Source organism: Mustelus asterias, chromosome 19, assembly GCF_964213995.1.
Source record: "Mustelus asterias chromosome 19, sMusAst1.hap1.1, whole genome shotgun sequence".
Lineage (NCBI taxonomy): Eukaryota > Metazoa > Chordata > Chondrichthyes > Carcharhiniformes > Triakidae > Mustelus > Mustelus asterias.
In genome coordinates, this window is record NC_135819.1 from 24,918,691 (window position 1) to 24,990,153 (window position 71,463).

The following is a 71,463-nucleotide window of genomic DNA, read 5'->3' on the forward strand; positions in this document are numbered from 1 at the left end:
GCAGGGCAGTGGGATTAGTTTGGGATTGATACAGGCCTATGGAGAGAGCAGGGCAGTGGGATTAGTTTGGGATTGATACAGGCCTATGGAGAGAGCAGGGCAGTGGGATTAGTTTGGCAATTGATACTGGGCTATGGGGAAGCTGCCTGACTGGATAGGGAATTCACAGACATAGCTAGATAGCAGAAATTAGTGGAATACGTATCTTGGTGCTGAAACCCAGGACCCCTTGCAGTGCGAGATTTAACTTGGAGATGTTAAAACAAAGACGAAGGAATGGGCTGATTTAAAATACAAATAGATATGCAATGAGAGAAGACAAATAAGCATTGGTATATTTGAACACAATCAGAACTGTCTGGAAACTCGGAGTGCTGGGAAGGGTTATAGTCATGATGTGGAGATGCCGGCGTTGGACTGGGGTGAACACGGTAAGAAGTCTCACAACACCAGGTTAAAGTCCAACAGGTTTATTTGGTAGCAAATACCATAAGCTTTCGGAGCGCTGCTCCTTCGTCAGATGGAGTGGAAATCTGCTCTCAAACAGTCCAAACAGACAAAATCAAGTTGCAGAATACTGATTAGAACGCGAATCCTACAACCAGCCAGGTCTTAAAGGTACAGACAATGTGGGTGGAGGGAACATTAAACACAGGTTAAAGAGATGTGTATTGTCTCCAGACAGAACAGCTAGTGAGATTCTACAAGCCCAGGAGGCAAGCTGTGGGGGTTACTGATAATGTGACATAAATCCAACATCCCGGTTTAGGCCGTCCTCACGTGTGCGGACGGCTAATCGAGAACTATTAACATGTAACATGTAACATGTTTAAACTAATTTGTCAGGGGAGTGGGAAAGGGAGTTGTAGTCCAGAAGTCAGTGAGGGTGGTGAGGTATTGGGGAAGGTATCAGGGTCAAGGGTGGGTACTGGTAGACAGGAAGGTGGGTTGAAGTGTGTCTACTTCAATGCAAGGAGCATCCGGAACAAGGTAGATGAACTTGGGGCGTGGATTGGTACTTGGGACTACGATGTTGTGGCCATTACGGAGACGTGGGTAGAACAAGGACAGGAATGGTTGTTGGACGTTCCGGGGTATAGATGTTTCACTAAGTGTAGGGAAGCTGGTAAAAGAGGTGGAGGAGTGGCATTGTTAATCAAGGATAGTTTAACGGCTGCGGAAAGGCACTTCGTGGGGGATCTGCACACTGAGGTAATATGGGCTGAAGTTAGAAATAGGAAAGGAGCGGTCACGTTGCTAGGAGTTTACTATAGGCCCCCAAATAGTAATAGAGATGTGGAGGAAGAAATTGCTAAGCAGATTATGGATATGTGTGGGGGTCACAGGGTAGTTGTCATGGGGGACTTTAACTTTCCAAATATTGATTGGAACCTTTGTAGGTCAAATAGTTTGGATGGGGCAGTTTTTGTGCAGTGTGTGCGGGAGGGTTTCCTGACACAATATGTGGATGGGCCGACGAGAGGTGAGGCCACATTGGATTTGGTACTGGGAAATGAACCGGGCCAAGTGTTAGATTTGGTTGTGGGAGAGCAATTTGGAGATAGTGACCACAATTCGGTGTCTTTTGTAATTGCAATGGAGAGGGATAGGGCCGTACGGCAGGGCAAGGTTTACAATTGGGGGAGGGGTAATTATGATGCGATTAGGCAAGAATTAGGGGGCATAAGTTGGGAACAGAAACTGTCAGAGAAAGGAACTAATGAAAAGTGGAACTTTTTCAAGGAACAAATACTGGATGTCCTTGATAGGTATGTTCCTGTCAGGCAGGGAGGAAATGGCCGAGTGAGGGAACCATGGTTCACAAAAGAGGTGGAATGTCTTGTGAAAAGGAAGAGGGAAGCTTATGTAGGGATGAGGAAACAAGGTTCAGATGGCTCGATTGAGGGTTACAAGTTAGCAAGGAATGAGCTGAAAAAGGGGCTTAGGAGAGCTAGGAGGGGACATGAGAAGTCCTTGGCGGGTCGGATCAAGGAAAACCCCAAGGCTTTTTACTCTTATGTGAGGAATAAAAGAATGACCAGGGTGAGGTTAGGGCCGGTCAAGGACAGTAGTGGGAACTTGTGTATGGAGTCAGTAGAGATAGGCGAGGTGATGAATGAATACTTTTCTTCAGTGTTCACCAAGGAGAGGGGCCATGTTTTTGAGGAAGAGAAGGTGTTACAGGCTAATAGGCTGGAGGAAATAGATGTTCGGAGGGAGGATGTCTTGGCAGTTTTGAATAAACTGAAGGTCGATAAGTCCCCTGGGCCTGATGAAATGTATCCTAGGATTCTGTGGGAGGCAAGGGATGAGATTGCAGAGCCTTTGGCGTTGATCTTTGGGTCCTCGCTGTCCACGGGGATGGTGCCAGAGGACTGGAGAATGGCGAATGTTGTTCCTCTGTTTAAGAAAGGGAATAGAAATGACCCTGGTAATTATAGACCGGTTCGTCTTACTTCGGTGGTTGGTAAATTGATGGAAAGGGTCCTTAGGGATGGGATTTACGACCATTTAGAAAGATGCGGATTAATCCGAGATAGTCAGCACGGATTCGTGAAGGGCAAGTCGTGCCTCACAAATTTGATAGAATTTTTTGAGGAGGTAACTAAGTGTGTTGATGAAGGTAGGGCAGTTGATGTCATATACATGGATTTTAGTAAGGCGTTTGATAAGGTCCCCCATGGTCGGCTTATGATGAAAGTGAGGAGGTGTGGGATAGAGGGAAAGTTGGCCGATTGGATAGGTAACTGGCTGTCTGACCGAAGACAGAGGGTGGTGGTCGATGGAAAATTTTCGGATTGGAGGCAGGTTGCTAGCGGTGTGCCGCAGGGATCAGTGCTTGGTCCTCTGCTCTTTGTGATTTTTATTAATGACTTAGAGGAGGAGGCTGAAGGGTGGATCAGTAAATTTGCTGATGACACCAAGATTGGTGGAGTAGTGGATGAGGTGGAGGGCTGTTGTAGGCTGCAAAGAGACATAGATAGGATGCAAAGCTGGGCTGAAAAATGGCAAATGGAGTTTAACCCTGATAAATGTGAGGTGATTCATTTTGGTAGGACAAATTTAAATGTGGATTACAGGGTCAAAGGTAGGGTTCTGAAGACTGTGGAGGAACAGAGAGATCTTGGGGTCCATATCCACAGATCTCTAAAGGTTGCCAGTCAAGTGGATAGAGCTGTGAAGAAGGCCTATAGTGTGTTAGCTTTTATTAACAGGGGGTTGGAGTTTAAGAGCCGTGGGGTTATGCTGCAACTGTACAGGACCTTGGTGAGACCACATTTGGAATATTGTGTGCAGTTCTGGTCACCTCACTATAAGAAGGATGTGGAAGTGCTGGAGAGAGTGCAGAGGAGATTTACCAGGATGCTGCCTGGTTTGGAGGGTAGGTCATATGAGGAAAGGTTGAGGGAGCTAGGGCTGTTCTCTCTGGAGCGGAGGAGGCTGAGGGGAGACTTAATAGAGGTGTATAAAATGATGAAGGGGATAGATAGAGTGAACGTTCAAAGACTATTTCCTCGGGTGGATGGAGCTATTACATGGGGGCATAACTATAGGGTTCGTGGTGGGAGATACAGGACGGATATCAGAGGTAGGTTCTTTACGCAGAGAGTGGTTGGGGTGTGGAATGGACTGCCTGCAGTGATAGTGGAGTCAGACACTTTAGAAACATTTAAGCGGTTATTGGATAGGCACATGGAGCACACCAGGATGATAGGGAGTGGGATAGCTTGATCTTGGTTTCAGATAAAGCTCGGCACAACATCGTGGGCCGAAGGGCCTGTTCTGTGCTGTACTGTTCTATGTTCTATGTTCTATGTACCCTAGACCTATCGATACCAGAATTCTGCTGTGTAACATCATTGAATATGTAATGGTAAATGATCTTTGCGCATTGTACAAGACTCCAGGCAGATATGTTTCAATGGGACAGGGTGTAACCATCACACTATAAGAACTCAGTAATGGCCTTTCTCTGCAGAGATGGCTCCTTCTGAGAGTTCACGTCTCTTGTTAAAATCTGCTATAATTCTGCACCCAGTCGGGGTCTCATTCTGGTTTATTTCTCGAGGCCATGCTCAATTCGGTAAGTGGTAGCCCTCTATAGATTATAGACCCGAATAGATTTTCCCCACAACACAGGGCTGTAGGGAGAGTGAGACAATGGGATTGTTATGGGATAGATGCAGGGCTATGGGGAAAGGAGGGCAGTAGGATGAGTTTGGGATTTACATAGGGCTCTGGGGAGAGAGTGGGATTTTGGGGGTGCTACAGGGCTATGGGGGCAGTGGGTTTTGGGGTGTGTGGATGGGCATTAGGGTTGGGGATTATTTGGGGTGATGCTGGGCTATGGGACAGTGGGTTTGGGGGTGTGTGGGTGGGGATTAGGGTTTATTTGGGATTAGGGTTGGGGTTTATTTGGGGTGAGGATTAGGGTTGGGGTTTATTTGGGGTGATACTGGGCTATGGGGCAGTGGATTTGGGGGTGTGTGGGTGGGGATTAGGGTTGGGGTTTATTTGGGGTGATACTGGGCTATGGGGGCAGTGGGTTTTGGGGTGTGTGGATGGGCATTAGGGTTGGGGTTTATTTGGGGTGATACAGGGCTATGGGGCAGTGGGTTTTGGGGTGAGTGGGTGGAGATTAGGGTTGGGGTTTATTTGGGGTGATGCTGGGCTATAGGACAGTGGGTTTGGGGGTGTGTGGGTGGGGATTAGGGTTTATTTGGGATTAGGGTTGGGGTTTATTTGGGGTGATGCTGGGCTATGGGGCAGTGTGTTTGGGGGTGTGTGGGTGGGGAGTAGGGTTGGGGTTTATTTGGGGTGGGGATTAGGGTTGGGGTTTATTTGGGGTGAGGATTAGGGTTGGGGTTTATTTGGGGTGATACTGGGCTATGGGGCAGTGGATTTGGGGGTGTGTGGGTGGGGATTAGGGTTGGGGTTTATTTGGGGTGATACTGGGCTATGGGGGCAGTGGGTTTTGGGGTGTGTGGATGGGCATTAGGGTTGGGGTTTATTTGGGGTGATACAGGGCTATGGGGCAGTGGGTTTTGGGGTGAGTGGGTGGGGATTAGGGTTGGGGTTTATTTGGGGTGATGCTGGGCTATGGGGCAGTGGGTTTTGGGGTGAGTGGGTGGAGATTAGGGTTGGGGTTTATTTGGGCTGATGCTGGGCTATGGGGCAGTGGGTTTGGGGGGTGTGGGTGGGGATTACGGTTGGGGTTTATTTGAGGTGAGTGGGTGGAGATTAGGGTTGGGGTTTATTTGGGGTGATGCTGGGCTATGGGGCAGGGGGTTTGGGGTTGTGGGTGGGGATTAGGGTTGGGGTTTATTTGGGGTGAGTGGGTGGGGATTAGGGTTGGGGTTTATTTGGGGTGATGCTGGGCGATGGGGCAGTGGGTTTGGGGTTGTGGGTGGGGATTAGGGTTGGGGCTTATTTGGGGTGATGCTGGGCTATGGGACAGTGGGTTTGGGGTTGTGGGTGGGGATTAGGGTTGGGGTTTATTTGGGGTGATACTGGGCTATGGGGCAGTGTGTTTGGGGGTGTGTGGGTGGGGTTTATTTGGGGTGAGGATGAGGGTTGGGGTTTATTTTGGGGTGAGGATTAGGGTTGGGGTTTATTTGGGGTGAGGATTAGGGTTGGGGTTTATTTGGGGTGATACTGGGCTATGGGGCAGTGGGTTTGGGGGTGTGTGGGTGGGGATTAGGGTTGGGGTTTATTTGGGGTGATACTGGGCTATGGGGCAGTGGGTTTGGGGGTGTGTGGGTGGGGATTAGGGTTGGGGTTTATTTGGGGTGGGGATTAGGGTTGGGGTTTATTTGGGGTGATACTGGGCTATGGGGCAGTGGGTTTGGGGGGGGGTGTGGGTGGGGATTAGGGTTGGGGTTTATTTGGGGTGGGGATTAGGGTTGGGGTTTATTTGGGGTGATGCTGGGCTATGGGGCAGTGGGTTTGGGGGTGTGTGGGTGGGGATTAGGGTTGGGGTTTATTTGGGGTGATGCTGGGCTCTGGCGCAGTGGGTTTGGGGGTGTGTGGGTGGGGATTAGGGTTGGGGTTTATTTGGGGTGGGGATTAGGGTTGGGGTTTATTTGGGGTGATGCTGGGCTGTGGGGCAGTGCGTTTGGGGGTGTGTGGGTGGGGATTAGGGTTGGGGTTTATTTGGGGTTGGGATGAGGGTTGGGGTTTATTTGGGGTGGGGATTAGGGTTGGGGTTTATTTTGGGTGATCCTGGGCTATGGGGCAGTGGGTGTGTGGGTGGGGATTAGGGTTGGGGTTTATTTGGGGTGATACTGGGCTATGGGGCAGTGGGTTTGGGGGTGTGTGGGTGGGGATTAGGGTTGGGGTTTATTTGGGGTGGGGATTAGGGTTGGCGTTTATTTTGGGTGATACTGGGCTATGCGGCAGTGGGTGTATGGGTGGGGATTAGGGTTGGGGTTTATTTGGGGTGGGGATTAGGGTTGGGGTTTATTTGGGGTGATGCTGGGCTATGGGGCAGTGGGTTTGGGGGTGTGTGGGTGGGGATTAGGGTTGGGGTTTATTTGGGGTGATACTGGGCTATGGGGCAGTGGGTTTGGGAGTGTGTGGGTGGGGATTAGGGTTGGGGTTTATTTGGGGTGGGGATTAGGGTTGGGGTTTATTTGGGGTGATACTGGGCTATGGGGCTGTGGGCTTGGGGGTGTGTGGGTGGGGATTAGGGTTGGGGTTTATTTGGGCTGATACTGGGCTATGGGGCAGTGGATATGGGGGTGTGTGGGTGGGGATTAGGGTTGGGGTTTATTTGGGGTGATACTGGGCTATGGGGGCAGTGGGTTTTGGGGTGAGTGGGTGGAGATTAGGGTTGGGGTTTATTTGGGGTGATGCTGGGCTATGGGACAGTGGGTTTGGGGGTGTGTGGGTGGGGATTAGGGTTTATTTGGGATTAGGGTTGGGGTTTATTTGGGGTGATGCTGGGCTATGGGGCAGTGGGTTTGGGGGTGTGTGGGTGGGGATTAGGGTTGGGGTTTATTTGGGGTGAGGATTAGGGTTGGGGTTTATTTGGGGTGATACTGGGCTATGGGGCAGTGGATTTGGGGGTGTGTGGGTGGGGATTAGTGTTGGGGTTTATTTGGGGTGATACTGGGCTATGGGGGCAGTGGGTTTTGGGGTGTGTGGATGGGCATTAGGGTTGGGGTTTTTTTGGGGTGATACAAGGCTATGGGGCAGTGGGTTTGGGGGTGTGTGGGTGGGGATTACGGTTGGGGTTTATTTGAGGTGAGTGGGTGGAGATTAGGGTTGGTGTTTATTTGGGGTGATGCTGGGCTATGGGGCAGTGGGTTTGGGGTTGTGGGTGGGGATTAGGGTTGGGGTTTATTTGGGGTGAGTGGGTGGGGATTAGGGTTGGGGTTTATTTGGGGTGATGCTGGACTATGGGGCAGTGGGTTTGGGGTGTGTGGGTGGGGTTGGGGTTTATTTGGGGTGATGCTGGGCGATGGGGCAGTGGGTTTGGGGTTGTGGGTGGGGATTAGGGTTGGGGCTTATTTGGGGTGATGCTGGGCTATGGGGCAGTGGGTTTGGGGTGTGTGGGTGGGGTTGGGGTTTATTTGGGGTGATGCTGGGCGATGGGGCAGTGGGTTTGGGGTTGTGGGTGGGGATTAGGGTTGGGGTTTATTTGGGGTGATACTGGGCTATGGGGCAGTGTGTTTGGGGGTGTGTGGGTGGGGTTTATTTGGGGTGAGGATGAGGGTTGGGGTTTATTTTGGGGTGAGGATTAGGGTTGGGGTTTATTTGGGGTGAGGATTAGGGTTGGGGTTTATTTGGGGTGATACTGGGCTATGGGGCAGTGGGTTTGGGAGTGTGTGGGTGGGGATTAGGGTTGGGGTTTATTTGGGGTGAGGATTAGGGTTGGGGTTTATTTGGGGTGATACTGGGCTCTGGGGCAGTGGGTTTGGGGGTGTGTGGGTGGGGATTAGGGTTGGGGTTTATTTGGGGTGGGGATTAGGGTTGGGGTTTATTTGGGGTGATGCTGGGCTATGGGACAGTGGGTTTGGGGGTGTGTGGGTGGGGATTAGGGTTTATTTGGGATTAGGGTTGGGGTTTATTTGGGGTGATGCTGGGCTATGGGGCAGTGGGTTTGGGGGTGTGTGGGTGGGGATTAGGGTTGGGGTTTATTTGGGGTGAGGATTAGGGTTGGGGTTTATTTGGGGTGATACTGGGCTATGGGGCAGTGGATTTGGGGGTGTGTGGGTGGGGATTAGTGTTGGGGTTTATTTGGGGTGATACTGGGCTATGGGGGCAGTGGGTTATGGGGTGTGTGGATGGGCATTAGGGTTGGGGTTTATTTGGGGTGATACAGGGCTATGGGGCAGTGGGTTTGGGGGTGTGTGGGTGGGGATTACGGTTGGGGTTTATTTGAGGTGAGTGGGTGGAGATTAGGGTTGGTGTTTATTTGGGGTGATGCTGGGCTATGGGGCAGTGGGTTTGGGGTTGTGGGTGGGGATTAGGGTTGGGGTTTATTTGGGGTGAGTGGGTGGGGATTAGGGTTGGGGTTTATTTGGGGTGATGCTGGACTATGGGGCAGTGGGTTTGGGGTGTGTGGGTGGGGTTGGGGTTTATTTGGGGTGATGCTGGGCGATGGGGCAGTGGGTTTGGGGTTGTGGGTGGGGATTAGGGTTGGGGCTTATTTGGGGTGATGCTGGGCTATGGGGCAGTGGGTTTGGGGTGTGTGGGTGGGGTTGGGGTTTATTTGGGGTGATGCTGGGCGATGGGGCAGTGGGTTTGGGGTTGTGGGTGGGGATTAGGGTTGGGGTTTATTTGGGGTGATACTGGGCTATGGGGCAGTGTGTTTGGGGGTGTGTGGGTGGGGTTTATTTGGGGTGAGGATGAGGGTTGGGGTTTATTTTGGGGTGAGGATTAGGGTTGGGGTTTATTTGGGGTGAGGATTAGGGTTGGGGTTTATTTGGGGTGATACTGGGCTATGGGGCAGTGGGTTTGGGAGTGTGTGGGTGGGGATTAGGGTTGGGGTTTATTTGGGGTGGGGATTAGGGTTGGGGTTTATTTGGGGTGATACTGGGCTATGGGGCAGTGGGTTTGGGGGTGTGTGGGTGGGGATTAGGGTTGGGGTTTATTTGGGGTGATACTGGGCTATGGGGCAGTGGGTTTGGGGGGGGTGTGGGTGGGGATTAGGGTTGGGGTTTATTTGGGGTGGGGATTAGGGTTGGGGTTTATTTTGGGTGATGCTGGGCTATGGGGCAGTGGGTTTGGGGGTGTGTGGGTGGGGATTAGGGTTGGGGTTTATTTGGGGTGATACTGGGCTATGGGACAGTGGGTTTGGGGGTGTGTGGGTGGGGATTAGGGTTGGGGTTTATTTGGGGTGATGCTGGGCTATGGGGCAGCGGGTTTGGGGGTGTGTGGGTGGGGATTAGGGTTGGGGTTTATTTGGGGTGATGCTGGGCTCTGGCGCAGTGGGTTTGGGGGTGTGTGGGTGGGGATTAGCGTTGGGGTTTATTTGGGGTGGGGATTAGGGTTGGGGTTTATTTGGGGTGATGCTGGGCTGTGGGGCAGTGCGTTTGGGGGTGTGTGGGTGGGGATTAGGGTTGGGGTTTATTTGGGGTGGGGATTAGGGTTGGGGTTTATTTGGGGTGATGCTGGGCTGTGGGGCAGTGCGTTTGAGGGTGTGCGGGTGGGGATTAGGGTTGGGGTTTATTTGGGGTTGGGATGAGGGTTGGGGTTTATTTGGGGTTGGGATTAGGGTTGGGGTTTATTTTGGGTGATCCTGGGCTATGGGGCAGTGGGTGTGTGGGTGGGGATTAGGGTTGGGGTTTATTTGGGGTGATGCTGGGCTATGGGGCAGTGGGCTTGGGGGTGTGTGGGTGGGGATTAGGGTTGGGGTTTATTTGGGGTGGGGATTAGGGTTGGCGTTTATTTGGGGTGGGGATTAGGGTTGGGGTTTATTTTGGGTGATACTGGGCTATGGGGCAGTGGGTGTGTGGGTGGGGATTAGGGTTGGGGTTTATTTGGGGTGATGCTGGGCTATGGGGCAGTGGGTTTGGGGGTGTGTGGGTGGGGATTAGGGTTGGGGTTTATTTGGGGTGATACTGGGCTATGGGGCAGTGGGTTTGGGAGTGTGTGGGTGGGGATTAGGGTTGGGGTTTATTTGGGGTGATACTGGGCTATGGGGCAGTGGGTTTAGGGGTGTGTGGGTGGGGATTAGGGTTGGGGTTTATTTGGGGTGATACTGGGCTATGGGACAGTGAGTTTGGGGGTGTGTGGGTGGGGATTAGGGTTGGGGTTTATTTGGGGTGATGCTGGGCTATGGGGCAGCGGGTTTGGGGGTGTGTGGGTGGGGATTAGGGTTGGGGTTTATTTGGGGTGATGCTGGGCTCTGGCGCAGTGGGTTTGGGGGTGTGTGGGTGGGGATTAGGGTTGGGGTTTATTTGGGGTGGGGATTAGGGTTGGGGTTTATTTGGGGTGATGCTGGGCTGTGGGGCAGTGCGTTTGGGGGTGTGTGGGTGGGTATTAGGGTTGGGGTTTATTTGGGGTGGGGATTAGGGTTGGGGTTTATTTGGGGTGATGCTGGGCTGTGGGGCAGTGCGTTTGAGGGTGTGTGGGTGGGGATTAGGGTTGGGGTTTATTTGGGGTTGGGATGAGGGTTGGGGTTTATTTGGGGTTGGGATTAGGGTTGGGGTTTATTTTGGGTGATCCTGGGCTATGGGGCAGTGGGTGTGTGGGTGGGGATTAGGGTTGGGGTTTATTTGGGGTGATGCTGGGCTATGGGGCAGTGGGCTTGGGGGTGTGTGGGTGGGGATTAGGGTTGGGGTTTATTTGGGGTGGGGATTAGGGTTGGCGTTTATTTGGGGTGGGGATTAGGGTTGGGGTTTATTTTGGGTGATACTGGGCTATGGGGCAGTGGGTGTGTGGGTGGGGATTAGGGTTGGGGTTTATTTGGGGTGATGCTGGGCTATGGGGCAGTGGGTTTGGGGGTGTGTGGGTGGGGATTAGGGTTGGGGTTTATTTGGGGTGATACTGGGCTATGGGGCAGTGGGTTTGGGAGTGTGTGGGTGGGGATTAGGGTTGGGGTTTATTTGGGGTGATACTGGGCTATGGGGCAGTGGGTTTAGGGGTGTGTGGGTGGGGATTAGGGTTGGGGTTTATTTGGGGTGGGGATTAGGGTTGGGGTTTATTTGGGGTGGCGATTAGGGTTGGGGTTTATTTGGGGTGATACTGGGCTATGGGGCAGTGGGCTTGGGGGTGTGTGGGTGGGGATTAGGGTTGGGGTTTATTTGGGGTGATACTGGGCTATGGGGCAGTGGGTTTGGGGGTGTGTGGGTGGGGATTAGGGTTGGGGTTTATTTGGGGTGGGGATTAGGGTTGGGGTTTATTTGGGGTGGGGATTAGGGTTGGGGTTTATTTGGGGTGATACTGGGCTGTGGGGCAGTGGGCTGGGGGGTGTGTGGGTGAGGATTAGGGTTGGGGTTTATTTGGGGTGATGCTGGGCTATGGGGCAGTGGGTTTGGAGGTGTGTGGGTGGGGATTAGGGTTGGGGTTTATTTGGGGTGATGCTGGGCTATGGGGCAGTGGGTTTGCGGGTGTGTGTGTGGGGATTAGGGTTGGGGTTTATTTGGGGTTGGTATTAGGGTTGGGGTTTATTTGGGGTGGGGATTAGGGTTGGGGTTTATTTGGGGAGATACTGGGCTATGGGGCAGTGGGTTTGGGGGTGTGTGGGTGGGGATTAGGGTGGGGTTTATTTGGAGTGGGGATTCGAGTTGGGGTTAATTTGGGGTGGGGATTAGGGTTGGGGTTTATTTGGGGTGATACTGGGCTATGGGGCAGTGGGTTTGGGGGTGTGTGGGTGGGAATTAGGGTTGGGGTTTATTTGGGGTGATACTGGGCTATGGGGCAGTGGGTTTGAGGGTGTGTGGGTGGGGATTAGGGTTGGGGTTTATTTGGGGTGGGGATTAGGGTTGGGGTTTATTTGGGGTGGGGATTAGGGTTGGGGTTTATTTGGGGTGATACTGGGCTATGGGGCAGTGGGTTTGGGGGTGTGTGGGTGGGGATTAGGGTTGGGGTTTATTTGGGGTGGGGATTAGGGTTGGGGTTTATTTGGGGTGATACTGGGCTATGGGGTAGTGGGTTTGGGGGTGTGTGGGTGGGGATTAGGGTTGGGGTTTATTTGGGGTGGGGATTTGGGTTGGGGTTTATTTGGGGTGATACTGGGCCATGGGGCACTGGGTTTGGGGGTGTGTGGGTGGGGATTAGGGTTGGGGTTTATTTGGGGTGATGCTGGGCTATGGGGCACTGGGTTTGGGGGTGTGTGGGTGGGGATTAAGGTTGGGGTTTATTTAGGGTGATACTGGGCTATGGGACAGTGGGTTTGGGGGTGTGTGGGTGGGGATTAGAGTTGGGGTTTATTTTGGGTGGGGATTAGGGTTGGGCTTTATTTGGGGTGATACTGGGCTATGGGACAGTGGGTTTGGGGGTGTGTGGGTGGGGATTAGAGTTGGGGTTTATTTTGGGTGGGGATTAGGGTTGGGGTTCATTTGGGGTGATGCTGGGCTATGGGTGTGTGTGGGTGGGGATTAGGGTTGGGGTTTATTTGGGGTGATGCTGGGCTATGGGGCAGTGGGTTTGGGGGTGTGTGGGTGGGGATTAGGGTTGGGGTTTATTTGGGGTGATGCTGGGCTATGGGGCAGTGGGTTAGGGGTGTGTGGGTGGGGATTAGGGTTGGGATTTATTTTGGGTGTGAGGGTTTCCCTCTCTGGGCCGTTGTCCCGGGTGACGGCCCCGCCCCTCCTCCCAGCTGTCCAATGGGAGTGTGTGTGACTCCGGGCTGAGCCAATGGGGGTCGCTGTTTTTGGCGGGTGTCAGGGCGGGAGTCTGCGGCCTACAGGCTTCTGGATTTGGCGCTTTCCGCGGATTCCGGCGCCATGCCCGAGTTCCTGCAGGACCCCTCGGTGCTGACCAAGGAGCGGCTGAAGAGCGAGCTGATCGCCCACAGCGTGAAGCTGCCGCCCGGGGATCAGCGCAAAGATGTCTATGTGCAGCTGTACCTCACACACCTGACAGGCCGCCAGCGCCAGGCAGAATTCTCCAGCGATGAGGAGGAGAGCGGCCCGGGGGCGGCCCGGGGCCGGGGGGGCAAGGTGAGGGGAGGGGTGATTAGAACAGGTCAATACGGCCCTGCAGAAGAGAAATCCTATTTGACCAGTGTTTTGGAGTTTTTTCAGGATGAGAGCTGCACGGTGGCACAGTGGTTAGCAGTGCTGCCTCACAGCCATGATGTGGAGATGCCGGCGTTGGACTAGGGTGGGCACAGTAAGAAGTCTCACAACACCAGGTTAAAGTCCAACAGCTCGTGCTACCAAATAAATCTGTTGGACTTTTACCTGGTGTTGTGAGACTTCTTACTGCTGCCTCACAGCGCCAGGGACCCAGGTTCAATTCCCGGCTTGGGTCACTGGCTGTGTGGAGTTCGCACGTTCTCCCTGTGTCTGCGTGGGTTTCCTTTGGGTGTTTCGATTTCCTCCCATAGACCGAAGATGTGCCGGTTAGACATAGAAGATAAGAGCAGGAGGAGGGCATTCGGCTCTTTGAGCCTGTTGTGCCATTTATTACGATCGTGGCTGAGCATCCAACTCAATAGCCTAATCCTGCTTTCTCCCCATAATCCTTTATCCTAATCGCCCCAAGTGCTCTATCCAGCCGCCTCTTGAATACGTTCAATGTTTTGGCATCAACTACTTCCTGTGGTAATGAATTCCACAGGTTCACCACTCTTTGGGTGAAGAAATGTCTCCTCATCTGTCCTAAATGGTCTACCCCGAATCCTCAGACTGTGACCCCTGGTTCTGGGCTCCCCGACCATTGGGAATATCCTCCCTGCACCTACCTTGTCTAGCTAGACCTGTTAGGATTTTATAAGTCTCTGAGATCCCCCCTCATTCATCTGAACTCCAACGAAAACAACCCTAACCTAGTCAATCTCTCCTCATACATCAGTCCCACCATCCCCAGAATCAGCCTGGTAAACCTTCGCTGCACTCCCTCGAGAGCAAGAGCATCCTTCCTCAGAAAAGGAGACCAAAACTGCACACAATACTCTAGGTGTGGCCTCACCAAGGCCCTGTATAACTACAACAACACATCCCTACTCCTGTACTCGAAACCTCTCGCAATGAAGGCCAACATGCCATTTGCCTTCTTTCCCGCCTGCTGCACCTGCATGCTCACCTTCAGTGACTGGTGCACAAGGACACCCAGGTCCCGCTGCACACTCCCCTCTCCCAATATCCAGCCATTCAGGTAGTAATCTGCTGCCTTGTTTTTGCTTCCAAAGTGAATAACCTCACATTTATCCAAATTATACTGCATCTGCCATTGATTTGCCCACTCACCCAACCTGTCCAGATCATCCTGAAGGATCTCTTCATCTGCGTCACAGTTCACCCTCCCACCCAACTTGGTATCATTTGCAAACTTTGAGTTGTTATATTTTGTTCCTTCATCCAAATCATTAATATATGTTGTGAAAAGTTGGAGGTCCCAGCACTGATCCCTGTGGCACCCCACTAGTTACTGCCTGCCAATTTGAAAAGCACCCATTAATTCCTACTCTTTGTTTCCCCTCTGCCAACCAGTTTTCTATCCATCTCAATACACTTCCCCCAATCCCATGCACTTTAATCTTGCACGATTATCTATTGTGCGGGACTTATCAAGCATTTTCTGAAAGTCCAAATATACCACTTTGGTTGGCTCCCCTTGTCAACTTTACTCGTTACATCTTCAAAGAATTCCAACAGGTTTGTCAAGCATGATTTCCCCTTCATAAATCCATACTGACTCTGTCTGGTCCCGCCGCTGTTTTCTAAATGCTCTGCTATAAAGTCCTTGATAATGGATTCGAGAATTTCCCCCACTACTGATGTTAAGCTTACTGGTCTATAATTCCCTATTTTCTCTCTACCTCCCTTTTTGAATATTGGAGTGACATTAGCTACCCTCCAATCTGCAGGGACTGTTCCAGAGTCTATAGAATCCTGGAAGATGATCGCCAATGACTAGCCATGCTAAAATCATGGGGTTACGGGGATACATTTGGGTTTGGACATGGTAAGATGCTCTTTTGAAGAGTCAGTGTAGACCCGATGACCCAAATGGCCTCCTTCTGCACTACAGGAATTCTACTCAAGTTGGGGGTGACTTTGAGGTTTGGTTAACTGACAGGAAGCAGAAGGATAGGGGAATAAATGGGACATTTTCAAGTTGGCTGGCTGTAACTAGTGGAGTACCACATGGTATCTGTATTAATGACTTGGATGAAGTAAGAAATAATATATCTCAATTCTCTGATGATACAAAGCTAGATGGAATTGTAAATTGTGAGAAGGACACTGAGCAGCTGCAAAGGGATACAGACAAGTTAGATTAATGGAGAACAAGGTGGTAGATGGTATATAATGTGGGGAAATGAGGTTATTCACTATTCATAAGAAATTAAAAATCAGTTTTAAAAGGTGTGTAACTTGTATATGTTAATATGCAGAGAGAACATACAGTCAGCATGCAGGTATAGCAAACATGCCTAAATGGGAAGCTGGGGTGGTAAGGGAATTGATGCTCTTGCCAAAAAGACCACTGATGTTCAGGTGGTGAAATTCTCCCACAGTTATCAATAGGTTTAATTTCTATAGCCCTTCGCACGCATGAGAACTTTGAGTGGAGAAAACATTGGACATGAAACATGAGGGAAAGGAGGAAAACAGAACAAAAAAAGTGTAAATGAAGGAAAGGTTTTTAGAATCTCCCAATGTGTGGAGGAAGATAGCAGACTGAGGAGAAGGTTTGGAGTGAGTGCTCAGGGTAGAACAAAGGACAAAGAACAATACAGCACAGGAACAGGGCGTTCGGCCCTCCAAGCCTGCGCCGATCATGTGCCCAACTAGACCATTCGTTTGTATCCCTCTATTCCCAGTCTGTTCATGTGGCAATCTAGTCTTAAACAATCCCAGCGTGTCCGCCTCAATCACCTTGCTTGGCAGTGCATTTCAGGCCCCCACCACCCTCTGTGTAAAATACGTCCCCCTGACATCTGTGTTGAACCTTGCCCCCCTCGCCTTGAACCTGTGACCCCTGGTGTTCGTCACCTCCGACCTGGGAAAAAGCTTCCCACTGTTCACCCTGTCTATGCCCTTCATAATTTTATACACCTCTATTAGGTCGCCCCTCATCCTCCGTCTTTCCAGGGAGAACAACCCAAGTTTACCCAATCCCCATAGCTAAGACCCTCCATACCAGGCAACATCCTGGTAAACCTTCTCTGTACTCTCTCCAAAGCCTCCACGCCCTTCTGGTAGTGTGGCGACCTGAACTGGACGCAGTATTCCAAATGTGGCCTAACCAACGTTCTATACAGCTGCAACAACATATGCCAACTTTTATATTCTATGCCCTGTCCAATAAAGGCAAGCATGCCATATGCCTTCTTGACCACCCTCTCCACCTGTGCTGCCACCTTTAAGGACCTGTGGACTTGTACACCCAGGTCCCTCTGTGTGTCTATACTCCTGATGGTTCTGCCATTTATTGTAAAGCTCCCCCTTACATTAGATCTACCGAAATGCATCACTTCGCATTTATCTGGATTAAATTCCATCTGCCATTTCTCCGCCCAATGTTCCAGCCTATCTATATCCTGCTGTATTCTCTGACAATGTTCATCACTATCCGCAACTCCAGCAATCTTCATGTCGTCCGCAAACTTGCTGATCACACCAGCTACATCTTCCTCCAAATCATTTATATATATATCACAAACAGCAGAGGTCCCAGTACAGAGCCCTGCGGAACACCACTCGTCACAGACCTCCAACCGGAAAAAGACCCCTCCACTGCTACCCTCTGTCTTCTATGGCTAAGCCAGTTTTCCACCCATCTAGCGAGCTCACCTTTTATCCCGTGAGATTTAACCTTTTGCACCAGCCTGCCATGAGGGACCTTGTCAAATGCTTCACTAAAATCCATATAGACGACATCCACGGCCCTTCCCTCGTCAATCGTTTTTGTCACCTCCTCAAAAAACTCAACCAAATTTGTGAGGCATGACCTCCCTCGTACAAAACCATGCTGTCTATCGCTAATGAGATTATTCAGTTCTAAATGCGCATATATCCTATCTCTAAGAATAGCTGTGAACTCATGGGTTTAAGTGTGACTTCAGCTGATGAAGTGGAGAGTGCAGAAAGTAACCCTGCAGTGGACGCTGCGGGGAGGAATACAGCCTGGGATCAGTGCACCAATACTAGACCTTTAAAGAATCTATGATTTAAACATTTCCATTTATATCAGTTTGTTGACTTTAATGTTGCTTTCCTTACACAGAAGGCAACGAGGAAGACGGATAAAAACAATGAGGAAGAGAGAGATTTCATAGATGTGACTGGGTTGTCAGATGAAGATTTAAAAGAGCAGCTTATAAAATACGGATTTTCTGCAGGTCCTATTGTGGGTGAGTATTAATACTGAATTGTGCAGTTATGCAGTGAATGGCTCAAACAGGCTGTCTTTCTCACTTCCAAGTGTTGAGAGCCTTGACACAGATAGTTGGCAGGAATTATGGATGAGAAAAGACATCCAGCTAACTTTGGTCCCTCCGACAGAAAGTTATCCATTGAAACATCCAGTTCTGTTTTAAATTATTCCAGAGCTATCAGTTCCACCATCCAGGAACTCTTTCATGATGAATTAATCTTTTATTTGTTTGCATCTGTGACCCCATTATTCTCTCTCAGTTCCGTTTCATACATTACTTGGACTTTCTTTCTGCCATTTCCTTGATTATCTTGTATCCCTGTCTAAGATCCACTCTCGGGTATCTTCCCATCAGTGTGAAAAGCTCCAGCCTTTCCTCAACTCAAACTCCAGACACTATCCACTTGGGTGAATTCATTATTAATTAGTACATGGATTGTGCTTTCCATTGCAATGTAATTATTTCCTGTGGGGACCTGCATGTTCAAATGTTAAATGCTACCCGTGTCAATCCTGTAAATGACCTTTAACATGACTTTGTCATGTTATTAATGTCACTAAGCATAGCAGTTATAGTCTGAGGTTACACAACTAAATCACCTTGAATCATTCATTAACAGCTCTCTAAGTAACGCTTTAGAAGTTTCAATTTCTACGTACCGCTCCTGTTATAATACATAAGGCATATATTCCATTTTTACCAACTAGAATCTTCCAACGTTCATACTTTGTATGCTCATGGCCTGGTCCTTTGCAGACAATGGTAGTCACCAGCAGTTAAGGAATTGTAGAGTAACTCCCTGGGTCCCTAGTTCAGTGCTGCTCATGAGTAGGATTGATCCATCTGTGTACCTATTAAGTAACTATTAGCCAAAATCTTGAAATGTGTGGTGAAATTAGTACCGTTATTGCAACAATACTTCTTTAAATGCTATGCCGTTCCACACGGTGTCAGCCATCTCACAACGTATACATCCCATTTCTTTCATCCTTCTCATATCCTCATTCCATTGACCAGCCCACCCCCTTCTAATTACAAACCCCATCCCGTTCCACCCTTTCTATGCATTCCACACATCCTCAACCCCCAGTAAAGATTTCCAATGAGTGGAAAATCTTCCCTCATATCTTCAGTTGATCTTTTTGCTGTTTGATTGTGTTTGGTATCCAGAAATTTACAAACTTTGTGGGGTAAAAGGCAAAGTGCCCAACATGGTGCATGTCACATCTGACTCTCCGTGCACTGTGTGTTATACTTCGGTCCGAGGAAGCAAGTAACAATGGGGTGGTCTTGCCTTTAGGAATACATGTCACAATGCTGGGATAATGCTGAGTTGTCACTGTCACCTTGTGTTGTGTGGTTGAGATTGGGAATTCTGTTTTTCATCATGTACTCATGGTTCACTGGGTGAAAACCCAACTGATGTGGAGATAACAAAGGGCTAAGTAAAGGGGAAAAACAGAGTCCCATTCCTGATTGTGCAAGTTATCTTTCCACTTAACACTCCGCTACCGAGCTGAAATAGTGTTACATATGCTGATCAGTGTTGTATCTTCCAGTAATGTAATCTCACTGTTGTATAAAGCAGTTTTGTCAAAAGGCCATTTTGCTTTGAAAAGCTGCTGGTGAGATGAATAACATGTCCTCATTGTCTCCCTCAATGTTGTGCAGCTACCACTAGGAAGGTTTACGAGAAGAAGCTGGAGCAGCTGATGGACCAACGCTCAGTAACTGAGGAAAACCAGCCAAATGGGAGCACGGATTCTGATCAATACAGTGACACAGAAGAAGGTGAATAGACCCGGCTTAATGGAAACGCTATTCTTGTAAATAAAACAGAAAATTACTGGAAAAACCCAGCAAGTCTGGCAGCATGATGGCACAGTGATTAGCACTGCTGCCTCACAGAGCCAGGGACCTGGGTTCGATTCCCGGCTCAGGTCACTGTCTGTGTGGAGTTTGCACATTCTCCCCGTGTTTGCGTGGGTTTCCTCCGGGTGCTCCGGTTTCCTCCCACGGTCTCTGCTGGTTAGATGCATTGACTGTGTTAAATTCCCTCAGTGTGCCTGAACAGGCGCCAGAGTGTGGTGACTAGGGGATTTTCACAGTAACTTTATTGCGGTGTTAATGTAAGCCTACTTGTGACACTAATAAATAAACTTTAACTTTATACTTTAAAAACTTTTAGACTACAGTGAAAATAGAGTTAATATTTTGAATCGGTGTGACTTTTCAGAGGTAAAGAGAGGAGGGTAGGTCAGTGATTGGAAAGATCTCCCACTAGTCACAGACCTTCTACTCTGCTCCAGCTACTCCACAACTTCTTTCTCTCTCTCTTTAACTGAAGAAGAGTCACGCAAATTTTAAATGTTCACTCTGTTTCTCTCACCACAGATGCTACCAGACCTGTTGAGTTTTTCCAACGTGTTTCATGTTCCACCTGTTACCTTGCTCATAACTGCCAATTTATAGAAAGAAAACAAGAGATGCTCTATGGCGCTGCTACAATGCAACTCACACTCAATTTAAAGCCTCGGATTCCTGGACTTTCATTCAAGAGGGAAATGTTTACCATGAGCTTTCATTCTTGTATTATATATATTTGAAATATGAATTCCTGATGCTTACAAAAGTACCTGAGAATAGAAAAACTGCTTCTAATATCCACCACATAACAAAGCTTCTACCTCCAATATTCGTCATACATTTCACTCTGATTCTCTCGCTTCTCCTGTTAATCTGAGTTTGTAATTAACTGAATCAGATCAAAGGGATCTGAATCTTCAGTTTGGGTCAGAAGACCAACATGAACCAAGCTCTGTTCAAGTGAACTGTGACACACCAATTCCTTTTTAAAAAAACTTCCATACTATTCTGTCATCATTGACCGGCTGTTCCATATCTTCCATATCCATATAACAACCCTGTACAGTTAAACAGTCTTTGAACCACTTATACTTATTTTATACCTGTCTTAAATTTATGAGGGAGATGGAGGAACAGATTTGCAGGGAAGTTACCAAAAGGTGGATGAGTGATAGGAAATGTGTTAACGGGTGACGTTAGCTGCTCCAATAATGAATGACGGAGTCATTAAGAGCAGAGATGGGTGCATACATCTCTCATTCTTTTTGCTGTTATGAAGAGGCCAGTTTCTATAATCCCTTTTTATAACAAATTAGTTTCACTCCTCCATTTGTCTTAGTGAGCCTCTCCTGTACCTTTCCCATGACATTCGTCCTGAAGCAAGCTGTCAGTAATCAAGTGCTGTGTCATAAATGTAGCCTAACCAATGATTTATAAATGTTAATAAAAGTTGGAGTATTTCTGAAGTTTAAATTTATTATGATGCCACTTCCAATGGAACTCAGTTGAATTGATGGATCGGCAGTGAAGCAGCCAGCTGGTGTTTAAAGCCGATTCAAGTACAAATTAACCATTCATCTTGACTCCGTAGAATTTTGATCCCTCAAGTAAAACCAGAAAATGCTGGAAATACTCAACACGTACATTATCTGTGAAGAGAGAAACGGAGTTAACATTTTAGGTTGATAAAACCAACCAACTTTTAATTGTATACAGTACGCTACAAGCTTTCCCATTGTCACAGTTTGCATTAGCATTGCCAAATTTGTGTTCAACGTCAATTAAATATTTTTAAATTCTCCGTCAGTTACCTAGGCTGGACTGGTTCAGTGCTGCGTAACTGCTGTCTAATATTCTGCTTGTTTTTCCTCTGCGTGATAGATCAGGTGTGTTGGAACTCAAAAAGATTGTAGATTTCTGTGATCGGAAAGTAGTTCTAAAACTTAGTGAATGACTTAACTTTGTACTTATCTTTTGATTATTCAGAGATCATAAATGAAAATAAGGAGCTGTTTACAAGCAAGGTCAAGACTCCCATGATAACCAGGCATAGAAAAACTGAGTACAGCTGGGTAAGTGATTTAGATGGATTATTCCATAACATTTTCTGGTGCAGATGTGATACGCCTTCAGCCTATCCTTTCTGTGCTGTATTATAGGCACCTTACTCATTAACTTCAGCCTATCCTTTCTGTGCTGTATTATAGGCACCTTACTCATTAACTTCAGCCTATCCTTTCTGTGCTGTATTATAGGCACCTTACTCATTAACTTCAGCCTATCCTTTCTGTGCTGTATTATAGGCACCTTACTCATTAACTTCAGCCTATCCTTTCTGTGCTGTATTATAGGCACCTTACTCATTAACTTATCTTGGTAAATGCTGACTTACTTGGACATTTCCAGCATTTCGGATTTTTTTCTCTTTGCTACAGTTGAGGGTAGCTCTCACTGAACCAAACCAGAACTATCTGGAACTCCCTGGTATAAATGTGATATTTAGTCCTGACTTAAACTGGTGTGTGTACAAATCTTGCATATCAATTTACCTTTTTGAAAATGAGATCACAGCATCACATTTAGTAAATTGTCATTCTTTAGATTTGCTTTATGTTTTTTCTCTGCCTTCCTGTCTCTGGATTTCATAAAATCATAGAAACCCTACAGTGCAGAAGGAGGCCATTCGGCCCATCGAGTCTGCACCGATCACAATCCGACCCAGGCCCATTCCCGCAACCCCACACATTTATCCTGCTAATCCCCCTGACAGTAGGGTCAATTTATCATGGCCAATCAACCTAACCCGCACATCTTTGGACTGGGAGGAAACCGGAGCATCCAGAGGAAACCCACGCAGACACGGGGAGAACGTGCAAACTCGACACAGACAGTCACCCAAGGCCGGAATTGAACCCTTGTCCCTGGCGCTGTGAGGCAGCAGTGCTAACCACTGTGCCGCCCAAGTATAAAATGTTTTTTTGTTTTGTTAGTGATTTGGGCACTGCAAAGCTTCAAGGTTTATATTTGTTATACTTGAATGATAGACTGCAAAATTTGAGGCTTTTCTGGAAAACGTTCTGTCAACTTTAGGGACTCAAATATTTAACTATGATTGACAGGTGTAACAAGTAGGGAGAGCTGACAGTGATCCCAGTTTCAGGATCATTAGTAACCCTGAAATCATTTTTTTTGTAAGTACTCCTTTAATCCATTGCTAGTTCGAATGGAGTGTTGGAAAATTAACTGCATGCAATCATTGCATTCTTTACATCTTTCATCATCCATTCCTTTGACCTTCGATTGGTTTATTTTAATTTCTCGAATCTTGCTAGTGTGTACTTTTTTGTTGTTTACCTTTTGTTTTGAATGCAATTTTTCCATATAAACTTATTTAATCTTGTTGGGATTGGAGATAATTGTGTACAGGACACTGGAACTGAGGTGAAAAAGAAACTGAGACCCTTATGTGTAGAATGGTGCATTGGAGTTCAGGGAAAGCAGTATTTGGCGCCTAGTGTGAGGTCATACGTTTTGGTCGGAAAAATGGGAAGGTGACTTATTATCTAAATGGGGAGAGACTTCGCGGTGCAGAGGGATCTGGGTGTCCTCGTTCATGGGTCACAGAAAACTAGCATGCAGGTACAGCAGATAATAAAGAAAGCAAATGGAATGTTGGCATTTATAGCTAAAGGAATAGAATATAAAGGTGAGGAAGCATTGTTGTAACTATACAAGGCATTGGTGAGGCCGCACCTGGAGTATTCTGCACAGTTTTGGTCCCTTTATTTGAGGAAAGATGCAGTGGCATTGGAGGCAGTTCGGAGGAGGTTCACGAGATTGATTCCAGAGATGAGGGGCTTGTTGTGTGAAGAGTGATCGAACAGTTTAGGCCCATACCCTCTGTAATTTAGAAAGAATGAGGGGAGATCAAATTGAGCTGCCATGATTAATACTGGTCCTGTCTCCCAGCCTTGGTAGAGGAAAAGTGATTTAATTTTAGTTTTTTCTTTGCACCAGAATGCTTGAATGGTGTGTGGCGTAACTTCTGTAAATCTTAACAAATATTTTCTGCAGGAGAAACAGAGAACAGAGGAGCTGTTGAACTGCTGTACCGAAAAGCAGCCATCCTGGCAAATGAGAACTCTGAGCAGTAACCGGGGAAGTTGCTAACTCCTGTATCACACAGAGTGGACTCTCTGCTCCTTCAATAGCACCTCTCTGGGGTTGTGGGTCTTTTGTTTTTATTGCTTTAAGTTCAGTTACTGCATCTAAACTTGCAATGAAAGCTTTACAATCATGTTTCATTTTATAGGTTGAACAAAAAGAAGTAATAAAGGACAGTCTGCTGGAAGAAATGTTCCCTAATCAGGCACCAACGCCTACTGGAATCAGGTAGGCTAGAGAACAAAGAAAGAAAATTACAGCACAGGGACAGGCCCTTCGGCCCTCCAAGCCTGCACCGAACATGCTGCCCGACTGAACTAAAACCCCCTACGCTTCTGGGGACCATATCCCTCTATTCCCATCTCATTCATGTACTTGTCAAGTCGCCCCTTAAAAGTCACTACCGTATCCGCTTCCACTACCTCCCCTGGCAATGAGTTCCAGGCACCCACCACTCTGTGTAAAACATCTGCCTCGTACATCTCTTTTAAAACTTGCCCCTCGTACCTTAAAGCTATGCCCCCTAGTAATTGACTCTTCCACCCTGGGGAAAAGCTTCTGACTATCCACTCTGTCCATGCCTCTCATAATCTTGTAGACTTCTATCAGGTCTCCCCTCAACCTCCGTCACTCCAGTGAGAACAAACAAGGTTTCTCCAACCTCTCCTCATAGCTAATGCCCTCCATACCAGGCAACATCCTGGTAAATCTTTTCTGTACCCTCTCCAAAACCTCCCCATCCTTCTGGTAGTGTGGCGATCAGAATTGAACACTATATTCCAAATGCGGCCTAACTAAGGTTCTATAAAGCGTCAATATGACTTGCCAATTTTTAAACTCAATACCCCGGCCGATGAAGGCAAGCATGCCGTATGCCTTCTTGACTACCTTCTCCACCTGCATTGCCACTCTCAGTGACCTGTGTACCTGTACACCCAGATCCCTCTGCCTATCAATACTCCTAAGGGTTCTGCCATTTACTGTATATTTCCTATCTGTATTAGACCTTCCAAAATGCATTACCTCACATTTGTCTGGATTAAACTCCATCTGCCACCTCTCCGCCCAAGTCTCCAACTGATCTATATCCTGCTGTATCCTCTGATGGTCCTCATTGCTATCTGCAAATCCACCAACCTTTGTGTCATCCGCAAACTTACTAATCAATCCAGTTACATTTTCCTCCAAATCATTTATATATATTACAAACAGCAAAGGTCCCAGCACTGAGCCCTGAGGAACACCACTTGTCACAGCCCTCCATTCAGAAACGCACCCTTCCACTGCTACCCTCTGTCTTCTTTGACCGAGCCAGTTTTGTATTCACCTTGCTAGCTCACCTCTAATCCCATGCTACTTCACCTTCTGCACCAGTCTGCCATGAGGGACCTTGTCAAAGGCCTTACTGAAGTCCATGTAGATAACATCCACTGCCCTACTCTCATCAATCATCTTCGTCACTTGCTCGAAAAACTCGATCAGGTTCATGAGACATGACCTCCCCTTCACAAAACCATGTTGCCTCTCACTAATATGTCCACTTATTTCCAAGTGGGAATAAATCCAGTCTCGAAGAATCCTCTCCAATAATTTCCCTACCACCTGATGTAAGGCTCACTGGTCTGTAATTACCTGGATTATTCTTGCTACCCTTCTTAAACACAGGAACAACATTGGCTATTCTCCAATCCTCTGGGATCTAAAAGCTAGTGGCTTTTGCTACCAAATAAACCTGTTGGACTTTAACCTGGTGTTGTTAGACTTCTTACTGTGACCTCCCCTGGAGCCAGTAAGGATACAAAGATTTCTCTCAAGGCCCTAGCAATTTCCTCCCTTGACTCTCTCTGTATTCTGGGGTATATCCCATCAGGCCCTGGAGACTTGTCTACCTTGATGTTTCTCAAGAACCCCAATACCACCTCCTTTTTGATCTCAACATGACTCAAACTATCTACACATCTTTTCCCAGACTCATCATCCACCAAGTCCTTCTCTTTGGTGAATACTGACGCAAAGTACTCATTTAATACCTCGTCCATTTCCTCTGGCTCCACACATAGATTCCCTTCCTTGTCCTTGAGTGGGCCAATCCTCTCCCTGGCTACCCTCTTGTTCTTTATATATGTGTAAAAAGCCTTGGGATTTTCCTTAATCCTGCTGGCCAATGCTTTTTCATGACCCCTTTTAACTCTTCTTACTCCTTGCTTAAGTTTCTTTCTACTTTCCTTGTATTCCACACTTGCTTCATGTGTTCCCAGCCTCCTAGCTTTGACAAATGCTTCCTTTTTCTCTTTGAATAGGCTCACAATATCTCTCGTATCCAAGGTTCCCAAAACTTGCCAAACTTATCCTTCATCCTTACAGGAATGTGCCGGTCCTGAATCCCTATCAACTTACACTTGGAAGCCTCCCACATGCCAGATGTTGATTTGCCCTCAAACATCTGCCCCCAATCTACATTCTTCAGTTCCTGCCTAATATTGTTGTAATTAGCCTTCCCCCAGTTTAGCACCTTAACTTGAGGATTACACTTATCTTTATCCATCAGTACCTTAAAGCTTACTGAATTGTGGTCACTGTTCCCGAACTGCTCCCCTACTGAAACATTGACCACCTGGCCGGGCTCATTCCCCAATACCAGGTCCAGTATGGCCCCTTCCTTAGTTAGACTATCTACATAATGTTTCAGGAAGCTCTCCTGGATGCTCCTTACAAACTCTGCCCCATCCACGCCCCTAGCACTAAGTGAGTCCCAGTCAATATCGGGGAAATTAAAATCTCTCACCACAACAACCCTGTTACTTTTATATCTTGCCAAAATCTGCGTACCTATCTGTTCCTCAATCTCCCGCTGGCAGTTGGATGGCCTATAGTAAACCCCCAACATTGTGACTACACCTTTCCTATCCCTGAGCTCTACCCATATTGCTTCGCTGTATGAGCCCTCCAAGGTGTCCTCCCGGAGTACAGCCTTAACCAGTAGTGCAACTCCTCCACCCCTTTTACATCCCCCTCTATCACGCCTGAAACATCTTTATCCTGGAATGTTAAGCTGCCAATCCTGTCCTTCCCTTAACCAAGTCTCTGTAATGGCAACTACATCATAGTTCCTGGTACTAATCTAAGCTCTAAGTTCATCTGCCTTACCTGTAACACTTCTCGCATTGAAACAAATGCACTTCAGTCCACCAGACCCTCTCTGATTTGCAATCCCACCCTGCCTGCTCTTTCTCTGAGTCTTACTGGCCCTACTCTCTCGTTCCCCTTCAGCTAATTCACCTTTGCTTTGGGTCCCACCCCCCTGCCAAACTAGTTTAAATCCTCCCATGTGACGCTAGCAAACCTCCCGGCCAGAATATTTGTGCCCCTCCAGTTTTGATGCAACCCGTCCTTCTTGTACAGGTCCAACCTGCCCTAGAAGAGACCCCAATGGTCCAGATATCTGAAACTCTCCCTCCTACACCAGCTGTTTAGCCACATGTTGAGCTGCACTATCTGCCTATTCCTAGCCTCACTGGCACGGGGCACAGGGAGTAATCCTGAGATTACAACTCTAGAAGTCCTGCTTTTTAACTTTCTACCAGCTCCCTAAACTGCTGCTGCAGGACCTCATCACTCTTCCTGCCTATGTCGTTAGTACCAATATGTACCACAACCTCTGGCTGTTCACCCACCCCCTTCAGAATGCTTTCTGCCCGTTCAGAGACATCCTGGACCCTGGCACCAGGGAGGCAACAGACCATCCTGGAGTCTCTTTCATGTCCACAGAAATGCCTATCTGTACCCCTAACTATAGAGTCCCCATAACTATAGAGGCTGCTGTTCTTTTTAAGTCGTTCAGTAATGTTTTGGAAGCTAGTTGCTGTGGTGTCCCCTCAGTCGCATCACAAAATTTTCACCTGCTGTACCTAAAATGGAATATCTTACAGGGATTTCAATTCCTGGGACACTGGCAGCAGTATTAAAAGTTTAAAAACTGTTCCATTGGGACAGACTCCATATAAACCTGGCTGGAACTATCATCCTGGCGAATCAAGTAATTGGGTTTTAACTTAAAAATGAGAGAGGGAGAGTTCAAGTAATCAATCCACAAGTCTGATGAGAAGAATCAAGTCTCTAGAACAGAGCAGCAATTTGGATAAAATAAAGCGGTTGTATAGCAAGAGACTTGGAGTTTAACAGTGATAATCGGGGCAGTTCTGACTCGGGCTACACCAGGGAAAAACGTAATAAAAAGCTCAAATTAAAGGTGCTATATATGAATGCGCAAATCACGTGTGACCAGATGACTTAATGCACAAGTAGAGATAAATGGGCTAATCTAATAACCTTTACTGAAACATGGTTTTAGGACAACCAAGGTTGGGAGCTAAATATTTTTAGAAAAAATGTAAAAGGAGGAGGGTAGCCCTAGTAATGAAAGATGAGGTAAAGACAATAGAAAGAAAGGACTCAATGCAGAAAATCAGGATGTTGATTCAGTATGACTGAAGCTATGAAATAAAAGGGCAAGTAATAATACTGGTGGGAATAGGTTATAGCTGCACATTGCGCGCACACACACACACGCACACACACACACACACACACACACGCCCACCCCACCCCCCCCCCCCCCCACCCCCCCCCCCCACCACCACCACCAGACGCGCGCGCACGCACATACACACCTAGCACCCGCGGTTAAACAGGGTATAAATGTATAAATCAGGAAATTATTACATTATCCTTGTTGCCCTTTAATCCTGGTGGATCTTAATTTCATAGACTGGGCGAACCAAATTGGCGAAAGTGACTCTGAGAACACGTCTAGGAATGTCTTTGAGACAGTTTTCTGGGACAAAATGTTGAAGAATGAACAAGAAAACAGTATTTTTAGATGAAGGTTTTGTAATGAGAAAGGAGTAATTTGTCATTTTCTCACAATGCACCTTCTGGAGGAAGAGTGATCGTGATGGAATTTCACTTCAAGTTTCTGAATGATGTGGTTAAATCGGAAACTTGTGGTCTTAAAGTTAAACAAAGTCAGGTATTAAGTTTTGAGAGGTGAATTGGCTAAGGGAAAATGGGGAATTAGAATAAAAGATATGATGAAATGAAAAATGCCTTCATTCTGTGTTGTGAATCTTTGGAATACTCTATCTCATGCTCGTTTGTCAAATGTATTCAAGACTGAGTTGATTGACTTTGAGCGTTCTTAGAATCAATGAATCTGGGGATAGGGTGAGAAAGTGGAGTTGATTCAACCATGATCCAATTGAATGGCAGAGCAGGCTAGTTGGACCATTTGGTTTACTACCACTACTTGTATTCTGTACAGCAATCCTACAAATTCAAATAGTGAATTTTGGCTACCATAGATGTTGGTGTATTGGTCAGACTAGAAACTACCCCACCTGGCCCATAGAAACCATAGAAACCCTACAGTGCAGAAAGAGGCCATTTGGCCCATCGAGTCTGCACCGACAACAATCCCACCCAGGCCCTATCCCCATATCCCTACATATTTACCTGCTAATCCCTCTAACCCTCACATTTACCCACTAATCCCTCTAATCTACACATCCCGGGACACTAAGGGGCAATTTAGCTTGGCCAATCAACCTAACCCGCACATCTTTGGACTGTGGGAGGAAACCGGAGCACCCGGAGGAAACCCACGCAGACACGGGGAGAATGTGCAAACTCCACACAGACAGTGACCCGAGCCAGGAATCGAACCCAGGTCCCTGGAGCTGTGAAGCAGCAGTGCTAACCACTGTGCCACCGTGCCGCCACAATTAAAATCCATCCAAAAAAGTATGGAAGTGAACCACTGATGTGGGTGGCTGCCATTTTTGTTATTTGTCAAGTGGTCTGCTCTACATGGTCGTGTCTTAAACTCCTGCACATTTTTACAACACAGTCGGTACTGCCTGCTTGATCCCTTGTACCCAGTGAGAAGTAAAACATCCATTTGAGGCTGATGATGAATGCAAGTAGAACATGTCATTGAATCATAGAATCTCTGCAGTGCAGAAGGAGGCCATTCAGCCCATCAAGCCTGCAGCGACAACAATCCCACCTAGGCCCTATCCCCATAACCCCACATAATTACCCAACCAGTCCCCCTGACACCAAGGGGTAATTGAGCATGGCCAATCAACCTAACCCACACAACTTTGGAGTGTGGGAGGAAACCAGAGCAGCCAGAGGAAACCCACACAGACACGGGGAGAAAGTTCACACTCGACACAGTAAACCGAGGCCGGAATTGAACCGGGGTCCCTGGCGCTGTGAGGCAGCAGTGCTAACCACTCTGCCACCATGGCGCCCCGTGAGTGCCATTGGTGAAAAGGTCAACAAAAACATGATTGTTGGTGTTAATAAAAATTGGGCTGGTCTTATACATAGCAATTCACAATACATATTTTGTGATTATTGATTTTAGTACAATAGATATCCATTTTCCTACTTTGTTCATATATAAATATTCTATGTTTAACATAGAGGGTGAAGTCACAAAGCAGCTAGTGAAACATGCATATTCTGTCAGCTAGTTGTTTTTGATATGCTGCCAGTGGCTGAATCTGCATTTGGTAACAATTAGGAAGATTAATATTTGCTTTAAAATTTTGTCAGCAAGCAAAAAGTAATTTAAATGAACTGGTAACCTGTACAGAAACTATGATTGATGTACACATAGCCAGGCTAATTGGTGGATGTAAGCACATAGACCCTGAATATTGCTAGCAGCTAAATGTCCAGCCTCGCTTTGATCATCCTGAGTCTTGATCTCCTGGAAAGCACAGGCCAATTTAAAATCTAAAGATCATATCAACGTGCTGGGGTTTACCCAATCTCATTTGATTTGATTTATTATTGTCACATGTATTAACATACAGCGAAAAGTCTTGTTTCTTGCGTGCTATACAAAGCATACCGTTCATAGAGAAGGAAACGAGAGATTGCAGAATGTAGTGTTACAGTCATAGCTAGGGTGTAGAGAAAGATCAACTTAATGCAAGGTAAGTCCATTCAAAAGTCTGACAGTAGCAGGGAAGAAGCTGTTCTTGAGTCAGTTGGTACGTGACCTCAGACTTTTGTATCTTTTTCCCGACGGAAGAAGGTGGAAGAGAGAATGTCTAGGGTGCGTTGGGTCCTTAATTATGCTGGCTGCTTTGCTGAGGCAGCAGGAAGTGTAGACAGGGTCAATGGATGGGAGGCTGGTTTGCGTGATGGATTGGGCTACATTCATGACCTTTTGTAGCTCCTTGCAGTCTTGGTCAGAGCAGGAGCTATACCAAGCTGTGATACAACCAGAAAGAATGCTTTCTATGGTGCATCTGTAAAAGTTGGTGAGAATTGTAGATGACATGCCAAATTTTCTTAGTCTTCTGAGAAAGTAGAGGCGTTGGTGGGCTTTCTTAACTATAGTGTCGGCATGGGGGGACCAGGACAGGTTGTTGGTGATCTGGACACCTAAAAACTTGAAACTCTCGATCCTTTCTACTTCATCCCCATTGATGTAGATAGGAGCATGTTCTTCTTTACGCTACCTGAAGTCGATGATAATCTCCTTCGTTTTGTTGGCATTGAGGGAAAGATTATTGTTGCCGCACCAGTTCACCAGATTCTCTCATTCCTGTACTCTGTCTCATCGTTGTTTGAGATCCGACCCACTACGGTGGTGTCGTCAGCAAACTTGAAAATCGAATTGGAGGTGAATTTGGCCACACAGTCATATGTGTATAAGGAGTGTGGTAGAGGCTGAGAACACAGCCTTGTGGGGCACTGGAAAAGGTCCCTGAATATCAAAAGGTAACCCTCAAAATATGTATATATATATTTGTTCCTTGGCCTAGTTTATGCAACTTGTACTCATCATTTAGCTCTCTTAGCCCCTACATCATTCTGGTGGATCTGTGCCATACTCTCCAAGGCCAACATATCCTCCTTGAGTTGCTAAGTCTAATTCTGAATGCTCTACTCTAGACGATGTCCAACCTGAGTTTTTATGTAACTATAGTGTTGGAATTCTGGACCCGAACCCCAAGGTATATTATAAAGCCAGACTAGACCTCAACAATTTTTGGCATAGTTAGTGTAGAACATCCTGAAGCTATCGATGAGACTTTGCAGAGAGAGACTTATTTAAGCAGTATTTAAGCAGCTCCAGTCGGCAACCAACACAGCTCTTTCTCTGTTACAAAACAAGCTCCTCCCTTCAACCTTACGATCATATGACCCTGTGTACCTAAACACGCCTTCCATTACTTTAATCAAAAAACCCAGGGGTCCTCTCTATTTAAAAACAAGAGTGCATTAGCCTTCTGTTAAATAGACACTACATAGCTGAAATGAGTAATTATGCTGCTTTCTCAGCATCTGAGCTGCATTCCTACCAGACATGCTGACTGCCTGTAGAAAAAACTGAATCTTAAAACATTCTACAGAAACACAAGCTATATCATCAGCGCAGTATCGTCACAAATATCCACACACGTTAATGATTCCTCTACTCTGACCTCTAAATCTCCCTGCTGCTCCACAGTCCCTAGTTTCTCATAGGTTATAATATATTCTGATCTAAATTTCTTGACTTCAAAGCAGATATATTTTCCTACAATGAACTCTCATCTACTAGAGTTATCATTTACTCAATCTATCAATGTCCCTTTACAACTTTCTGCTCTCCCCTGTATTACTGTGCTACTAACTTATGTTATCAAATTTGAAAATGCAGTTCTTTATACTTTCATCTAATATATTTACAAACATAGTGGAAAATCTGCTGATCTGTAGTGAATGCCACCAGCTACGTTTTGCCTGGAGCGTGTATCCCTGTTATCTTCATTCTGTCTATAACCAATTCCCATTCAGGTGCAATTCAATGTACAAATGTCCCTCAGTCCAGTGGATTACTTTCTGGAATTTGTTCAGTGACGTGTATCGTGCATTGAACTTGGTAATTATAGTCCTACACTCACTCCATACTTTGATGTGAACTTTGTATCAAACAGATAGGCATCAGCATGTCATGCTGTTTGCTGCCAGTTCTTTACATTAACAATGTGCTGTGCCAATGAATTTTTGTTTTGATTTTCTCACCACAATGGGTGAAAATTATTGTGGAGCCATCAACTAGCTGCACTATCATTATCTCAGAGTCACACACCTTGTATGAGATTCTGCCAGTATCTGACAGAGGTCGTGTAGTTGTGCTGAGGGTCCGTGATTAACTTAAATTTTACTCGGCGCTTTAACATTCTAAATAACTAAACTCTTTTTTTGCAAGAAACAAACCAGTTATTCTTGTATCCCCAACCTTGATCTCCCAAACCCGGTAACTTCAACATAACTATTGAGTGGCCATTTGTGATTAAACTCTACAATTTAATGTAATGCTTTAAAAACTTTCATTCTATACTGTGTAGCAGGTATAGTTCACTCAAAGCCAGGAATGAAATCTTAATATTCCAGGTTACCAGGTATTCTAGAATGAAAGAGAAAGGGGAGAGTCTGGTAGTATTGATTAAGAACAATATTACCATTCTAAATATGATTTATTCTGGTTGTAGAACTGAATCTATTTGGTAGTCTACTTATTGTGGGAGCTGTCCTAGCTGAGCTCAATTCAGACCTTGCAGACATGCACGCTCACGTACTTGCACACACACAAATGTACATTCCTGGCAAGAGTCATTGAATGGGGATCAAGCTCATCTCAATAATTCTTGGTGTCCTGAAAAAGGATTGAACCTGGAGCCTTCCAGGGCTGGGTTACTACTCACTGGAAACATTGGGCCATTAGGGATCAAGCAAATATATAGAGTTTTTAAATGAGCCCATTGCTCTTAAAAACCTAAGTGCAGTTGAAAGTTTTAAGATCTGTATCAAATTTAAAATATCCTAATTTTTTATTTGCTCCATTCTGCCTGACTTTTCATAGTGCCACTTGCCGGAGACCAATCAGAGGGGCTGCTGGGAGACCAGTTGAGTTCATGTTCAAGGATGCACTTCCAAGAAGGCCTGTCCCTAAAGTTCAGCCAGTGACACAGGTCAAGCCAGAGAAGAGTAAAAATCAACGCCAAGTCTCCATTTGGATGCAAATTGTGGTGCTTCTCATTGTTGCTTTCTTCCTGTTCTTGGTTTATCAAGCTATGGAAACAAACAAAAGGAATCCATTCCCCGTCATCCCTGAAGATTCCTCTAAGGCAGCGGCTGGCAGTCACCATTGAGGAAGCTTAATCATCAGTAGTATATCCTCGAGTTCAGATGTGAACATACAGTTTTGTTTTTTGTATTGGAACAGAGATTAGGGAGTAGGGGGATTACTGGGAGGAAAGTGAGCATGTTTAATAAAGGCAGAAGAGGAAAATGGACATCTGATTTCTGCTTTAGAGATGGACTGTATCAAGTCTCTGTGCCATATAAGGAAAAACATTTTAAAATTACAACCTCAGACTTTTTTGTAAACTATTTTTCTAAACTTAGAATTTCTTTTTTTTAATTGATCATGGCATAATTGGTACAATGAGATGCTACAGAGTAGTGACTAATGAGGGTGGTAAAGTCAATAGTAATGTTAAATCTTTTATACCTTTTGAAATGTGGTTAGACTGGGCACGAGGTCAAAGATCTGTGTTCTAAAATTCATGCTGTGATGCAGGTAATGATGAATTGTGTTGGTCTGGTAGAATGAGGATTGAACTAGAATAAAAGTGTTCTACATTATTACCTATGACAGGAAGTACATCTACTTTGGCAGAACGTGTTTGAAAAACATTGCATCTTTCAGTAAAGAACTTAATTGGATCGAACTACAAATTACATCATGAGTCTTGGCATATACCAATCTGTGGCATCAGATAATCTTCATTGTTCATTGCTATCGTTACTATGACAATTTCATTGTTTAATGTTAGATTACATGAGTATACTTGTGTATTTTAATTGTCTAGAACCATGTCTTTTTAGAAGTCTATTTATTAGCAATACTAAATGTTCATGTTAAAATAAAATGACTAAAATAATGGTTACCATGTAGCTCATATACAATTTACTAATAGCATTTTTCTTTCTTGACAACATTCCAACACACTCTGCTGAGCTCTGATGAAGGGTCATCCGGACTCAAAATTTTGGCTCTATTTTCTCCACAGATGCTGTCAGACCTGCTGAGTTTCTCCAGCATTTTTTGCTTTTGACTCCAACAGTCCTTCGTGATTCTCCTCATTGGCCACTATATATTTGCTGGAATCCAGTTTGTGTGGATATCCTGCTTTGATGAAGAGTCCTTTGAACTCAAAACGTTAACTCTATTTCTCTCTCCACAGATGCTGCCAAACTTGCATGGTTTTTCCAGCATTGTCTGTGTTTCTGTGGATATCCTGGTGTTTCTACCAAGATTACAGTGGCCATTTGGCCAACCCTTGTCTTTGGAGCTGAATGCTTTGCTCTATTGAATGTTTGACAGTACCTGGTTTTACAGTCTTTAAATGTACCTAGCTGTGTGTTGGGGAACAATTAACGGTGATATATATTTCTACATTGGAACTTTTCATTGCAATAATTTGTCCAGTTTTCATACAAGTACAATTTTGTCATCTTACCTATAAATAAGGGCAACTAGGTGGGCATGAAAGCTGAGCTACCTGAATTGAACTGTGATATTAGGCTAGTGGATAGATCAATAGCGGTGAGGGGGGGTGCTCCACTTTCCTCCCACAGTCCAAAGATGTGCAGATTAGTGGAGTGAATACAGTGATAGGGTGGTGGTGGGGCTGGACCTGGATAAGATGCACTTCGGAGAGATGGTGCAGACTCAATGGGTCGAATGGTATTCTGTGGGAATTTCATAAAGTAGTTTGAGACCAGCTTTATCTGTAAATGTAACCACATGGCTAGTGGAGTAAAAGAAGTGCAGTAGAACAGCTGCAATGGAGAAGCAGCCAAAGGAGCGGGAGTGGGCTGAAGTTATTCTGAAATTTTTACTGGTGCAAGGTAAAATGAGATAAATTATGATAATAGGACAAGTAAAGAAAAATATCTATTGAGGAGATGGGAATCTCAGTATCTAGCAACAGCTGCTGCCAACAAACTGGGATGTACTGGTTATGATCTGAAATTATTGAACAGTGTTGAGTACAAAGGCTGTAAAGTGTCCATTCAAATGATGAGATGCTATTCCTGAAGCTTCTGTTGAACTTCATCAGAGCAGTGTGGGCGGTACGGTGGCACATGGTTAGCACAGCTGCCTCTCAGCGCCACGGACCCGGGTTCAATTCTGGCCTCAGGTCACTGCGGATTTTGCACATTCTCCCCTTGTCGTGTGGGTTTCCTCTGGGTGCTCTAGTTTCCTCCCACACTCCAAAGATGTGTGGGTTAGGTGGATTGGCTATGCTAAATTGACCCTTAGTGTCAGGGGGACTAATAGGGTAAATGTGTGGGGTTATGAGAATAGGGCCTGGATGAGATTGTGGTTGGTACAGATTTGATGGGCCGAATGGCCTCCTGTACTGTATGATTCTATGACACATCATGGCTTTCAAAAGGCAATTGTGGGACAAAAGAGGAAAAAGCAGGGGAGTGGGGCTAGTTGAGTTGCTCTTGCAGAGAGCTGGTACGGATATGATGGGTTGAATAATTATAGCACAGAAGGAAGCCATTCTATAAACATTTCCTGCATCTATACTAATGCCTTTACATCCTGCCTCCAGTACGGCACCCAAAATTGGACATTCTGTTCAAATTGAGGACTTCCTTACTATTCAGAGTAAGAACAGCCACCAGGTGGAGGACGGTGGTGGTGGATGCGGACTAGTTGAACCTCAAAGAAAGGAGCGCACCCTCAGGCTGTTCATGATGGATAAGAGGTGAAGAGGCATTAGACATCTGTCACTAAAAACAATATGCTCGGGACAGGAAATGTTAAAAATGTAGGTGAGGACCGGAGAGAAAGAAATTAAAATAGGAAGAAAGTAGTCCCATGGGGCAAGAACAGATTCAAAGAGCTATCTGCATTTAATAACCCAGGCTGGTCAGAAGGAGATGGGACATCTGCTGAGATAAATATCCCACAACCTTCCTTTCCATTGCTCATGGCTGAGAGATTTAACAGTGTTTGGAATCTAGACAATGGATGCATGTCCTTTGTCAAAGACTTGGAGAGGTGGGAGTCATGTGACATGGACCTCTGGCTCGTAGAACAAGTAACAAAAGATAAAGTCATCACAGTCCCAGATCACCATAGGCTGCTGTCCCCTTTGGGGGGGGGGGGGGGGCAGGGAGAGCTGACTGGTGGTGATTTAACCTGAGGATCACCAGACCTCAGACTAGGGGCAAGGTTGAGAAGACGGGCCTTCATGAATAACCTCAGCTGGTACAGGAATTGAGCCCACGCTGAATGTAAAGTGTCAACTGGCTGTATAACAAATGAAGGGATGACCTAAGTCGTGATAATTTAAGGCAGAGCGATACTTACAAATAATCAAAGAGTAAGATGGTGCTAAACATGATACAAACAAATTCAGGAAATTACCACTTGCACATTCTACAAAGTCATCTAGACCCCTCTTGGGCAGCACAGTGGTTATTAGCACTGGGTTTGATTCTTGGCTTGGGTCACTGTGTGGAGTTTGCATGTTCTCCCCGTGTCTGTATGGGTTTCCCCCAGGTGCTCCAGTTTCCTCCCATATTCTGGAAGACGTGTCGGTTAGGTGCATTGGCTGTGCTAAATTCCCCCTCGGTGTACCCGAACAGGCGCCGGAGTGTGGCGACTAGGGGATTTTCACAGTAACTTCATTGCAGTGTTGCAGTAAGCCGACTTGTGCCTAATAAATAAACTGACTCTATGAAGGGCATCTTTTGCCTGTATCCCAGTCCATGTGACAATCACACGCCGGGCTGTCTCTGCGGCTGCGCACTGAGCACGGCCCACTGAGCTTCCGGTCCACGTGCTCCCTCCCCGCAGCCAATCAGCGGCGGGGTGCCGGGCGGTGCGTCACGGTGACGTATATAATCAGCCCTCCCCCTCCCCAGCCGCCGCCATTTTGTCCGCGGTTCCTGGAGGTCCCGGTCTTTATCATCGTGCCGCTCCGGCTCCTGGTCACCCCCAGCCCGTTCCGGCATGATCTCCTCCGCCCTGCTCGCTGTCGGCGCGGCTAATCCCTTCAGCTCGCCCCGTTTCCAGCTGCTCCCTGACAACGGAGCCGCCCCCACGGCCCAAGCCGCAGGCTCAAGCCCCCTCACCGCTGCTCCCGCTGGCCGCCGCTTCGCTGCTGCCGCTACAGGTAAGGCCCCCCCTCCTGGGGGAGGGAGGCTGGCCGACCGCTCCGGCCCAACTCAGTCCCTCAGTGGTGGTGAGGGTCCCGCGGCCGAACATTGGCGTCAGGCCTGGGCTGCCCTTGGCCGGTGACCTCTGCGCTAGGCGGCTCCTCCAGTGTGAGGGACCCAGACCGAGTGGGGAGGAATGAAGCTTCCCCCGGGGAGGTAGAGGGGGCAATAACCCGGGGGCAGTAACAGGGGGACGGGTAGTGGGAATCTGGAACTCTGTCTCAAAGGCTGCCAGAAGCAGAGAGAGCTTGGAGTAAATGTCCATGACCCCCAAGGCAGCAGGACACTATAATAGATAGGGTGGTTAAGGCAACATGAGACTTGTCCTTTTATTAACCAAAGCATTGAGTATAAGAGCTGGGAGGTTGTGATGGAGCTGTCTGAAACGCTGGTTGAGCCACAGCTGAAGCAGTGTGTGCAGTTCTGGTCACCACACTATAGGAAGGATGTGATTGTGCTGGAGAGGGTGCAGAGGAGACTCACCAAGATGTTGCCTGGATGGAACAATTATTTTATGAAGAGAGACTGGTTAAGTTGAGATTGTTTTTCTTGGAGCAGAGAAGACTGAGGGGGGACTGGAATGAGGTGTATAAGATTGAGGTGTATAAGATTGAGGGGCACAGATGGGAAGTAACTTTTCCCCTTGGTAAGGGACAGAAGATTTAAAGGAGATTTGAGAAAGACCTTTTTCACCCAGAGGTGTTGGGAGTCAGTAAATCATGACCTGTAAGATTGATTGCGGTGGCAATGGCAAAAATCACTACGGTATACAAGGCTACGGACCAAGTGCTGAAAAATGGAATTAGAATGATGGTTGATGGCCGGTGCAAACATAGGCCCTTTTATGTACTGTAAAGCTCTCGGTATGACTCTGTTACACTCCACCCCAGCTTTCTCTCTTTCCTACCCCTCCCCCCTGCTCTCTATCCCCTCCCCAGCTCTATCTCACCTTTGCTTCCCCTTCATTTTCATACTCTTCTTTCCCACACAGAGCAGGAAGAGTATAGCTGTGAATATGGCTCCACTCGCTTCTATGCCCTGTGTGGTCTGGGTGGGATCCTCAGCTGCGGCACAACTCACACTGCTGTGGTGCCTTTGGATCTGGTGAAGTGCAGAATTCAGGTTTGTGGTATGGTGCATGGTCTCCTGGCACTAGGGGTGGAGGAACTGGAATGCCCAGCTTGGCTGTCTCTGGACAGATGCTGCCTGAGCATCTTTCTGATGATGTGGAGATGCCGGCGTTGGACTGGGGTAAACACAGTAAGAAGTTTAACAACACCAGGTTAAAGTGCAACAGGTTTATTTGGTAGCAAAAGCCACACAAGCTTGCGGAGCTCCAAGCCCCTACTTCAGGTGAGTGGGAATTCTGTTCACAAACAGGACATATAAAGACACAGACCCAATTTACATGAATAATGGTTGGAACATGTCCAACCATTATTCATGTAAATTGAGTCTGTGTCGTTATATGTCCTGTTTGTGAACAGAATTCCCACTCACCTGAAGAAGGGGCTTGGAGCTCCGCAAGCTTGTGTGGCTTTGGCTACCAAATAAACCTGTTGGACTTTAACCTGATGGTGTTAAACTTCTTACCATCTTTCTGATGCCCGAAACCCAATCCTGTGTGTTGCATGTTGAGTCGACTAACTGCATGGTGTGTCTTTTGTTTTATTCTAACTGCAGAAGAATACAGCTGCGAATATGGCTCCTCCAAGTTTTATGCTTTGTGTGGATTTGGAGGTATCCTGAGTTGTGGTCTAACACACACCGCTGTTGTGCCCTTGGATCTGGTGAAGTGTCGCATTCAGGTATGTATTTCATTTTAACGTGAGCTCTCAGACCAAAGCCTATCTTTCTCGGGAAAAGCATGAGTGTCACATGGTTTGATTTTGTAACCATTTTGATCCCTACATTGCTTGACTGGTGATGTAATTTTTGGAAAAATTGCTATTTAGTTATAAAAATGATGGTTTTGTTAAATTGGATAACTTATGACTGTCACTTGTAAGAATCAAATATGATGTGGAGTTGCTGACGTTGGACTGGGGTAGGCACAGTAAGTAGTCTCAACACCAGGTTAAAGTCCAACAGGTTTATTTGGTAGCTCAAGCTTTCGGAGTGCCGCTCCTTCATCAGGTGAATGCAGGATTTGTTTCACAAACCGGGCATATATAGACACAAACTCAATTACAAGATAATGGTTGGAATGCGAGTCTTAACAATTCACACCTCTTTAACCTGTGCTTAACCCTCTCTCCACTCACATTGTCTGCACCTGTAATGTGAGTGGAGAGAGGGTTAAGCACAGGTTAAAGAGGTGTGAATTGTTAAGACTCGCATTCCAACCATTATCTTGTAATTGCGTTTGTGTCTGTATATGTCCTGTTTGTGATTTTTATTCTCACACTATAGCTTAACTACCTGCATAAGTTATGCAGTAGGCCTCACAATAATGCATTCTGCGTTTTTGATGAGCTTCATGCTGTTTCATTGCTTCTTCTAGTTGTTGTGGAGTTGCATCCGGAAGTTTGTCAAAGTTTTCTTCTGGGCGGATGTCCATTTTGTGATTTGGTTAAAATGTTTTTTTTAAAATCCAAACCGGAAACTGAGTGGAGGCTTTATAGAGTCTTTATAGAGTCTGATCCAGTTTCTCTTGGGTGACCTCATGCAGTTCACCTTGCATAGAATTTATTAAGAATGAATTAGTATTTGTACAGTGTACCAAGGTCATTCGCAGGTAATAAATTAGATTTTGAATTGACGTTGAGTGCATATTTTGTCCACCGCAAGGTCCTGCAAGCAGCCGAGATGATGACCTATATGACCTTGACTTAAAAAGACTTGTTTGTTTGTTTGAAAAATACCCCCCCGCCCCCAAGCTCATTGTAAAATAACAAGCTGCCTGAATTTAAAATCTTCTTCCACCCATTGAATACAGCAGACAATCTCAATGCAGGGTTTGAATCCAGGCCCTTCTGAATCATGATGGTTGTCAGTGTGGAGTCAAGCTGACAGTAACAGCACAGAAAGTGACTATTCAGGCCATCCTATCTTGATTTGATGGTTATAAATGCATGACCATTCTTCTCTAAGCTGTCGTTTGTTAAACTTAGCTAGTTTTGTAGGGGCAGAGTAAAGTTTGCAACCTGTTGAGTGAAAATTTTGTTTTTGGAACTGCACAGACAGCCCGTTTGGCCTAACCAGCAAATGGGCAGTTATTCATGCTCTCTGTCCAATCTCTTTGCCCCTTTTCTTCAGCTGTTCTCAAGAACCTTTGAAATTTTCTTAACATGAGATGAAATAATACTGGTGGAAGCCATGCTGTAAGTACCAGCTGCAGTTCTGAGATGCAAAATGAGTTTTAATTGATTCACATGATATATCATGCAGACATTTGGCTGGTGACTGGTACATCAATACATGCATGCCAGTTAATGCCAGATTGGGTTGGAATCTAGTTCCTCTGCAGAATCTGGACCATATCACCAATTGCCACAGCAGTGTTTTGTTCTCTGTTCTTGGGTGAGGAATGTAGACTTGGTCTTTATATTTTTTTGCATTAATGTGACTAGGTGGATCCTGCAAAATACCAGAGCATCTTCAAAGGATTTTCTATCACTCTGAAAGAAGATGGTGTTCGTGGCCTGGGGAAAGGATGGGCTCCAACCTTCATTGGCTATTCAATGCAAGGACTGTGCAAATTTGGTTTCTATGAAATTTTCAAGAACGTCTATAGTGACTTGTTGGGTGAAGTAAGTATTTTCCGAATGTTCTGTCTAGCTTCTAACAGATTGTGCAGGGTTGTATTTTCCTGCTATAAATTAACTATAGTTTTTGCCGGCAGTAACCATGGGTCAGGAGAGCTGTAAGCAGTCACAATAGAGAATGGGAGTTTTCCTATAAGGGATTGGCAATATGAGTTGACACAGTGACAATGTGCTCTTGATGGGGTGGGCAGTGGTTTTTAAGTCTTGGCGATTTTGTTATTGGGATGTGGGTCTGGGCTATAGATTTGTATTGATCCATTGTGAAGAATGCTTGGAATTGTAACAATGCATTGATGTGACCATGCATTTCAGGTGACGTTGCAGAGGTTTCATTTCCTCTGTGACATCAGATGATCTTGGCTTAGGCTGTATTGTTTCTACAATGTGATCTAGAGAAGGGATGATTAGTCAGCTTCCCCTCTATGACTATGCCCCATCCTTTTTGGCTCTTGACAGGGTGGAGAGATGGGGTCATGTTCACTTGTAATACATCTGTCCCAGCTCACCCTCTCTGCATGCTTAACCTAGGGATGTCTAAGCATTGTATATTTAACTTTATAATCCATATGATAGATATAGATTAAGTTTAACTTCACATTCCATTACCTGCACATATCCTGAAGATGATACCAGCAGCTTGTTTTGATTTGAGATTTACCTACGCGGATTAGTCCTAAATGAATATCCAGGCAAACAAAGGTAATTGAAGGCAAACTGGCCAGTTAGAAAGATGAGTCTTTTTTGATGGTCAGATCCTCTGAACTTGGCTGTGATTTGCACATTGGCATCTATCCAACCCTGAGATGTGATGATGTTTGAGCTGTCCCTCCTTGTGTAATGCAGTTCCAGACTGCTTTGTTATCTGTCCAGTATGGGTTTTGGTAAGGCAGTGAGTAGAATTACTAAAATAAATATTGGATCATTTCAAAATTTCCCTTTAGCATTTTTAAATTATTTTTGTATTCTTCAATTCGATGACTTTAATTTCACTAGTAAAATGCACTTTTAAGCCATTCCCAGATTTTCAGGACAGCAGATTGCTGATTATAGCCAGTAGCTGTGCAGTGACTGATTTTGCTCTTCATTTGACAATTAAGAGAATGGTAAAGTGTTGATCAGTCTTTAAAGTACTCGGCAAATGTAGTTATCAAACTAGAAATCTGTGATTTAAGAATTCATCCGGAAAGGTATAATCTTGCTGCTTCTTTTTAGGAAAATGCATACACCTGGCGCACATCCCTGTATCTTGCTGCATCTGCCAGTGCTGAGTTCTTTGCTGATATTGCACTTGCTCCAATGGAAGCTTGTAAGGTCCGAATTCAGACGCAACCTGGTTACGCAAACACTTTGAGAGAAGCTTTTCCTAAAATGCATGCTGAAGAGGGGATTTGGGCGTAAGTATGGATTGTATTCCTTGAATAAAACTTGACTAACACATTTCCTTAGATCCATCTTTGGGGTATATCTGTTTTGCTATGCTGGCAAACTTCATGCCTCATGGGTATTCCAGTATGCTTATCAGATAATCCGCAACTTTTGTGGTTGTATAGTCAAAGATGCTTGAGTCATTGATGTGTGAGAATAATATACCTGCATGTTAGTCATTTATGTTCCAGTGTGAATAGCCTGTATTCAGCATGCTGTTTTCTACCACTGGGACTTGGCTGGTTTGCGGACATCAAAACTATTTTTTGTTTATTTACGCGGGTATGTATGAAATAGGAGTGGGCCCATCGAAGCTGCACTTTCTCCATATCCCTTGCTGTCTTTACTACCTAGAAATCAATTGATCTGTGTTGAAAACTTGTATAGACAACCTCTATATCCCTCTGGGGCAGAGAATTCCAAAGATTTATTATCATAGAAACCCTACAGTGCAGAAGGAGGCCATTCGGCCCATCGAGTCTGCACCGACCACAATCCCACCCAGGCTCTACCCCACATATTTACCCGCTAATCCCTCTAGCCTACGCATCTCAGGATTCTAAGGGGCAATTTTTAACCTGGCCAATCAACCTAACCTGCACATCTTTGGACTGTGGGAGGAAACCGGAGCACCCGGAGGAAACCCACGCAGACACCAGGAGAATGTGCAAACTCCACACAGACAGTGTATCCTTGAATTGGAGAAATTCCTTCTCGTTTCTGTCCAAAATGGCTTAATCTGGAACTGTGTCGTCCCCCCCCCCCCCCCCCCCCCCAAGTACCAAACAGCCTCTTTTTTTTGCATCTAACCTGTTATGCTTTGTAAGAATTTGGTATGTTTCAATGAGATTATCTCTCATTCTTCAAAATGCTGGAGATTATTGGCCCAGTCTCCTCAATCTCTTGTGGGGCTACCCCAGGAATCAGTTTTGTAAACCATTGCTGCACTCCCTCTATATCCTCCCTTGGATATGGAAACCAAAACGGTACACCGTACTCCAGGTGTGGTCTCACCAAGGCTGTATACAGTAGTGCAAGACTTCTTTTGATGTACCTGATGTTTGCTGTCTGATTTATGAACACGGGCACCCAAGTCCCTTATGATGCCTCCAATCTCTCAACAATTAAAATATACCGTGCATTTTTGGTTTTTCCTGGCAAACTAGATTTTTCAACATGTTCCATTTACCATATTATTTCGCCCTCAATTAGCTTGTCGAAATCCCCTTGGAGTCCTTGCAACTCATGTTCCCACCTACTTTCGCCTTCAGCAAACTTGGACATTCTTAGCATTATTTTCTAAAAGTTATCGCAGCCTTTATGGAAGGTTCTAGTATTTCCCTACTACTGGTGTCAGGCTAATCTTTCTTCGTAGTTGCAATTTTCCTGACCTTTGCTATATCCTTGTAAATCTCTTCTACTCTCTATAGCAATTACATTCGTCTGTAAATGAGGTGACCAGGATTGCACACGGTATGCAAACTGTGGCCTAACTAATGTTTTATGTAGTTCTGGCATAACCTTCCTGCTTGCCTTATCTGAGGTATTCCGTATACCTTATTGACCTGTTGTACCTTCAGGGATCTGTGGCCATTCACTCCAAGGTCCTTAATTTCCTCCCATTTATTCTGTATTCTTGTGCATGTTTGACCCGCATAACCTCTCACTTCTAAGTTGCATTCCAGTTGCCACTTTTCTCTCCACTTGACCAGTCTATATATTGTGCCTTATATTACCACCTCTATTTGGTGGCCTATAAACAACTCACTCCAGTGTTTGCTACCCCGAGCTGCTGCTTAGCTTCACACAAACGATTCTATATCTTGATCCTCTCGCTTGTCTTGTGATGAATGAATCCCAGTATGGGAATCAGAATTTCAAATAGGTGCCATTCCAGAATAGAATCCGGCGCAGTTGGGATTCCAGAAGCCTTGTCATTCTGACAGGAGAAAATGCTTGGTAGATGCATCGTATTGTCCTTTTTATGGGGCTTCACTATTCAGGTGCTTGAGCCCGCTGCTAAATAGCCAATGTAATAGTTTTTTAATCAGCTAACATTTGTAATACTCTTTAGTCATCGGTGATGCAGCAGTAAAAGAAACAGACTTGTGTTTTAAAGCTCATGCATAGATATGTGTGATTCCACTTCAGGTTCAGTCAGTCCTGTTACAAATTAAAACCTTGAAATGGAAAGATAACTTTGAAAGACATTCGACGGAATTCTACCGCCCCGTCTGGCACAGGAATCGGAGTGGGCGAGGGGCGGACAATGGGAAGGTCCGTTGTCCTCGGGCGGGATTTTCCAGTCTCGGATCAAGCGAGGCCATGAAATCCCGCCCACTGTTTCAATATCCAGCAAAAAGCGCAGCAAACCTGTACAAGTTGAACAAATTTATCTGCAATTCTAGTGGAGCAGCTACTGAGCTGTCTTCGTGCAAGCTCAGACTCAGACTTGTTCATTTTGAGAATTGTACACACAAACTAGGCAATGTCAGTATCTGGAAATATTTAAGAAGTTACAGCTGTTGGAGCTTCTGAGACATTCAGGTTCATCCAGAAATGCTGCACATTAAAAATTATTTACAGAAGAATGGGTTAGCATTTAAATTGCAGTCTTCTTATTCCGTGAGTTCTTGTCCTGGGTGGCATGAAAGCTTCTGTAAACAGCTTTTTTCATTTATTTATTCAACAGATTCTACAAAGGTGTTGCCCCTCTGTGGATGAGGCAGATCCCCTATACAATGATGAAGTTTGCTTGCTTTGAGCGTACAGTTGAAGCACTGTACAGATATGTGGTGCCCAAGCCTCGTGCCGATTGTACCAAAGCTGAGCAGCTGGTGGTGACTTTTGTTGCTGGTTATATTGGTAAGATTGGATTGTCTCTGCTATGAATTTATAACTATATATTAAATATACTGTTGGCACATTTGTGCGACTTTGTAAATAAGTTCATGCCCAGCGCCTGGTTGCTCTATTATGACTTCTCTACCAACATCATTGTTTGTAAATGCCCTCAAATGTTTTGAGTCTCTAGGGGTTAGGTTGTGAAAATCAGCAATTCATTTCCATGTCCTCAGTTTCAGATTTGGGAAAATCTGCAGTGTAACTCCATTCACCAGTTTTGGGTCTGCATTCCTAACAGAACTCTATCACTGTTTTGAAATTTTCAATTGAACTTCAACATCAGTAGCTTCTTTGTCGATAATTCCATAAGAAAGTGACTATTTAGTCTCGAGTCTGTTACTTGAATGTGTTGGAATAAAGAACAAAGAAAATTACAGCACAGGAACAGGCCCTTCGGCTCTCCAAGTCTGCACTGACCATGCTGTCCGACTGAACTAAAATCCCCTATCCTTCCGGGGACCATATCCCTCTATTCCTATCCTATTCACGTATTTGTCCAGACACCCTTTAAAAGGCACTATCGTATCTGCTTCCACCAACTCCCCCGGCAGCGAGTTCCAGGTACCCACCACCCTCAGTGTAAAAACAAACTTCCTCATACATCTCCTTTTAAACCTTAAACCTGTGCCCCCTAGTAATTTGCTCTTCCACCCTGGGAAAAAGCTTCTGACTATTCACTCTGTACATGCCCCATATAATCTTGTAGACTTCTATCAGGTCACCCCTCAACCTCCGTCGTTCCAGTTTAGAGATGGAAAGAAATGGCACACCGGTTGCATGACAATTGCTAGGAATCCAAGGGCATACCATTAGTCAGATGTACTCTGGGCTGTCATTCTGTTAATTCAGTCAGTATTCTGTTTGATCTTTGGCTCAACAGAACGTGAGTTTGGTCATTTAGGATCAGGCATTGATGTCGGTTCAATTTTGAAATTCATACATAGAAATCATAGAAACCCTACAGTGCAGAAGGAGGCCATTCGGCCCATCGAGTCTGCACCGACCACAATCCCACCCAGGCCCTACCCCCACATATTTTACCCGCTAATCCCTCTAACCTACACATCTCAGGACTCTAAGGGGCCATTTTTAACCTGGCCAATCAACCTAACCCGCACATCTTTGGACTGTGGGAGGAAACCGGAGCACCCGGAGGAAACCCATTGAATAATCCTGGTCTAGAGTCCTGATGTAGTTAATTGCAAATGGCCACTCACTGGTTCAACTAGTTTGCGTTATCTGGTAATGGCCTGGGTCCCATCTCCTCCACTGGTGGCTTCTGGCAGAAGCTTAGTTTTGTACTCAAATATTCCAATGTATTTGAAAAGAGTTGGCTCATTTCCTTTTGAATTTAGATCATTACAGATGGGATAATTGTTATTAGTCAGCCTCATGTCTTCTCTTTTGTAGAATTGACCACAATGTTTGTTTGTTTTTCAGCTGGTGTGTTTTGTGCTATTGTGTCTCACCCTGCTGACTCTGTGGTGTCAGTGCTGAACAAGGAAAAGGGTAGCTCTGCAGTACAGGTTCTGAAAAGGCTTGGACCTCTAGGTAGGCCATATTCTAGATGTGTAGCATGTCCAAATTAAATGCAATCAGAGACATGATGGCTCCATTAACGTTTTCTCTTTTGCAGGAGTATGGAAGGGGCTCGTTGCCCGTATTATCATGATTGGCACTCTGACTGCCTTGCAGTGGTTTATCTACGACTCTGTTAAGGTGTACTTTAGGCTTCCTCGCCCACCTCCTCCTGAAATGCCAGAATCACTGAAGAAGAAGCTCGGGTTATAATAAAATACATGGACTTGATTTGGTAATCCTGATGCAGTCAAATGTGTCACTTCATAAGACATGTAAAAAAAAAGCTATTTAATACTGAAAGTATCATGCCTGTAATGTAATTTTGATGAGCTGTGGCAGAGAGTTCAGAGTATTCATCATCTTCGATTCTGAATAAAGAACTATGATCCAAGTTATAGATGTGTAATTTATAATTAGTTTATTTGCAGGATCTACTTCATAAACATAGTTGAGATTTAAGTAAATTTCATTTTGGTATTTAGTATTGATAGAGTTAAACGTCTTTGCTGAATTTATTTCACCACATCTTATCACTCCAATCAGCAAATGCAAAATGTTTAAAACTTCTTAGATATTAGTGTTTGTCTAAATTATTGGAGTTTGTAAATTTAAATGCTAGTAATTGGAGATTTGGTTGGATCAGTTTTATTTAAAAATTACACGTTCCTTAGATCCACCTTTGGGATGTGTCTGTTCTGCCTCACTGGTAGATCTCTGCATCCTGGTGTTGGGTTCTCCAGTAGGCTGGCAGATGACGTTCATCAACTTTACTGGTTGTACAGTCAAAGGTGCTTGAGTCATTAGCGTGTGAAAGTAATATACCTTCACAGTAGCCCCTCTGTTCTGGTGTGAATAACCTGTTACTTCAGGCTGTTTCTGCCATCAGGACTTTGCTGCTGTGTGGACATGTTTATCAAAGTCTTATCTGATTTAAATCTTGCAATGAAATGTGAAATGTTTGCAAGCTATTCTGGCTGCTTAGTGACCCCATGATAATTGCCAGTTGTTCTAAATCACCATTTGATATAGAAGCGCTGGCATCAAGAAATGCCTGCATAAGATATTAATTGATAAAATGGTGGAAATGTTGCAGGTAATTGCAAATTGTAACTGATAATTAAATGGAACCAGAACACTCCTCTGTATATGTTAGTATTAATGTATCACACTGGGCTTTTGTTATTGGGTCAGTAAGCATTAAAGAATGTTTGCAACAATCATTTTTTTTCTCCCCCGTTTTATTCTTTCAAAATGTTCATGTCCTTGTATTACTGACAATGGTTTTGCTCCTGTAACTGGTGCAGCAATCTTTATGGAGCTGCATGGGACAGCTGAGTGGCTGCTGCAGGGGTTACTGGAATGGAGACGAGAAGAGGACTTGAGTTCCTTTTTTCCCCCCTATTCCTTCCTTACGACTCTGTTAAGTCTGAGCCTTTGTATGTAATTAGGTTTGTTCGTCAAAATTGTAGTTAGTTAGGTATGGAGTTAGGTTTACCATTCCCCTGTGTATGGTGGGAGGTGTAAGGCTCAGCAATAGGAATCTCCAGTGAGCAATTTGCCCAATGTCTGCTTTATCTGTAGACTCTTGACCTACATTTGACCGTATTAACCTGTATCCTGACTTGTATCTTTTCAGGTACTTCTTTAGCACATTTAGACTGCTACTTTGAGCAGTATGTGGCCTCTTATTTCTCCTACCAAAAGGCATTGTCATGTTTATATTATTCATCTGCCTATTCTATAAGTATATTATTCTTCAATCTTGTCAGGGCGGCACGGTAGCACAGTGGTTAGCACTGCTGCTTCACAGCTCCAGGGACCTGGGTTCGATTCCCGGCTCAGGTCACTGTCTGTGTGGAGTTTGCACATTCTCCTCGTGTCTGCGTGGGTTTCCTCCGGGTGCTCCGGTTTCCTCCCACAGTCCAAAGATGTGCGGGTTAGGTTGATTGGCCAGGTTAAAAATTGCCCCTTAGAGTCCTGAGATGTGTAGGTTAGAGGGATTAGCGGGTAAATATGTGGGGGTAGGGCCTGGGTGGGATTGTGGTCGGTGCAGACTCGATGGGCCAAATGGCCTCCTTCTGCACTGTAGGGTTTCTATGATTTCTATGAGTCTTCCTGTTTTCCCAAATTCCCACTGGGCGATGGTCTTGTGGGATTATCGCTATTTTTAATCCAGAAACTCAGCTAATGTTCTGGAGACCCGGGTTCGAATCCTCCCATGATAAGTGGTGGAATTTGAATTCAATATAAAGTATCGAATTAAGAATCTGCTGATGACCATGAATCGATTGTTGGAAACATCCATCTGGTTCACCAATGCTTTTTAGGGAAGGAAATCTGCCATCCTTACCTGGTCTGGCCTACATGTGATTCGAGTCACAGCAATGTGGTTGACTCTGTCCTCGAGCAACTAAGGATGGGCAATAAATGCTGGCCAGCCAGTGATGCCTATATCCCGAGAATGAATTTTAGAAAACATCCAGTATGCTGGCATCTACCAATGTTGATTTTCAGATTATCAAAGATACGAATTAGAAGCAAGAGTAGGGCATTTGGCCCCTTGAATCTGCTCTGCCATTCAATAAGATGTGGCCTCGACTCCACATTCCACCTATCCCAAAGAAGAGTCGAGCACAGGAACAGGCCCTTTGGCTCTCCAAGTCTGTGCCAATCATGTTGCCCTAACTAAACTAAAAAAAAAGTCCTTAATCGGTTTGCATCTCTTCCCTTCCTACTCGTACCCATCCAGATGCCTCTTAAATGTTGTTAATGTGCCTGCTTCCACTATTTCCTCTGGCAGCGCATACCAGGCACCTACCACTGTGTGGAAAAACTTCTGCATATTTCCCTTAAACATTTTCCTCCCTTCACCTTGAACCTGTGCCCCTTTGTAATTGACATTTGCACCGTGGGGGAAAAAGCCTCTCAGACTATCCACCCTGTCTGCCTCTCAGTTTTGTAGACCTCTGTCAGGTCTCCCATCAGCCTCCATCTTTCCAGTGAAAACAATCCGAGTTTATTCAACCTCTTCTCATAGTCAACACCCTCAAGACCAGGCAACATCCTGGTGAACCTTCTTTGCACTCTCTCCAAAGCTTCCATGTCCTTCTGGTAGTGTTCTGACCAGAACTGCACGTAATACTCCAAATGTGACCTAAGCAAAGTTTTATGTAGCTGCAGCATGATTTCCCAACTTTTGGAGAGTCATAGAGTTCCACAGCGCGGAGACGAGTCTTTCGGCCCAAACTGGTCCACGCCAACCAAAATGTCCATCCACGCTAACCTCATTTCCCTGCACTTTGCCCATATCTTTCTAAACCTTCCTATCCATGTATTTGTCCAAATGCCTTTTGAATTCTGGGGGAGGTAGTGGAAGCAGATACGATTGTGACTTTTGAGGGGTGTCTTGGCAAACACATGAATAGGATGGGAATAAAAGGATATGGTCCCCGGAAGGGTGGGAAGGGTTTTAGTTCAGACAAGCAGCATGATTGGTTCAGGTTTGGAGGGCCTGTTCTTGTGCTGTAATTTTCGTTGTTCTTTGCATGTTGTTAATGCACCCGTCTCAATCACTTCTGCTGGCAGCTCACTCCATATGTGTACCACCCTTGTTTAAATAAAAAAGTTGCCCCTCAGGTTCCCATTTATTCTTTCCCCTCTTAATCTCATGGCCTCTAGTCCTTGATTCCCCAACCCTGGGAAAAAGACCGAGTGCATTCACCCTATCCATGCCTCTCGTGATCTTGTACACCTCTGTAAGATCACTCCTCAGTTTCCTACGCTCTAAAGAAAAATGTCCTCACTTGTCCTCTCCCTATAACCGTCCCTTGGGTCCTTGCAACATCCTTTTAAATTTCTTCTGCCCTCTTTCCAGCTTAACATCCTTAGCAAGGTGACCAAAACTGAACACAATACTGAAGTGCGGCCTCACCAACGTCCTGTACTCAATACTGCAGCTGATCAAGGATAGCATATGCCGCCTTAATCTCCTTGGCCACCTGTGTTGCCATTTTTAGGGAACTGTGGATCTGCACGCCCAGATCCCCCTCTATGTTAGCACGGCGGCACGGTAGCACAGTGGTTAGCACTGCTGCTTCACAGCTCCAGGGTCCCGGGTTCAATTCCCGGCTCACTGTCTGTGGAGTTTGCACATTCTCCTCGTGTCTGCGTGGGTTTCCTCCGGGTGCTCCGGTTTCCTCCCACAGTCCAAAGATGTGCGGGTTAGGTTGATTGGACATGCTAAAATTGCCCCTTAGTGTCCTGAGATGCGTAGGTTAGAGGGATTAGTGGGTAAAATATGTAGGGATATGGGGGTAGGGCCTGGGTGGGATTGTGGTCGGTGCAGACTCGATGGGCCGAATGGCCTCCTTCTGCACTGTAGGGTTTCTATGTTAATGTTCCTCCGGGTTCTGCCATTTACAGCATAATTCACACCTATATTTGATCCTCCAAAAACCTTTGATTCTTGTTAGTGAAAAATCTCTGCTATAACCAACAACAAGGGTCCAAGTCATTAATATAAATTGTAAATAGCTAAAGCTTCAAATAACGATTTCTGTGGCATTCTTGTCAACCTGAAAATGACCCATGTATCCCTACTTTGTTTCCTGTTAGTTAAGCAATCCTCTATCCATGTTAGTATGTTACTGCATGCACAGCTAACTCTTTGCATTGTGGTATATAGCACATGCCCCTTGGTTCACTGCCCTCCTAAACCTTTCCTATCCATGTACCTGTTCAAGTGTCTTTTAAATGTTGTAATTGTATCCACCTCTACCACCTCCTCTGGCAGCTCAGTCCATACACGCACCACCCTCTGTGTGAAAAAGTTGCCCCTCAGGACCCTTTTAAATCTTGCCCCTCTAACCTTAAATCTATGCCCTCTAGTTTTGGACACCCATTCCCTGGGGAAAGGATCTTGGCTATTCACCTTATCGATGTAGAACATAGAAAGCCACAGCACAAACAGGCCCTTCGGCCCACAAGTTGCGCTGATCATATCCCTACCTCTAGGCCTATCTATAGCCCTCAATCCCATTAAATCCCATGTACTCATCCAGAAGTCTCTTAAAAGACCCCAACGAGTTTGCCTCCACCACCACCGACGTCAGCCGATTCCACTCACCCACCACCCTCTGAGTGAAAAACTTACCCCTGACATCTCCTCTGTACCTACCCCCCAGCACCTTAAACCTGTGTCCTCTCGTAGCAACCATTTCAGCCCTTGGAAATAGCCTCTGAGAGTCTACCCTATCCAGACCTCTCAACATCTTGTAAACCTCTATCAGGTCACCTCTCATCCTTCGTCTCTCCAGGGAGAAGAGACCAAGCTCCCTCAACCTATCCTCATAAGGCATGCCCCCCAATCCAGGCAACATCCTTGTAAATCTCCTCTGCACCCTTTCAATGGCTTCAACATCTTTCCTGTAATGAGGTGACCAGAACTGCGCGCAGTACTCCAAGTGGGGTCTAACCAGTGTCCTATAAAGCTGCAGCATTATCTCCCGACTCCTAAACTCAATCCCTCGATTAATGACGTCCCGCATGATTTTTATAAACCTTTATAAGGTCACCCCTGACCCTGCTACGTTCCAGGGGAAAATGTCCCAGCCTATCCAATGCCTCCTTATAATTCAAACTTTCCAGTCCCAGTAACATCCTTTAGCGGGGACACAAGAATTGTACTCCAAATGTGGCCTTACCAATGTGTTGTACAGTTGTAACATAACGTCCCAACTCCTGTACTCAGTGCTCTGACTGATGAAGGCAAGTGTGGCAAATGCCATCTTCACCACCTGTGAAGATGTAACACCTTCACATAGAACAGCACAGAACAGGCCCTTCGGCCCACGATGTTGGGCTGAGCTTTATCTGAAACCAAGATCAAGCTATCCCACTCCCTATCATCCTGGTGTGCTCCATGTGCCTATCCAATAACCGCTTAAATGTTCCTAAAGTGTCTGACTCCACTATCACTGCAGGCAGTCCATTCCACACCCCAACCACTCTGCGTAAAGAACCTACCTCTGATATCCTTCCTGTATCTCCCACCTCGAACCCTATAGTTATGCCCCTTTGTAATAGCTCCATCCACCCGAGGAAATAGTCTTTGAACGTTCACTCTATCTATCCCCTTCATCATCTTATAAACCTCTATTAAGTCTCCCCTCAGCCTCCTCCGCTCCAGAGAGAACAGCCCTAGCTCCCTCAACCTTTCCTCATAAGAACTACCCTCCAAACCAGGCAGCATCCTGGTAAATCTCCTCTGCACTCTCTCCAGCACTTCCACATCCTTCTTATAGTGAGGTGACCAGAACTGCACACAATATTCCAAATGTGGTCTCACCAAGGTCCTGTACAGTTGCAGCATAACCCCACGGCTCTTAAACTCCAACCCCTTGTTAATAAAAGCCAACACACCATAGGCCTTCTTCACAGCTCTATCCACTTGAGTGGCAACCTTTAGAGATTTGTGGATATGGACCCCAAGATCTCTGTTCCTCCACAGTCTTCAGAACCCTACCTTTGACCCTGTAATCCACATTTAAATTAGTCCTACCAAAATGAATCACCTCACATTTATCAGGGTTAAACTCCATTTGCCATTTTTCAGCCCAGCTTTGCATCCTATCTATGTCTCTTTGCAGCCTACAACAGCCCTCCACCTCATCCACTACTCCACGATTCTTGGTGTCATCAGCAAATTTACTGATCCACCCTTCAGCCCCCTCCTCTAAGTCATTAATAAAAATCACAAAGAGCAGAGGACCAAGCACTGATCCCTGTGGCACTCCGCTAGCAACCTGCCTCCAGTCCGAAAATTTTCCATCCACCACCACCCTCTGCCTTCGATCAAATACAGTAAGAAGTCTCACAACACCAGGTTAAAGTCCAACAGGTTTATTTGGTAGCAAATACCATAAGCTTTCGGAGCGCTGCTCCTTTGTCAGATGGAGTGGAAATGTGCTCTCAAACAGTGCACAGAGACACAAAATCAAGTTACAGAATACTGATTAGAATGCGAATCCCTACAGCCAGCCAGGTCTTAAAGATACAGACAATGTGGGTGAAGGGAGCATTAAGTACAGTTTAAAGAGATGTGTATTGTCTCCAGACAGGACAGCCTGCAAGTCCAGGCGGCAAGCTGTGGGGGTTAGCCAGTTACCTATCCAATCTGCCAACTTTCCCTCTATCCCACACCTCCTTACTTTCATCATAAGCCGACTATGGGGGACCTTATCAAACGCATTACTGAAATCCATATACATAACATCAACTGCTCTACCTTCATCAACACACTTAGTTACCTCCTCAAAAAATTCAATCAAATTTGTGAGGCACGACTTGCCCTTCACGAATCCGTGCTGACTATCCCGGATTAATCCGCATCTTTCTAAATGGTCGTAAATCCCATCCCTAAGGACTTTTTCCGTCAATTTACCAACTACCGAAGTAAGACTAACCGGTCTATAATTACCAGGGTCATTTCTATTCCCTTTCTTAAACAGAGGAACAACATTCGCTACTCTCCAGTCCTCTGGCACCATCCCCGTGGACAGTGAGGACCCAAAGATCAAAGCCAAAGGCTCTGCAATCTCATCCCTTGCCTCCCAAAGAATCCTAGGATATATTTCATCAGGCCCAGGGGACTTATCGACCTTCAGTTTATTCAAAACTGCCAGTACATCCTCCCTCCGAACAACTATTTCCTCCAGCCTATTAGCCTGTAACACCTTCTCTTCCTCAAAAACATGGCCCCTCTCCTTGGTGAACACTGAAGAAAAGTATTCATTCATCACCTCGCCTATCTCTACTGACTCCATACACAAGTTCCCACTACTGTACTTGACACCATTTTCAAGGAACTATGTACCTGAACCCCAGGTGTCTCTTCGTCAACACTTCCTAGGGCCCTACCATTAACTGTGGAAGCCCTGCCCTGGTTTGCCTTACCAAAATACAACAGCTCACATTTATCTGAATTAAACTCCATCTACCATTCCTCAGCTCACTGACCCAATTGATCAAGATCCCATTGTAGTTTTAGATAACCTGTGCTGTCCAAGACACCCCAAAGTTTGGTGTCATTCACAAACTTACTAATCATGCCTCCTATGTTTTCATCCAAATTGTTTATATAAATAACAGATAACAGTGGACCCAGCGCCAATTCTTGTGGCACACTGCTGGTCACAGGTCTCCAGTCTGAAAAACAACCATCTACTGCCACCCTCTGTCTTGTACCGGTGAGCCAATTTTGTATCCAATTGGCTAATTCTCCCTGGATCTTGTGATCTAACCTAACTGACCAGTCTACCATGCAGTATCTTGTTGAAGGTCTTGCTAAAGTCCATTGCTAAAGACGACGTCTACTGCACTGCCCGCATCTATTTTCTTGATCACCCCTTCAAAAAACTCAAATCAAATTTGTAAGACATGGTTTCCCACGCACAAAACTATGCATGTAGATTTTGTCTCTCAGAATCCCCTCCAATAATATACACATCACTGACAGGCTTACCATCTGTAGTTCCCTGGCTTTTCCCTACCGCCTTTCTTAAATAATGGCACAACATTTGCTTCCCTCCAGTCTTCCGACATCTCACCCTTGGCTGTTGACAATACAAATATCTCCGCTACGGGCCAGCAATTTCTTCCCGAGCTTTCCACAATGTCCTGGGATGCACTTGATTGGTCCCTGGAATTTATCCAAAAGAGAAAATGCTGGAAAATCTCAGCAGGTCTGGCAGCATCTGCAAGGAGAGAATAGAGCTGATGTTTCAAATCCAGATGATCCTTTGTCAATGCTGTCCATCCTCACCCCTCTTGGCCATTTCCTCCTTGCCTACATCTGGGATTCCTCTGATGCCCTGCATCATGTTGACAGCTTCCAGGTCTCAGGCCCTAACCGCCTCCTATTCACCACAGATGTGCAATCTCTACACCTCCATCCCACATCAAGATGGCATAAGAGCTCTTTCGCTTCTTTCTTGAAAAGAGGCCTGAACAATTCCCATCCACCACCACTCTCCTCTGGCTGAACTCAACAACTTCTTTAACTCATCCCATTTTCTCCCAATCAAAGGTGTAGCAATGGGTCCTAGCTACGCTTGTTTTTTTTATGGGGTATGTGGAACATTCCTTGTTCCAGGATTACCCAGGCCCCTTCCCACAGCTCCTTCACCGGTACATCGATGACTATTTTTATGCTGCATCATGCTCTCGTCCGGATCTGGAAAAATTCATCAACTTCACTTCCAGTTTCCATCACGATCACCTGGTCCATCTCAGACACTTTCCTTCTTTGACCTTTCTGTCTCCATTTCTGGCAATAGATTATCTACCAATAGCCATTACAAGCCCACTGACTCCCACAACTATCTGGACTACAGTTCTTTGCACCCTACACCCTTTAAGGACTCCATCCCTTTCAGCTCTTTCATCTCTGTCGCATTTGTTCTGATTATGCCGCTTTCCAAAGTGGTGCTTCTAATATGTGCTTTTTCCTCAACTATAGTCCCTCAGCTTTGACAAAAGGTAGTCTGGACTCAAAACGTCAGCTCTTTTCTCTCCTTACAGATGTTGCCAGACCTGCTGAGATTTTCCAGCACTTTTTCTTTTGGTTTCAGATTCCAGCATCCACAGTTTTTACCTTGGAATTTATCTGTGTGTTTTAAGACCTCCAGCACCTACTCTTCTGTAATGTGGACACTTTTCAAGATATCACAATTTACTTCCCCGAGCTCCCTAGCTTCCATGAATTTCTCCGCGGTTAAATACTGATGAGAAATATTTGTTTAGGATCTCACCCATCTCCTGTGGCTCCACACATTGACGACCTTGTTGATCTTTAAGGGGCCTATTCTCTCCCTAGTTACTCTTTTGTCCTTACCATACTTGTGGAAGCTCTTTGGATTCTCCTTTACCTTATCTGCCAAAGCAAACTCATGTCCCCTTTCTGCCCTCCTGATTTCTCTTTTAAGTGTTCACTTGACCACAGCTGCCTCGATGCTGATGTTGGCTCCTTATCAAATGCCTTCTGGAAATCCACACTACACCCACAGGTTCCCTTTTATCCATATAATATAAAGGCAAAATACTGCAGATGCTAGACAGCCCTGACAAAGGGTCATTCAGAATCAAAACATTGGCTCTATTCTCTCTCCACAGATGCTGTCAGACCTGCTGAGATTTTCCAGCATTTTCCTGTTTTTGTCCCCTTTATCCATGTTTGTCATTTCCTCAAAGAGCTCCAATAAATTAATCAAAGATTTCACTTTCGCAAAATCATGTCTGCCTGATTGCTTTGAAAGTTTCTGTAACCTCCATTTGTAAAAAGTGTGAAACTTGTAAGAGCTGCTGTTCACATAGACCTTGGTGTGCTCGTATAAGGAATGTAGAAAGTTAGCATGCACGTGCGGCAAATGGCATGTTGGCCTTTACCCCTGTACTCCAATCCCCTTGCAAATAAGAAGTCTTGCTACAATTGTGCAGGTAGGATTGCATCTGGAATGCTCTGCAATTTTGGCACCATATTTAAAGAAGGATATACTTGAATTGGAGACAGTACATGAAAGGTTCACTAAGTTTGCCTGTAAATTGGACTTGTATTCTCAGGAGTTTAGAAGAATGCTATAATAGAGGGAGTACAGCGAAGGTTTACCAGGCTGGGACGGCAGGTCTGTCATATAGAGGTTTACATGATGTGGAGATGTTGGCGTTGGACTGGGGTAAACACAGTAAGAAGTCTAACGACGCCAGGTTAAAGTCCAACAGGTTTATTTGGCAGCAAACGCCACTAGCTTTCGGAGCGCTGCTCCTTTGTCAGGTGGAGTGGGAGATCTGCTCACAAACAGGGCATACAGAGAAACAAACTCAATTTGCAGAATAATGATTGGAATGCGAGGGGATGTCTCAGCACTCTACACCAGCATCCCCCACAATGATGGCATTAAGAACATAAGAAATAGCAGGAGTAGGCCATCTAGCCCCTCGAGCCTGCCCCGCCATTCAACAAGATCATGGTTGATCTGAAGCGAATCAGTTCCACTTACCCGCCTGCTCCCCATAATCCCTTGATTCCCTTATCGATCAGAAATCTATCTACCCGTGATTTAAACATTCAATGAGGTAGCCTCCACCACTCCCAATGGGCAGAGAATTCCAGAGATTCACTATTCTCTGAGAGAAGAAGTTCCCCCTCAACTCTGTTCTGAACCGGCCCCCACTTATTCTGAGGCTGTGCCCTCTAGTTCTGGTTTCCCTTCTAAGTGGAAAGACTCTCTCTACCTCTACCCTATCCAGCCCCTTCATTATCTTATATGTCTCTGTAAGATCACCCCTCAGCCTTCTAAACTCCAACGAGTTCAGACCCAATCTGTTCAATCTCTCCTCATAAGCTACACCCCTCATCTCCGGTATCAACCTGGTGAACCTTCTCTGCACTCCCTCCAAGGCCAATATATCCTTTCGCAAATAAGGGGACCAAAACTGCACACAGTACTCCAGTTGCGGCCTCACCAGTGCCTTGTACAGTTGCAGCAAGACCTCCCTGCTTTTATATTCTATCCCCCTCGCGATAAAGGCCAACATTCCATTCGCCTTCTTGATCACCTGCTGCACCTGCAGACTGAGCTTTTGCGATTTGTGTACAAGGACCCCCAGGTCCCTCTGCACAGTAGCATGATGTAATTTTTCTCCATTTAAATAATATTCCAATTTACTATTATTTCTTCCAAAGTGGATAACCTCACATTTGCCAACGTTATATTCCATCTGCCAGATCCTCGCCCACTCGCTCAGCCTATCCAAATCTCTCTGCAAACTTTCCGCGTCCTCCACGCAATTCGCTTTCCCACTCATCTTTGTGTCATCAGCAAACTTTGATACCCTACACTCAGTCTCCTCCTCCAGATCATCTATGTAAATGGTAAACAGTTGAGGCCCCAGCACCGATCCCTGCGGCACGCCACTGGTCACCAACTGCCAACCAGAAAAGCACCCATTTATTCCAGCTCTCTACTTCCTGTTAGATAGCCAATCCCCAATCCACGCCAACACCTTACCCCCAACTCCGTGTACCCCAATCTTCTGCAGCAACCTTTTGTGAGGCACCTTATCGAATGCCTCCTGGAAATCTAAAAACACCACATCCACCGGTTCCCCTCTGTCAACCGCACTAGTCACATCTTCATAAAAATCCAGTAAATTCGTCAAACACGACTTTCCCTTCATGAATCCATGCTGTGTCTGCTTGATTGAACCATTCTTATCCAGGTGCTCTGCTATTTCCTCTTTAATGATGGCTTCCAGCATCTTCCCAACTACGGACGTTAAGCTAACCGGCCTGTAGTTACCTGCCTTTTGTCTACTTCCTTTTTTAAACAGCGGCGTAACAGTAGCTGTTTTCCAGTCAGCCGGCACTACCCCAGATTCCAGCGAATTTTGATAAATAACTACTAACGTATCTGCTGTTACCTCAGCCATTTCTTTCAGTACCCTGGGATGCATTCTATCCGGGCCCGGGGACTTGTCTACCTTCAGTCCCATTAGTCTACCAAGCACCACCTCCTTAGTAACAGTAATTGTATTAAGGACCTCCCCTCCCACCAACTCTCGATCTCTAATATTCGGCAAACTATTTGTGTCTTCCACTGTGAAGACCGACACAAAGAACTTATTTAAAGTCTCAGCCATTTCCTCGTTTTCCACTATTAAATCCCCCCTCTCGTCCTCCAAGGGTCCAACATTCACTCTAGCCACTCTATTCCTTTTTATATATTTGTAAAAACTTCTACTATCATTTTTTATATTTTGAGCTAGTTTAGTTTCATAATCTATCTTTCCTTTCTTAATCGCTTTCTTAGTCGTTCTTTGGTGTTTTTTAAAGCTTTCCCAATCCACTAATTCTCCACTATTTTTGGCCACTCTGTATGCATGTGTTTTTATTTTAATACTCTCCTTTATTTCCTTCGTTATCCACGTCTGGTTATCCCTTTTCTCAGCGAGAGGTCTCACAACACCAGGTTAAAGTCCAACAGGTTTATTTGGTAGCAAATACCATAAGCTTTCGGAGCGCTGCTCCTTCGTCAGATGGAGTGGAAATGTGCTCTCAAACAGTGCACAGAGACACAAAATCAAGTTACAGAATACTGATTAGAATGCGAATCCCTACAGCCAGCCAGATCTTAAAGATACAGACAATGTGGGTGGAGGGAGCATTAAGTACAGGTTAAAGAGATGTGTATTGTCTCCAGACAGGACAGCCTGCAAGTCCAGGAGGCAAGCTGTGGGGGTTACTGATAATGTGACATAAATCCAACATCCCGGTTTAGGCCGTCCTCATGTGTGCGGAACTTGGCTATCAAGTTCCGTACACATGAGGACGGCCTAAACCGGGATGTTGGATTTATGTCACATTATCAGTAACCCCCACAGCTTGCCTCCTGGACTTGCAGGCTGTCCTGTCTGGAGACAATACACATCTCTTTAACCTGTGCTTAATGCTCCCTCCACCCACATTGTCTGTATCTTTAAGATCTGGCTGGCTGTAGGGATTCGCATTCTAATCAGCATTCTGTAACTTGATTTTGCATCTCTGTGCATCTGATAAAGGAGCAGCGCTCCGAAAGCTTATGGTATTTGCTACCAAATAAACCTGTTGGACTTTAACCTGGTGTTGTGAGACTTCTTACTGTGTTCACCCCAGTCCAACGCCGGTATCTCCACATCATGATATCCCTTTTCTTACACTCCTTCTTTATCACCGGAATATATTTTTGCCGAGTACTTAAAAAAATCTCCTTAAAAATCTTCCACTGTTCCTCAGCTGTCCTACCTACCAGTCTGCTAGCCCAGTCTACATTAGCCAATTCCGCCCTCATCCTATCATACTCCCCTCTGTTCAAGCAGAGGACACTGGTTTGGAACCCTACTTTCTCACCCTCCATCTGTATCAGAAATTCAACCAAATTATAATCACTCAACCCAAGAGGATCCCTCACAAGAAGATCCTTAATTCTACCTGTCTCATTACACAGTACCAGATCTAAGATAACTTGTTCTTTCATAGGTTCTGTAACATACTGTTCAATGAAACTATCCCGACAGCATTCTAAGAATTCTTCCTCAAGCCCTCCACATCCAATTTGAGTCGACCAATCAATATGCAGGTTAAAATCCTCCATGATTATTGCCGTTCTGTTTTTGCATGCATCCATTGCTGCAACTGCCTCAGTACTCAATGCCAACAACTGCCAGTTTCCAGATGCAATTTTACAACTCATCCGCTTCGTCCTGGACCACAATGTCTTCACCTTCAACAACCAGTTCTTCATCCAGACACACGGAACAGCCATGGGGATCAAATTCACACCTCAATATGTCAACATCTTCATGCACAGGTTCGAACAAGACTTCTTCACCACACAGGACCTTCAACCGATGCTATACACTAGATACATCGATGACATTTTCTTCCTTTGGACTCATGGTGAACAATCACTGAAACAACTATATGATGACATCAACAAGTTCCATCCCACCATCAGACTCACCATGGACTACTCTCCGGAATCGGTTGCATTCTTGGACACATGCATCTCCATCAAGGACGGTCACCTCAGCACCTCACTGTACCGCAAGCCCACGGATAACCTCACAATGCGCCACTTCTCCAGCTTCCACTCTAAACACGTTAAAGAAGCCATCCCCTACGGACAAGCCCTCCATATACACAGGATCTGCTCGGATGAGGAGGATCGCAACAGACACCTCCAGACGCTGAAAGATGCCCTCATAACAGGATATGGCGCTCAACTCATCGATCGACAGTTCCGACGTGCCACAGCGAAAAACCGCACCGACCTCCTCAGAAGACAAACATGGGACATGGTGGACAGAGTACCCTTCGTCATCCAGTACTTCCCCGGAGCGGAGAAGCTACGACATCTCCTCCGGAGCCTTCAACATGTCATTGATGAAGACGAACATCTCGCCAAGGCCATCCCCGCACCCCCACTTCTTGCCTTCAAACAACCGCACAACCTCAAACAGACCATTGTCCGCAGAAAACTACCCAGCCTTCAGGAGAACAGTGACCACGACACCACACAACCCTGCCACAGCAACCTCTGCAAGACATGCCGGATCATTGACACAGGTGCCATCATCTCACGTGAGAACACCATCTACCAGGTACACGGTACATACTCTTGCAACTCGGCCAACGTTGTCGACCCGATACGCTGCAGGAAAGGATTTCCCGAGGCATGGTACATTGGGGAAACTATGCAGACGCTACGACAATGGATGAATGAACACCGCTCGACAATCACCAGGCAAGACTGTTCTCTTCCTGTTGGGGAGCACTTCAGCGGTCACGGGCATTCAGCCTCTGATCTTCGGGTAAGCGTTCTCCAAGGCGGCCTTCACGACACACAACAGTGCAGAGTCGCTGAGCAGAGACTGATAGCCAGGTTCCGCACACATGAGGACGGCCTCAACCAGGAGCTTGGGCTCATGTCACACTATCTGTAACCCCCACAACTTGCCTGGACTTGCAAAATCTCACTAGCTGTGTTGTCTGGAAACAATTTACATCTCTTTAACCTGTGCTTAACGCTCTCTCCACTCACATTGTCTGTACCTTTAAGACTTGATTAGCTGTAAAGACTCGCATTCCAATCATTATTCTGTAAATTGAGTTTGTGTCTCTGTATGCCCTGTTTGTGAACAGATCTCCCACTCCACCTGATGAAGGGGCAGTGCTCCGAAAGCTAGTGGCGTTTGCTACCAAACAAACCTGTTGGACTTTAACCTGGTGTTGTTAGGCTTCTTACTTTATAGAGGTTTACAGCATGGAAACAGGTCCTTCGGCCCAACTTGTCCATGCCGCCCTTTTTTTAAAAAACCCGTAAGCTAATCCCAATTGCCCACATTTGGCCCATATCCCTCTATACCCATCATACCCATGTAACTATCTAAATGCATTTTAAAAGACAAAATTGTACCTGCCTCTACTATGATCTCTGGTAGCTTGTTCCAGACACTCACCACCCTCTGTGTGAAAAAATTGCCCCTCTGGACACTTTTGTATCTCTCCCCTCTCACCTTAAACCTATGCCCTCTTGTTTTAGACTCCCCTACCTTTGGGAAAAGATATTGACTATCTACCTTGTCTATGCCCCTCATTATTTTATTGACCTCTATAAGATCACCCCTCAGCCTCCTATGCTCCAGAGAAAAAAGTCCCAGTCTATCCAGCCTCTCCTTATAACTCAATCCATCAAGTCCCGGTAGCATCCTCGTAAATCTTTTCTGCACTCTTTCTAGCTTAATAATATCCTTTCTATAATAGGGTGACCAGAATTGCACACAGTATTCCAAGTGTGGCCTTACCAATGTCTTGTACAACTTCAACAAGACATTCCAACTCCTGTATTCAATGTTCTGGCCAATGAAACTAAGCATGCCGAATGCCTTCTTCACTACTCTGTCCACCTGTGACTCCAATTTCAAGGAGCTGTGAACATGTATCCCTAGATCTCTTTGTTTTGTAACTCTCCCCAACGCCCTGCCATTAACTAGTAAGTCCTGCCCATCTACCAAAATGCATCAGCTCGCATTTGTCTAAATTAAATTCCATCTGCCATTCGTCAGCCCACCTGCCCAATTGATCAAGATCCCATTGCAATTGGAGATAACTTTCTTCACTGTCCACTATGCCACCAATCTTAGTGTCATCTGCAAACTTACTAACCATGCCTCCTATATTCTCATCCAAATCATTAATATAAATGACAAATAACAGTGGACCCAACACTGATCCCTGAGGCACACCACTGGTCACAGGCCTCCAGTTTGAAAAACAACTCTCTACAACCACTCGACAGAAGCCAGTTTTGTATCCATTTAGATACCTCACCCTGAATCCCGTAAGATTTAACCTTATGCAACAACCTACCATGCGGTACCTTGTCAAAGGCCTTGCTAAAGTCCATGTAGATAACATCAACTGCACTGCCTTCATCTACCTTCTTGGATATCCCTTCAAAAAAACTCAATCAAATTTGTGAGACATGATTTTCCACTCACAAAGCCATGCTGACTGTCCCTAATCAGTCCTTGCATCTCTAAATGCCTGTAGATCCTGTCTCTCAAAATACCTTCCAACAATTTACCCACCACAGATGTGAGGCTCACTGGCCTGTAGTTCCCAGGCTTTTCCCTGCAGCCCTTTTTAAACAAAGGCACAACATTTGCCACTCTCCAATCTTCAGGCACCTCACCCGTGACTATTGATGATTCAAATATCTCAGCTGGGGGACCCACAATTTCCTCCCTAGCCTCCCACAATGTCCTGGGAGACACTTCATCAGGTCCCAGGGATTTATCTATCTTGATGCGCTTTAAAATTTCCAGCACCTCTTTCTCTGTAATATGTACACTCCTCAAGACATCACTATTTATTCCCCCAAGTTCCCTAACATCCATGCTTTTCTCAACAGTAAATACTGATGAGAAATATTCATTTAGGATCTCACCCATCTCTTGTGGATCCGCACACTGATGACCTTGTTGATATGAATAGAGATTAAGATTATATTGACTGGATTTTAGAAGAGTGAGAGAAGATTTCATAGAAGCTTACAAAATTCTAACAGGCAGACAGGGTAGATTCTGAAAGAATGTTCCTGATGGTGGGGGAGTCCAGAACTAGGGGTCATAGTTTGAGGATAATGGATAAACCTTTTAGAACTGAGGTGGAAATTCCTTCACCCAGAGAGTGATGAATGTGTGGAATTCTGTACCACAGAATGTAGTTGAGGCCAAAACGTCTGATTTCAAGAATAAATTAGATGTAGCTCTTGGAGCTAAAGGGATTTGGGAGGGAAGAGGAGATCAGGATATTGAATTTGATGATCATAATGAAGTGGAGCAGGTTCGAAGAGCTGTATCCTTGAAACCCCATGCATTTACCCTCGCTAATCCGACACAAAGGGACAATTTAGCATGGCCAATCCACCTAACTCGCACATCTTTGGGAGGAAACCGGAGCACCCGGAGGAAACCCATGCAGACACGGGGAAAACATGCAAACTCCACACAGACAGTGACCCAAGCCGGGAATCGAACCCAAGTCCCTGCTGTTGTGAGGTAGCAGTGCTAACCACCATGCCGCCCTAAAATCAACATCCTGGGGGTTACCATTGACCAGAAACTAAACTGGACTCGCCATAGAAATATTGTGGCTGTAAGAACAGGTCAGAGGCTGAGAATAATGTGGCAAGTAACTCACCTGCTGACTTTCCAAAGCCTTCCACCATCTACAAGGCAGGAGCCAGGAGTGTGATGGAGTACACCCCACTTGCCTGGATGAGTGCAGCTCCAACACCCTCCAGAAAAAGGTAGCCCACAAATATTTACTCCGTCTATCACTATTGAACAGAGACAGCAGTGTGAACCATCAGCAAGATGTACTGCAGGAACTCACCAAGGCTTAGGTAGCACCTTCCAAATCTTATGACTGCTACCATCTAGAAGGACAAGAGCAGTAGATGCATGGTAACATGATCACCAGCTAGTTGCCCTTTGGCTCAATCACCATCCTGTCTTAGAAATAGATTGCCAATCCTTCAGTGTTGCTAGGTCAAAATCTTGGAACTCCACACCCTAAACAGCACTGTGGATGTATCCACACCACAGGAATTGCGACAATTCAGGAAGCCAATTTATCACCACTGTCTCGAGGGCAATTAGGGATGGACAATAAAAGCTGACCTATCCAGGGAAGCCCACATCCTCTAAAGGAATAGGGAGCTTGATAGAGTGGACACAAGTTGTTCACCAATCAGGGGGTCTAAATCATAGGGGTGTAGTCTCAGGATAAGGGTACAATCAGTTAGCACTGAGATGAGGATGAATAACTTCATTCAAAGTGTTGTGAGTCTTTATGCTGGAGGGCAGTGGTTTCTTCACCTTTAAATACATTTAAATCTGAGATAGGATTTTTGCTCTCAGGTAATTGAGGCATATGGGGAGTGGACAGGATAATGGGAGTTAAACTACTTCAGTGACCCACATGTTTAATTCTCTAATCAGCTTGACTATGCCAGAAGGTGTGTTGTTCATGGTAACAATCCAGTAATTATTATCTTTGTGTTTCTGATTTTACTTTGAATCCTAACTCTGGTGCAGATATGAAGGGCCCTTTTCTGTTCTGTATACCTCTGTCAGTCTTACCTGAGCAGTTCATCATTTCTAGTTCTATCAATGTCATGACATTGTGTGGCTCCTATGTGGAGCACCACAACTGGCTCCTTCCTGCACCAATTCATCTCCAGCTACAAGGTGCTGCACTTAATTTAAAAAAAACACAGCCCACTCAGGTAAGGCAACATCTGTGGAGAGTGAGAGAGTTAATGTTTCAAGTGAATGACCTTGGATCAGAGCTATGTTTAATAGTAAATTGGAATATTATTTAAATGGAGAAAAATTACAACATGCTACTGTGCAGAGGGACCTGCGGGTCCTTGTGCACGAATCGCAAAAACTCAGTCTACAGGTGCAGCAGGTGATCAAGAAGGCGAATGGAATGTTGGCCTTTATCGCGAGGGGGTTAGAATATAAAAGCAGGGAGGTCTTGCTACAACTGTACAAGGCACTGGTGAGGCCGCAACTGGAGTACTGTGTGCAGTTTTGGTCCCCTTATTTGCAAAAGGATATATTGGCCTTGGAGGGAGTGCAGAGAAGGTTCACCAGGTTGATACCGAAGATGAGGGTGTAGCTTATGAGGAGAGATTGAACAGATTGGGTCTGTACTCGTTGGAGTTTAGAAGGCTGAGGGGTGATCTTATAGAGACATATAAGATAATGAAGGGGCTGGATAGGGTAGAGGCAGGGAGATTCTTTCCACTTAGAAGGGAAACCAGAACTAGAGGGCACAGCCTCAAAATACGTGGGGGCCGGTTCAGAACAGAGTTGAGGGGGAACTTCTTCTCTCAGAAGGTAGTGAATCTCTGGAATTCTCTGCCCATTGAAGTGGTGGAGGCTACCTCATTGAATATGTTTAAATCATGGGTGGATAGATTTCTGGTCAATAAGGGAATTAAGGGATATGGGGAGCAGGTGGGTAAGTGGAACTGATTCGCTTCAGATCAGCCATGATCTTGTTGAATGGCGGGGCAGGCTCGAGGGGCTAGATGGCCTACTCCTGCTCCTATTTCTTATGTTCTTATGTTCTCATGTAACCCTGACATCGGGAAGACAGCATAACCTTTGGAATTCCCAGCTGAACAGGATTGATTCCTCAACTATACTGTTTCCGATCAATACCATGTTTCTTTTCCCTCTGGTTGGAAATCAAGCTGCAAGGAGGAAGTCAATTAACTCTCTTCCCAAAATGAAATGATGACAGTGGTTACATTTCATTCAGTATAAGTGTTGAGGCATGCTGAACAACGATATCAAAGTTCTGTAGAAAGATCATTTAGATCTGAAACATTAACTGTTTGTCTCTCCATAGATGCTGCCAAAGCTACTGAGTTTATCCAGGATTTTCTGTTTTTATTTCAGATTTCCAGCATCCACAGTACTTTGCTTTTATATATTAAAGCACGGCTGCATTACTTTTACACTGGATAGAAACTTGATCTCCATGCAATCATTCTGGCTGCACTGGCTAATCTGGCATGTCTCTCTCTCTCTGGTTCCTTTGCAGCCCCATTAATTTGTGAGGGTCCATCTGTGGAATCTGTTCAAATATTGCCCAAAAAATGTTTTATCTATATTTTTACAGCAGAGTCTATGGAAACTAACCCAATTACTACTTCTTTATATTTGAATGTTCCAGTTGCAGAATATAATTGAAACATTTGTGCCCAAACAAAACAAGGTCAAATTCTTCAGATCACTGACTCACCATGCTCTATTCACTCGTGATGAGCGTTCATTTGCTGGTACCTGGCCAAGTGACCCAGTTAACTTGCCTCGATATAGCTGTATCTCAGCTGCTAGAAGGTGATTAGCTTTCAATTGCCACACAGCAAGCCAAACATGTTCACACTTTACTGCACGACAGCTGAAGAGTTTTTTGACAATTGATCTCCAACCTTTTCAGGTCAATAAAACATTTAGGTCAATGAAGGCCCAGGCTCCAACTTCTCACCAAGTGCTTTTACCCAGAGTGTATCGCAAACAGGGATGAAATTGTTCAAGACAAGATTACATGTAACAATGAAATTAAGGAAGTGTACAGTCAGTCATCATATTTCAGTTAGTTTGTGTATGTTAATTAGTAACCCCAAAGTAGGGATTCTGCAGGATTCTTACTCTCCTCACTTGAATGGCTTCCAGTACAATGGGCTATGGTTAGTTTGTCCATCCACCCTTATTCTTACACCTGCTGATCAAGGACCAAAGTACCTTAATCGCTACAGCCTGGATTCCCCCATACCTGGCCAACTCACAGTCACACCCTCTTGCTCCTGAGCATTGACCAACTCAATGTAAGACAGTGTTTCCAAAACTGTTTCCAACATGACCCATTTTAACTTGAAAATGATCACAGCGCAACAAAAAAACAGCAACAAGGCAGCCTAGTAGTACTGTAAATAATCAGAAAAGGTTACACCTTATAGATCAACATAAATACGTTAAAGATGAAAACCTATTCTTCATAAAATGTACTGCCAGGCCCTGCTGAGACATATGGAATGCATGTTGCAAACTATTCTAGCAGGTCTTGCCTGTACAAACTGAAAGTAAAACTACAACTTGGGGCAAAACCCTAATGACATCATCAAATCATGTGATCAGCTCTGAAAGCAACCATTTAAGTATATAACATCCCTTCCCCTTTACTTCTGTGGTCATGACAACAAATTACTCTGATGTTATACACAGGATCAGTAATACTCTCAATACAGTACTGTGCATCATTAATCATTTTACACAGTCAATAAGAGGGAATCTTTTATAATGAAGAAGACTTTTATGAGTAACAATGATTGCGATTCAGCCACTACGTGTATCTGTAATTATACAGTGAAGTGTTAGGGTACCAGAGCAGAAACCCCAAAGTACGTTATGAAGCCCGACTAGACACCAACAACTCAACTAGACACCAACAGCCCGAGTAGACACACATCAACAGCTTTCTTTAACTATGGCACAAATGTGAGGATAAGATGTTTCACTTCGTGTGTGATTCTATTGACACACTAGGAAGCTTTCATTAAAATAAAATTTATTGAACAATATAGTTTAACTATAACCAGTGAATTAGCTTAACTTTTACCAAGTAACTTTTTAGAACATAGAACATAGAAAAGCTTCAGCACAAACAGGCCCTTCAGCCCACAAGTTGCGCCGAACATGTCCCTACCTACTAGGCTTACCTATAACCCTCTATCTTACTAACTTTCATGAACTTATCCAAAAGTTTCTTAAAAGACCCTATCGAATCCGCCTCCACCACCACTACCGGCAGCCGATTCCACACACCCACCACCCTCTGAGTGAAAAACTTACCCCTAACATCTCCTCTGTACCTACTCCCCAGCACCCTAAACCTGTGACCTTATGTGGCAACCATTCCAGCCCTGGGTAAAAACCTCTGAGAATCCACTCTATTAATACCTCTCAACGTCTTATACACCTCTATCAGGTCACCTCTCATCCTTCACCTCTCCAAGGAGCTCTCTCAACCTATCCTCATGAGGCATGCCATCAAATCCAGGCAACATCCTTGAAAATCTCCTCTGCACCCTTTCTATGGCTTCCACATCCTTTCTGTAATGAGGCGACCAGAACTGGGCACAGTACTCCAGGTGGGGTCTGACCAGGGTCCTATACAGCTGCAGCATTATCTCCAGATTTCTAAACTCAATTCCTCTATTGATGAAGGCCAGTATAGCCCGACTAGAGAGGGGGCTATACTGGACCTAGTATTGGGGAATGAGCCCGGTCAGGTCTTCAAAGTTTTGGTAGGGGAACATGTGGCAAATAGTGATCACAATTCTGTTAGCTTTAGGATAGTGATGGAAAAGGATGAGTGGTGTCCCAAGGGTAAGGTGTTGGATTGGGAGAAGGATAACTTTAGTGGGATTAGGCAGAAATTGGCAGCTGTTGATTGGGAGAGGCTGTTTGAGGGTAAATCCACATCTGGCATGTGGGAGTCTTTTAAGGAACAGTTGTTAGGGCTGCATGACAGGCATGTGCCTGTAAAAAAGGATAGGAAGGGTAGGATTTGAGAACCGTGGATAACCAGGGAAATTGAGGGATTGGTCAAAAAGAAAAGAGTGGCGTACGTTAGGTCCAGGCAGCTAAAAACGGAGGGAGCTCTGGAGGAATACAAAGAAAGTAGGAAAGAACTCAAATGAGGAATTAGAAGGGCAAAAAGGGGTCACAAAATGCCCTTGGCAGACAGGATTAAGGAGAATCCCAAGGCATTTTATTCATACATTAGGAACAAAAGGGTTGTCAGGGAAAAAATCAGACCTCTCAGGGACAAAAGTGGGGTATTATGCTTAGAGCCGAAAGAAGTAGGGGAGATCCTAAATGAATACTTTGCGTCAGTATTCACAAAGGAGAGGGATGTGTTGACTGTGAGTGTCTCGGAGGGGAGTGTTGACCCATTAGAGAAAATCTCCATTACAAGGGAGGAAGTGTTAGGTTTTTTAGGGAATATAAAGACTGACAAATCCCCAGGGCCTGATGGAATCTATCCAAGGCTGCTCAGGGAGACGAGAGATGAAATCGCTGGGCCTCTGACGCAAATCTTTGTCTCGTCACTGGACGCAGGTGAGGTCCCAGAGGATTGGAGGATAGCTAATGTGGTCCCGTTATTTAAGAAGGGTAGGAAGGATAACCCAGGAAATTATAGGCCGGTGAGCTTGACGTCCGTGGTCGCGATGTTGTTGGAGAGGATTCTTAGAGATA

At 45.5% G+C, this 71,463-nt stretch overlaps 2 protein-coding genes and 2 non-coding genes across 6 annotated transcripts; all 4 read left to right on the forward strand.

The window, feature by feature from the left end:
- The first annotated feature begins 12,806 nt into the window (after positions 1-12,806).
- Positions 12,807-34,551, forward strand: LOC144507824 (lamina-associated polypeptide 2, isoforms beta/delta/epsilon/gamma-like). Its single transcript, XM_078235153.1, has 6 exons — positions 12,807-13,112; positions 17,350-17,476; positions 19,172-19,291; positions 21,353-21,438; positions 23,679-23,758; positions 33,462-34,551. The coding sequence occupies exons 1-6, from the start codon at positions 12,897-12,899 to the stop codon at positions 33,748-33,750; spliced, it is 918 nt and encodes a 305-aa protein (XP_078091279.1). The 5' UTR covers positions 12,807-12,896; the 3' UTR covers positions 33,751-34,551.
- A 2,945-nt stretch (positions 34,552-37,496) lies between these two features.
- Positions 37,497-47,914, forward strand: LOC144507823 (solute carrier family 25 member 3-like). Of its 3 annotated transcripts, none has more exons than XM_078235150.1 (7): positions 37,497-37,803; positions 38,838-38,968; positions 41,419-41,598; positions 42,826-43,007; positions 45,731-45,903; positions 47,383-47,493; positions 47,579-47,914. In XM_078235150.1, the coding sequence occupies exons 1-7, from the start codon at positions 37,641-37,643 to the stop codon at positions 47,731-47,733; spliced, it is 1,095 nt and encodes a 364-aa protein (XP_078091276.1). In that variant the 5' UTR covers positions 37,497-37,640; the 3' UTR covers positions 47,734-47,914. The 3 variants fall into 3 exon arrangements, with proteins under 3 accessions (XP_078091276.1, XP_078091277.1, XP_078091278.1); XM_078235151.1 differs by lacking the exon at positions 38,838-38,968 and adding an exon at positions 39,530-39,654 and having other exon boundaries at positions 37,537-37,803; XM_078235152.1 differs by having other exon boundaries at positions 37,558-37,803; positions 38,838-39,654.
- Positions 43,045-43,293, forward strand: LOC144508122 (small nucleolar RNA SNORA53). Its single transcript, XR_013500219.1, has one exon. It is a non-coding gene; the product is annotated as a small nucleolar RNA SNORA53 (small nucleolar RNA).
- A 266-nt stretch (positions 47,915-48,180) lies between the features above and the next one.
- Positions 48,181-48,432, forward strand: LOC144508123 (small nucleolar RNA SNORA53). Its single transcript, XR_013500220.1, has one exon. It is a non-coding gene; the product is annotated as a small nucleolar RNA SNORA53 (small nucleolar RNA).
- Positions 48,433-71,463: the final 23,031 nt, after the last annotated feature.

Excerpts from the sequence above, each read along its gene's own strand:
- LOC144507824 (XM_078235153.1), top strand. The coding sequence starts at position 12,897 with ATGCCCGAGTTCCTGCAGGACCCCTCGGTGCTGACCAAGGAGCGGCTG. Across the intron at positions 17,477-19,171 it reads TTCTGCAGGTCCTATTGTGG|CTACCACTAGGAAGGTTTAC; the intron begins GTGAGTATTAAT and ends AATGTTGTGCAG. Across the intron at positions 21,439-23,678 it reads GAAAAACTGAGTACAGCTGG|GTTGAACAAAAAGAAGTAAT; the intron begins GTAAGTGATTTA and ends TTCATTTTATAG.
- LOC144507823 (XM_078235150.1), top strand. The coding sequence starts at position 37,641 with ATGATCTCCTCCGCCCTGCTCGCTGTCGGCGCGGCTAATCCCTTCAGC. Across the intron at positions 38,969-41,418 it reads TGGTGAAGTGCAGAATTCAG|GTGGATCCTGCAAAATACCA; the intron begins GTTTGTGGTATG and ends TAATGTGACTAG. Across the intron at positions 47,494-47,578 it reads GAAAAGGCTTGGACCTCTAG|GAGTATGGAAGGGGCTCGTT; the intron begins GTAGGCCATATT and ends TCTCTTTTGCAG.